Consider the following 70,161-nt stretch of genomic DNA (forward strand, 5'->3'; position numbering starts at 1 on the left):
AAGGAAAAGAAAAGAAAGAAAGAAAATCAAAACAAAAGAATTAGAAAATGAGGATGATTACTGAGGTTGTTTAGTAAGAAAAAGAAAAAAAAATGCAAAATGATATAAATGTCCTAAAAAATATATAAGATATAAATACTGACATTTTTGTCTTTATACATTATAAAATATCCATTCTCTCTTTTTATGCTCAAATGTGGAGGAAAGGCAAACTTTGTGAGACCTATTTTTCTCTCTCTTCATTCCTCCTTTTGGCAGTTTCCAAATTGTGCAAAGAATAGACATTGAAGTGTTTTCCTTTTATCCATAATCATTCCTTCTATTTTCCCTAAAATTAAATTGACCATTGCACTCGGTTTGGAATGCAAGAAAATGAAGGGAAGGAAAAGAAATGGGAGGCATACATATTTATTAAAAAATTTCTCTCCTTTGAAATCCAAGAATACTAGGGTGGAAAGAAAAAAAATGTTGGAATGAACATACATAATCTTTTCAATTTTGAGAGAAAGTGAATAAGACAAAATATAATGAGGGAAAAGATAAAAATACCTTTATTTATTATACATTTTTTTATTTGGGATATGCGATTCATTTTATATACATGTTTCTTAATTTTCTTTTCTTTCACTTGTTACATAACCAAACAACTTAAAAGATCATCTCACTTTCTACTTTTTATTTTTTCTTTCTAAACCAAACAAAACATTAGAGAAAAATATATAAAATGCATAAATATACTAAATGATATAATATGATAAAAAATATGAAAAAATAATATAGATATTTATAAAATGTTTATAATACTAGATATCCACATATAATCAGTTAATAATGTTTCTTTTTAGTTTATAATTATGTCTCTTTTTAGTTGAAGGATACGGAAACTAGTAGTCAAAGAAACCTTAATTAAGGTTATGACATAAAAGCCTTTTTGTTCATGCAAGAGAACAAGGTGACAACATGCTGCATATCTCTGTAATTTGTGTACCGCCAAATATGTGATTTATGCCTGTGAAATATTGGGTCTACCCAGCTAGTGAACAATGTAACTCAACTAAATTCACGCAACACATTAAAGTCTAACCCTACACCAGTGTCATGTGCAGAACTGACACAAACTGAATGTGAAACATTGACAAAACAAAAATCTCAGATTCTTAGTACCAAGGGTGTTTCGACGTAATGAAAGAGAGTGTGAACTCTTGAGCCGGTGTATACACTTTTGGTAAGCATGGAGCTCAAGAAAGCACAACATTGTATCTGAGATCACGCAAGATCCAAGAAAAGGACCAACTTTTTACGCATTTGAAAAGGAAGTTAAGTATAAGTATATCACCAAATGATGATGGCTAAGGAGTTAGGATCTCTCTGTGCACCACCAAAGGCCAATAATTTATAATGCAATCTATTTTTGATTTATTTTCTGTTCCTAGGTAACCCTTGACTCCCTGAAATGTGACCCTATCGGGTCTAATCTCTGTTTTTTTTATAAAAAAACAATTTTTTTAAAAAAATGGGTATCATGCATGTTATATAAATGTGTTAACCACCGCCCCAGTGAATAATAAACTAGCATATCTCTCATATATAATCATTGCAAAATTATTTGAACAGAACTAAAGGAAAAATAAATCATTGGTCTATAATGAACACACTGAATGTACGATGTAACTCATCCCCTCCACTCCAAATTAAACGCTATATCAAAAACTAATAATTGATAGTGTATGATTTTATGAATTCATTTCAATATTGCCTCAATACATTATTCTTGAAATATGAATTTTGCATGTGTAAAGTATGATTTGTATAGTAACATTTTCTCCAAGTAGGCTTGATAGTGACCAAATCATGGGTCTATTATTCAATAATGTGAGAATTTTCAATGCCTCAATGGCACGGGGTAGGAACACGAATGTTAATAAAATAAATTGATCTTAAATGCTTTTAAGATATGGAAAGTATATTGTTATGAGCTTTTGAGTATACATTACTAGTAGTATATTCATTTTATTTGGGTGAAAGGCCTCTAATATTTGGAATAAGAAGTGATGATCCTGAGAGGGAAATGTTTCAGAATAGTATAACTTTTTTTCCCCGTATACATGAAGCGTTACCCTTGTACATATGTTGTTGTGTCTCTTAATTCTGAATGGTAACATAAAATTTAGATAAGAAAAAATAAATAGAAGGGGTTGAAATTAAAGGGTAAAAAAGGAGAGGGTGGTGTGCGAGTTGAAGGGGAGAGAGTGAGTGGGGTGCACTCCCGCGGCGCACATGGGATAGGGTTTGACACCTGGGACTACATAAGGCCAACAAACCCACATGGCCACTTCCGTGGGACCTCACAATTCTTCCTAATGAATCTTACCACATGACTCTGTGACATTATATTGGCCCCACTTTCTTCCACTCTGTGCCCAATAAGGGGGGAGTGGGAAAAGGGGAGAAATTCAACTGAAATCAGCTCGTACACCATTTTTGGTATTCATATTAATATATTACTACTTAATTGACATTCCCCTTTTGATGAAATTTCACATGTTTGACCCATGAGCTGCCATTTTCCTACATATCTAGTATTGTGGATGTGCCGTTTTAGGGGGTTGTCAAGTAAGTTGTTTTGGTAATGATGGTGAGCTTTTAAAAAATACATATATGATTAAATATTTATAATGAGTAAATACAATTATCAATTATAATGAAAAAAAAACTGTTAAAGCAATATTCTACCTTTGATATAGTTAAATTTTTATGTGAATTATTAACCTTTTGAAATAATTAAGATAAAGTTTATATAGTTTATAAGTAAGATTATAATATTTTAGTTTTAAATGTTTTTATTCTTATTATGTGAGTTTATGTTTGACTTAACCTAAAAATTAATCCAGGATGAGAATTGTTTCCTATTTATATATTTTCTTTATATTATTTTTAGTCGATGTGAGATTTGAATTTTTTTTAATACATCCTCTCATCTCTAGTACTTTTGACCTTATGTGTGACTGAAATGGTGAGTGAAAGATTACTCATATGATGAGAGTTATCTTTTACTTATATACTATATTTTGATATTATCTTTCTTCGACATGAGACTTTAATTTTTCTTAATATTTATTTATTTTTAAATATTCTCTCACCAAGTGGGTGAGAGATTCGTCTATCAAAATTCAAAAAGTATGGCCAAGTGTTAAAATACAAATCTCTTTCAATGGTATGAATCTCAATATTGAATTGCAGACTACATATAGGGATTTGAGTTTCTTCCGCTCAAACCGAAACATGTAGATGTCTTAATTTTAAATTTGTACCCCTAAGAGATAATTTTGGGGAGTAAAGTAAAACATCTTTCTAAGTGTTTAGAGATTTAATAATGAGGTTTCCAAACTACACAAACATTCGATTTTTTAAAGCAATTAATATACATAAAATTGCAATATAACGGGAAAAAAGAGAGAGCAAGAAAAAGACCTAACAAAAAAAGTTCAAACTCTTGTGTCTAATCAAATATTAATTGTTCACTTGTGATGTGCCCTAAAACATGCATGTTTAGTACGACTAGGCCATAGCTAAATAGGTGGTGCATGTAGAGACAGATTTGAATAAAGGGTTATAAATTCTAAATCATATATAGTAATAATTCCTCAACATTTAAAATTAATAGTAACATATTAGGTTGTACCTAATATAAAGAAAAGTTTCCCTAAGGAGATACTATAACTTTTAAAATTATAATAATTATGACCTTAAATAAATTGCTTCTACTTGATAAGTTGGTAGACTTGAGATAGCAAAATGGATTTCCTTTGAGATGATGTCCCTCAAGTTGCGTGAATGAGGATCACAGTCATCCCACAAATTAAAAACCCATTGCCAAATACTGCTACAAGATTTGGGTGTCTCAAACTTAACCTGACTCGAATATCAACCACGATCACAACCTCTCTAACATAATCTTGGACACAATCTTTTTCAGTTTCTTTTCCCACTGTCCAGCTTGACAATCCCAGATGTTGAAAAGGGGAGGACAATTGGGGCAACGAGGACGTGGCCACCATGTGTGCGTGCCATTCTCTAGTAACACACCTCACGGATCAAACCACAAATCTTTATGTATGTATACAGTAACAACAAACAGTTAAGTGTTCCTATCAAATAATTGCACGTCTTGATTTATTTTTATATGCCTTTTTTTCACCACAACTTCCATTGTGAACCACCTTTCGCACATAAATAAGAGCACATCTTATAATTGCGAAATTTATGCTAATTTGGTAATCATTTTTAGTTAATAATAATTATAATTTATTCACTTTACTATTGTTTTTAATGAAATAATGAAGAAATTAACATCTTTATAATTTTTTATCATGAAATAATGAAGAAATTAACATCTTTATAATTTTTTATCAGTAGAAGTTAGAGAAAGAAGATTTCAAATGCTTTAGAGGGAAATTGATGCATAAATCGAGCAAAAAAGTCTTGAAGAAAAATTGAAAAAAGTGGACAGTTCGCTTAGCGGACGAGACAAGTCCAACGCACGTGCTCGCTCAGTAGCCAGCTCATGCTTAGCGCGAAGAAGACCCATGATAAAGCCTAAGATCGCACTTAAAGTGTGATTAAACCATCATTCTCGCTAAGTCATGAGTGTGCGCTCAACCATTCCCTCCTTTCTTTCTTCTAATAAGGGAAATCCTCTTTCTCAGTCATTCCCCCTTTCTTTCTTCTGGACATCTAGTTCCTTCTCCCATCCACATTAACCCTTGAAGTATAAAGCCTCTCATGACTATGAGAGACTAAACCTCCCTTATTATGAGCCTGACAAGTCAAACTCTTGTAATGTAACTTTTTTTCATTATCTATATAATGCAATCTTGTTTTTATTATTCTTTTCTGTGTTTTTTTATTTATTATGGTATGATTATCCATATAATGTTTAAAAGATAATGTATTGAAAAATGATTTTCTAAAAAACTAAGGAAGTGTATTTAAATAAATTCATTGCTAGAAATAGATTGATATTTGTTTTGTCCATTTTTTGCATCTCTAATCTTAATGCGGTTTATTATTTTTATCTTTGCCAAGAAATTTGGGAGAAAAGAATAAATAAATTAGACTTTTCGTGCGAGAAACCAAAAATATAATATCTTAGTAGATGTGGGTAGAAACATTAATTTTATTAGATAGAAAAAATCATTAACATTGCATTATAAGTAGTTTTGGCATGCTAGGTCCCAACATTATTATATTATGAATTCATCGTTCTACATTTAAATTATTGTTTATTTTTCTTGTTATTTCTTTCTTTTTCTTTTTACTCCAATCTTCACACTTACAATTTTTCATCTCTTCTAGTTCTTCTAATTGTTTAGTAATTGAGTTTACATCACTTAAATACAACCAAAGTCCCCATGAATTCAACACTCGGACTTTTGAATCTCTTACTACTTAAAAAATGAATTAATACACTTGTCAACGAGTTAATTGAATAACGTATTAATTGAGCATTACCTATTACAATCAAGAAGATAACTAACAAAGATTATCAAGGTTTGTGTAAATTATTTTTAGCATATAAATTAATGTAAAAGCATATGTATATAGAACAGTAATTACAAGAAGGTTATTATAAAATCATTTGCAAGATGTATATATACACCAACCACAAACACATGCCTTTCATTTTTTTTCATTAATTAATTTTATGTCACATTTGTTTCTGTACCACTGAACAACAATCTGAACTTCATGGTTATCTTAATAGGCAACATGCCTACTTCACAGAGAACCAACGCAATAAGTTTGACAATTACCGAGCCATAGATATAGATTGACAGACAATGAAAGGATGCAGTTTATATAGTCATGTTGAGCAAAACGTTAGAAACAAAGAATCTTCTTGTCATCGAAGATCAAGTATCGTCACTTTCAGTAATAATGTATGCTGATTTAACACGTACGATATGCGTTAATAATTATATATATGGCTACTCTGATTGACAGTTCTAGCCAAAGAGTGAACAACTTAATTTCGGCTAACAATGAATTAAGCATATTTTTTTTCATGCTAATTACACTATATGAATTAACTGCATAAAAGCAATTGATGTAGAAAATTAATGAGTTTAATTTGAAGCTATGTATGATGTGTCTATTGCTGATTCATATGGTAAAATATAGTAGAAGACTTTTTTTCAAGCATGCATCCACGTAAGAGTCCACTCGGGAAGCGAGTACTCCTAGAGTTTAGTTTTTTTTTTTTTTTTTATCGATCCTAGGTGGATCATCGCGATCTAAGACCAATTATAAGTGTTGTTAAATCCAAGGATGAATAGTGCTGTCACCTCTAACGATGCTCTTTGCTTTACGAAGGGCATCACCATTCAATGAACACATTTTAATTTACATATAAATTTATCAGTACATAAAAGTTGCATAAAGTACAAATCTTTTTAATTTTCCTTTGGAACAAAAAAAAACATCTACAGTTTACTAGCTAGTCTATGGAATAATCCATAGCTTGCATCTTGCGTGTGCATGCAATGAATTGAAGTGTATTATAAATGCGATAATAATACACACATTAGTTGATCGAGAAGGGAAACAGGAATGAAAGATGAAGAATAATTTAGAATGATAAAAGCCATGAAAACAGTGACTTAATTACTTACCCTTGTGCGTGAAATGACGAAACCCTATGAGAAGGAGAGTAATAAAAAAGAAATAAAGAGAAAAAAAAAGTGGTGTAAGCAAGCAACATGGGGTGTCCACTTACGCTTCTTCCACTGAACAATCATAGAAAGATAACATCACCTTGTCGTCACCGAGGGCAGCATGCACAGAAAATTCCAGCTCACACATTCCTCCACGTGTCACAAACCCATTTCCCTCTAAAAAGACAGGACGCACCATGCGTCCTTGTATCAAACGTCCCCTTGTCCCGCCCCTGCCCCTATACCATAGTACATTAGTACCCCCACACACCCCTCTATCTTTCACTATTATTGCCACACACAAATCAATTAACTGAATTCTTAGACAGAGAAAGAGGAGTAGTACTAGTGATAAGGTGATCATAATAGAGCATAATATAAGAGAGTGAAAACTCATGGAGGTTGGCCTCAACAAGAAGGAGAACATGGGGTTTGAGGAAACTGAGCTAAGGCTTGGACTGCCTGGAAACGTAGGAGGCACTGGCACTGAAGAAGTGCTCATCAGGAAGAGAGGTTTCTCTGAGACTGAAACTGAAACTGAGGAGGATGAGTCTGCTACCACTGTGGATTTGATGCTTAATCTTTCTTCTAAGGAAGCTGCTGCTGCTGCAGATCCAACTGATAAGCACAAGACTTTGCCTAAGGAGAAGACTCTTCTGCCTGCAGATCCTGCTAAGCCTCCAGCCAAGTAAGTTAATTATTCCATTATAATAATTAATTAACTTGTTACAAATTCTCAAACATTTCCATCCATGCTTTAGTTTTATATTTATAATAATATAAGAAAGATGTGATTTAATTTTATTTGTTCTTAATTTTCTATTGCTAGTTGTAACTTTCATGATATATATACATAAAAAGTGAGAGAGAATTAACGAGCATGTAAATTAGCATGATTTAAGTAGAGGTTTTGGATTAAAGTTCTGAATATACAATCGCATAAAATATTTGAAAAAAAAGTTTTATTATTTATAATTATCCTATCTAACTCGAATAACTCGAATAAAATTGTTTTTGGTAGATAATATATTTGATATACAAAAGAAAAGAATTAACATGGTTTATGGTATATATTGTATACTAATTCATGGTATGGTCTAGGGCTAATAAGCATGCATTTTATATATATATATATATATGACTCTTGATTGTGGAAGAGGTAGAAACGGTGATAAAGAAGATTAGATCGTGGAGGATGGAATAAAAATGAAAGAGACCGAAACATAGGCTTGAGAGAGAGAGAGAGAGAAGAGTGGGGATAGAAAGAGATTAAAAAAAAGTATACTTTTGTGAGTTTTGTCTAAAAGAAATATTTTTATTTAATTTCTTTGTATAATATGCAAAGGAAAAATAACTAAGACGTCCTGAACTCTCGTACAACATAATTATGGAATCACGTACGGTTTCATGCTAAAACGGTGTTCTACTTGCCTAGCCAGTTATGCAGAAAAGGGCAATAATTTACAATTATGTCTGAAAGTTTTGATGATATGTATAGTACAACAAAGAAAAGCTACACCTTTCTTGTCCTAATCCGTCACGGCATAATTTCTTCTTCCGCTGATTCATATAGGTAGTGATGTAAAACACAGTATGGGTTTTTAAAGGTAAAAGTACTGCACTAGCAAATAATTAAGTCGATCATATTTAAATTAAGCTAAAATATATAAAAGGAGAGTAGGACTTGGATTAGTATAAAATAGAAACATAAACTTTTATATGGCTAGCTCTCAGCCATCACCAATTATAATTTTCTAATTTTCTTGGATAATTAATCAATTAATTCTTCAAAGAAACCTAAAGTGCTCTTCTATATACAATCAATTAATTTATTTTTAATTTTATTATATTTTTTATTGATAAATATTAGTTTGTTATTTTTGTTAGAAATATGAAATTCAAATGTATGATATCTTTCTTTTTTATTCACTCTTTTTCAAGTGCTGTATTAATCTTATATCTCCTTCAACATAATTACCACATATTGATGATAATATATAAAGTAAGGAGTTGAAATGAAATTGGTGATGTGTAGGGCACAGGTGGTAGGTTGGCCACCTGTGCGGTCCTTCCGGAAGAACATGTTAGCTGTACAAAAGAGCGTCGGAGAAGAGAACGAGAAGAACAGCAGCAGCCCTAATGCAAGCTTTGTCAAAGTTAGCATGGATGGAGCACCTTACCTCCGCAAAGTGGACTTGAAGATGTACAAGAGTTACCGAGAGCTCTCTGATTCTTTAGGCAAAATGTTCAGCTCCTTCACCATAGGTAATTAATTAAACACAATCCTTTTTTTTTAATTATAATTAAGCCTGTGTCTTTAAGTATTTATTTATTTTCAATTGAACTTATTTGCATGCATGTAAATTAGAAAGCTTATTAATTTGAATTAATGAATCGGGTCGTATTGATTATTAATTAATGCTTTGTTGTTGATGTATTTATGCAATGCAAGGCAATTGTGAATCCCAAGGAATGAAGGATTTCATGAATGAGAGCAAGCTGAATGATCTTTTGAACAGCTCTGATTATGTCCCAACCTATGAGGACAAGGATGGTGACTGGATGCTTGTCGGTGATGTCCCATGGGAGTAAGTCTTTCACCTCTACTCAAAATCAATTTGGCCGCGATAATTGAACTTTGCAATATTATGGGGATAAACTTTAACATATGTTTACCAAACTTCACGTAGAAATTTATATGATTTCTAGGAATTAAAAAGATGTTTCATATAATCTTTTACCATTGGTCGTCCATATGCATTAGAAGAAATTCCTCCTTACATCATGGTATGCCAATTTATATTATTATCCTCATCTTTCATGCACCAACAATACTTGAAATAAAAGCTTGCACAATAATAAACCGTATGAATATTAACTATGTTTGAACCTTCTATAAAACCAGGGGTTATTAAACGTTAATTCCGATTAATATAATAAGGACCATCCTAACGGCAAGTCATATATATATATAGCACAGGCTTATAGTATAACATGAATTTTCTTCATGTCAACCAGGATGTTTGTTGAATCATGCAAGCGTTTACGCATCATGAAAGGAAAGGAGGCCATTGGTCTTGGTCTTGGTAAGTATATCAAGTCTTTAAATTACTATTTACATTAATTATAAACCTTATATTATATTATATATATATATATATATATATATATATATATATATATATATATATATATATATATATATATATGTTCAGTAATTCACTCATGAAAGTGTCATATGTATATGTGAATTCTGATGCTCCTAGAAAAAGTCTCAAATCGAATATTATTAATTATTTTTTTATATAAATTAGAAAACTTGCATATATGTCAAATCTAATAACTTCTCCTTATTTAGAGATATATTCTAAAAAAAAAACTTGTTTTAATTTTATTATTTCAGCACCAAGAGCCATGGCAAAATCCAAGAACAGGAGCTAGACTAGTCGCACAATTCATGACCTGCCCCATCCTTTGTAATTGCGGTGCCCAGTTGGCTTAGTTACTAAAGTAAGGATAATTAAGCTGCAGCAGACACGGATGGACATTGCTAAGTGGTTGAATTATAGTTAATTTGTGTCATTATGGTTTGTTATAATATTTCATCAAACAAAACAATGAGATGCATGTCTAATTAAGTACTAATCATGAACAGGAACATAATGACTCTCAATCATGTTGTTAGACTTGGCTTTCTTATATATCGATCTTTGCTTGTTTTGTGTGAGTGCTTCTTAATACGAGTAATAATTTTAAGACGTATGTGTTTGTCTGTTGTAGTTGTAGCGACATATTATCATGCTTTACATTTAAAATTGTCTTGTAATTAAACTTTTTCCTTATCATTATGAGAGATTCCTTGGTATTAATCATTTTTCATATAATAACAAAACTGTACGTATTTATTACATTTACGTTAGTTTTTGTTTTGATCATCAAGAGCCGAATAGATAGTACTGGAAGTGTTCCCTGAACATGGTGGATGGGAAACAAGAACATGTGCGTGTTCATGGAGCATTTATGCATGCCCATCGAAATAGGTTCTGTAATTTATTATTATATTCCTTCCAAGATATAGCCGTCTAATTTTCCAAATATGGAGTACTATATAGAGGTGTGTTGGTCAAACTTAATTTTATAGATTGACGAGAGGGGAAAATATTAGTGCCAACGCAGTACTACTCTACGCGTAAATTAAATGACCCCTAATTTAAATTTTTGTGGCATTTACAAATGGATTTTAATTTGGTGATAGCTATTAGCTAGTACGTACTGGGGGTTTTGAATTCCAAATTTATAATTTTTTTATTGATAATACATTCGTAAATATCAGTGTAAGCCTCCGTAAGAGTTCTAGCTCTTATACATCCTTTATAAAATAATATTAAAATTTGACAGCACATTCAACATATTAAATAAGAAAACTTGATAGAAAATTATAAAATTATTTATTTTGCTATTACGTTTTATTCTTTACACGTCTTAAATATAAGACTAATTATATTGCTTCACAAGGTACTGTCAAACCCTTAATTAATATTATACTTTTTAACTTTCAAGTTTAAATTTATTCAACATGCACTCAATTTCTACTATTACAAATGTGTCTTTAAAGTTAACGTTGCCAAAAGTTAATATTTTGGACAATGGTTTCATAAAAAATCATCTTAAAAAATGTAATATTTTAAGATGATGGTTAGCTATCTTATAAAGGTACTCTTCTAAGATGATCGTAAGCTAAACACCCTCTTAGAAATATACCTTTAGACAATGACGACGGTAATTAAATGGCAGACCGGCATGGAAGTGTGAGTGACAAAGAGGGTGACTCGAGTGAGGGCAGCATGTAGGAGTGAGGGGTGAGTGTATACACTAACTGAGATCTCAAGGCTGACTCAGTCAATGAAATAGGTTCACATGAGTAAATGAAGTGCAAACCACAATAATTTTTCCAAAAACGTCATAGATATCATTGTACAATCATTCTACGATGGTGTCAAACATTACTGTCTTTATTTTCAAATTTTGTAATTATGAAAGTGTCACCGCATATTATACTATAACGGTTTAGGAGAATCAACGTCATATGTGTCATAAAAAGACCATTTTTTAGTAGTGTTCATAATAACCTTCCATTATTGACTTGAGAAAATTATTCTTAAACGCACATCTTTTTCTCTCAAGAGACATGACTCACTTCTAATGTATATCTCACATTAATTATAAGATATAATTAGTGAGTCGATGTCATCAAATAAGTACCTCCTTAGATGTCAAATTGTTGCTTTTAGTTTCTCAGAAATTATCGGAAGCATATGTTTCCAATTTCTTTTTTTAAAAAAATTGCAATGTCTACATGTGCTTGGATTGGAACTATATTGGAGCTTCTTCATCCATGAGATCTTAATTGTTCAATTCTTTTACAAGTTGGTAAGCTAGTTGGTGAAGGAAATTAAAATTGATGGTTTATCTATTTCCATTTTTTTCTCCCTCTAACTCTTTTTTGTGGTGATTGATCGAACTAAGTAATTAACACGCAAGAAACCAAGTTAGTTTCGGCACTTCAATCAGTGCGATTAGATTTGTCACATTTATCTCTCAGAGGTGAAGGACGCAACTTTCATTTCCTATCCTCAAGTTAGTAATATCTTATAGTTTCTTCATTAATAATAAAGAAAATGTACTGGAAATTAGAACTGGCAATAACTAGCTAGCTAGCGTTTTCAGGATCTGAAGAAGTTGAATTGAAATCTTTAGGGACTTCAGGTTGCACTTTGCTGATCTAATTTGGTTTACAAGGATAAAGGAGGAGAGTTTATATTTAATTTTCTTTTTCATAATTAAGTATATTAAGTACTTCATATATTGTTCGTTATTTGAAATATAAAACTTAATTGTATAACATTGTGATTAGCTATATGATTGATCAACATTGCTATTTCATTTCTAAATATTAGTAAATTAATTAAGGATGATTCAACAGAATTCTAATTATTTACTAAAATACCATATAAGTATTTCTCCTCACAAATCTCATATTCATTGCATTATCAATATATTAGTTTAATAACTTCTTTTAAAGTGATCCAAAATATTCCCCTTGAATGTTATGAAAGATTGGTAAAGATTAAAATATCTGTTCTAAGAATCTGAAAAGAAAAATATTTTATCTATTTATATATCTATCTATGAAAAAGGGAGGGGAGAGAGAATTTTAAAAAATAAATAAATAAAAACATTTAAATGAAACAATTGTAAAAAAAAATTATAAATAAAAGACTACTGATAAAATAAGATGAAATATGAAATTTATTATAATATAATTGTTAAATTAAATTCAGAATATACATGAAGCAAAAAATTTAAAAATAATACAAATATTTAACTATATAATTTTGATATTAATACATTTTCATATAAAAATTGTATGTAAGATAAATATTTTTTCCCATGATATAGTTAATAATGCTTTCATATGCAAAAAAATTATTTTCATATATAATACAAGTATTTATCGTGTAATTTAATACTAGTAATAAATAGTATCTTCTAATTCTTTAGCATCTTCCTAAATTACCAAAAAAAACAAAAAAAAGACCACTAGTCTCGAACAAAACATGTCAGTAACCTAGTACAAAATATATCTTCAAAGTGTTAAATTAAAAAAAATGAAGAAATGACCATCAATTTTTTAATATGAAAACTTATAATTTTCTAGAGCAACACATCATGTTAGTATCATAGAGTATGAGTATAATTTAAGCAACTTATTTTAAGGTTCTTATCTTCTGCTAATTAGTTTCCACAATATCATTTCATATTTAAGCAATTCATACATATTTTATTTCAAATGGTATAATTCTAAGCAATAAAGTTTAATTTTAAGCACTCCAACATGAGATGCAGATCTCCTCCACATGTAGAAAAAAATCAAGCAACAGCATTTTAAAATAAGCAACTTGTTAAGCAACTAGCATTAGAGATCTCTTAAAGTGATTTTTTTATCATTTTGTTTGGCACAGGGAAGAAAAATAAGCCGGGTGAATATAGGAAAAAGAGAAATTGGGAAGAGGGAAATAGAGAAAAGAAAAAATAGGATAGATTTTTTGTTTGATTTAAGAGAAATAAAAATGAAATTGTAATGAAAAATAATGGAATGTCTTCACACCTTTTTTCTGGTTTGATATGGAAAAAGAGGAAAATGATGAGATTATAGATAATGAGACTATATTACCTTTATGATATTAGCTCACGTAATCAATTTCCTAGGTGTGATGAGGAAACAATTGATTCTCATTTCTGGAAATCAATTTCCTAGCAACTTGAATCACCACACAAGATTGAATAAAATTGACGATATCATTGAGAGAATCAATTATCAAAGGTATAATAAAAAGTTAATTTGGATAGTTACATTATAACTTACTCTCTTTCACCTCACCTTTGATGATTTCAGTCCCATTTTCTTCCTTCTTGGTCTGGAAATTTTATTGTATGAGGTCCACCAACTTTAAATTTATTCCCCTCATGTTTTCTCCTTACCAAACAACTTCAATTTCAAACATCTTTTTTTTTGTTAGGATGAGACTAAAGAGACACAAATATATTCTTAAACCCAAATAGCTAAATAATTATATAGGATGAAGTTAGATATTATCTTTTTAATATTATTTAGTTTTGTTTTGAATTTCCTAAACCTAGAGGAGGACACTTGTACAATTATTATTAACAACAATTAAGTTATAAAATTGTATCCCTCATTGATTATCATTATAAATAAAAATATCAATCTTATGTTTATCTTACAGCCAATTTTAGTCTTCTTCACTTTTATAATAATCGAAGATTCCAGTGAAGAACTAAGAGAAACTTCAAGCTATCACTTAATTGAATGCTTAATTTCATTGAAGACGATTCAAAGTTGTTTGCAAAAGCTAATGAAAGGCTATTTATACTTTATTGAGCCTAGCTTATGTGTTTAGAAAATCATTAGGTCTTAACTAAGGCTAAAGTGGCCTAAAAACACAAAAATCATGCCAAAACAGATAAAATGGCCCAATTTGCAAATGTGGTGTTTGAGCTTGCTAAGCGAGCAAGGGGCTAGTTGATTTTAGCTTAGCAAGCTTGGAGCTCCTTCTGCAAAGGCAACATGTTCATTTCTTGGTTGAGCCTTGGAAAATTAGCTTCATGCAATCTCTTAATCCCATGTCCTTTTGTAGACCTCTTTAAGAAGCTTTCCAAATCCTTCAATATAGCTTGAAGCCTTCTTCTGGTGCCCCCTCCTCCTAGACCTCTTCCCCAAACATATATCTTCATTGTATAACATTGTTTGACATAAAATACTTTAGAAGTAGATGGTTACATCAAGAAGGGTAGTTCTTAATTTTATACACAATTGTTTAAAAAATAAAAGAAGTTTTATGTAATGAGTCAAATAAAGATTTTTATTAGTTTTATATAAAAATAAAACTGTGTAGATCTTCGACATAGAAAATGTGTTAAATAATGCAAAATAAAAAGGAGGTTAAAGAAATCTACTCTAAAAGTTAACATTCTTAGTTTTTTTTTTTATGTTATATTTTTAGTTGAAAGGACAGAAAACGAGATCAGTGACTTGAGAACCCCCGACACCCAAAATCTGAGCTAGCAGTGGCTCTCATGTCTTGTATGTACTTGTCAAAGTATCTGCACTTACACTAAAGCTGTGGCCTTGGATAATTTTAGGATTTGAGCTGTTAACAAATTAAATTTATGGCAGAGGAAAATAAAAAATGCACTAAGAATCTGTTGTACTCTGAAAAATCACAAGGAAAAATCATTTATTACAGACAGACAGTGAGACATCCTTCTCAGGTTATAATACTCTCCTTGGGCTTGACTTGGCACAAACAGATTCCTCAGAAATCAACTGACTCGATTATTATATCAGCATTTTTCTTGGACTTCATTATAAGTTCTGCATTAAGACTGTCGTTGTTCTCCATCTGCATCAAGAAATTTTTATGTTGAATGCAAGTGTGTTACTCAATACCAAAAAATAGATCAAATATATATAGTCAACACTCGACTGGGCAGAAATAATCAGAAAAACAAACATCACAAGTTAAAATATAAGAAGTTTACCCGCTGTTTAGCAATGTCTGGAGGCTTGCCTATAGATGCCGAAGGAAACGAAAATCACAAGTAAATTCAATATGCCTTCTCTACGGAGAAAGCTGATATAATATATTATGGGGAAGAACTTAGAAAATACCAGTTGAAATATGCCTCTTTAAAACTCGCTGCATTGCTTCGTCAATGTCAATATCAATATACCTAGAACAAAACAGGAACAAACAAATTAGAAAAACTGGTATCCTTGACAATTCTCTTTAAGTTGCAAAAGCTGAAATCGCTATCAGATTAGGTTGCATCTTTTTAGATAGATACCAAGCCATTTTCTACGGATCTTGAAATTGCCCTAGCAAGTGTCATTCCACAACATTGACCAATAGACCCAGTCTTATAGGTTATGTAGGTCTGAAAAAAAATGCAAGTTATGACCTGTTTTTAGTACCACCTCTTAGCAAGAAAGATGGACAACATAAGCCAGTGATGGGGACTAGAAGTCGTTACTGAGATTTAAATGAACTCTATCAATAATGGCGCTCTAGAAAAGTTACTATTAGTCATGTCAAAACAATTATTCAGCTATGTGAGAATATAATTCCAAACAAAACTGAAGATTTACGTATTTGGTAAACAGTACATCCTGTAGAATGAGAAAAAGGAAGCAAACATAAGGGTATACTAATATCATAGTTTTCTTAGCTGAATACACTCTCGTGGTTAAAATTTATTTACAATTTAACCAGTGAAAGACTAGGCTAAATATTGGATTATAGAAAGGAAAAAAAATTGAGATAACACCTCGAAGTGAATCAATGGCCCTAGTATTTCTAGCCATTGGCACCTCTATCAACTTAGGGTTCGAAAACCAAATACCTATTTAATAACAATAATGGCATGCACATGAAACAAGCACAAGCTAATCTAAGCTGAATATATAATTCAGTAAACATACGATTGTCTTTCATGAGAAGAATTTTTAAGCAGTGTCACAGGCTCAAAGCTGAATTTTCATAACAGAATTAACATACAACTTTCAAGGCTGTTGTTTTTTTTTTAATAAGAGTAGGCAGAAATATTAAACAATAAAAGGGAGCATAAAGAAAGAAATTGAGACTGCAAAGGCTTACTTTATTCTGATATGAAGCAACGTATTTAAAAGCATGGAAAAGATAGTAACTGCTAACAAAAAGATAACATCACTAACAGAAAGATAACACCACTAAAAATCATGCCTAGAGAATAGGATCAAAACTGCTTTATCCTATCCGTCAACATGACTTTTATTTTTTCCTAAAAAATAGCATAAAAATCTTATCTACTATAATTTGTTAGGCAGTTCCAACAGTCAAATCTTAACACTCCTCCTTGACTTTGGAACTGCAAACTCCAAGCTTTTGTCTCAAGTATTCAAATTTGGCTTTAAACTCCTTTATGAGTTTCTCATCACTTCCTGTCACAAGTAAATCATCAACATAGACAGCAATAATGATTAAATTTGCATCTACCAATTTCACATATAATGCAGCCTCACTTGGACTTTTGACAAATCCAAGATCTTGAAGATGATCATCTATCCTGCTGTACCAGGCCCTAGGAGCCTGTTTAAGACCATATAATGTTTTTTTCAACTTGTAAACTTTCTGCTCCTCTCCTTTGATTTGAAACCCCTCAGGTTGCTCTACATAAATCTCCTCCTGCAAGTAACCATTTAGAAAGACAGATTTTACATCTAAATGATAAACTTTCCACCTTTTATGTGCAGTCAAGGCAAGTAGCATTCTAATTGTATCAAGACGTGCAACTGGAGCAAAGGTTTCTGAAAAATCCACTCCAAACACCTGAGCATAGCCTTTCACCACCAACCTGGCCTTGTATTTATTTACAGAACCATCTGGATTAAGTTTGGTTCTATAAACCCATTTTACCCCTATAGGTTGTTTGTGTTGAGGTCTGTCCACTAGCTCCCATGTGTCATTTTTTTCTATCATCTTCAACTCTTCCTTCATAGCATTTATCCACTTGTCATCCTTTTCAGCTTCTTCAAATTCTGCAGGTTCTAGGACAGCTACATTACTCTTTTGATAAATCTCAGATAAAGATCTTGTACCTCTGACATGAATGTCATCTACATCATCATCTAGGAACTGTGGAATTTCTGGCAGCTGCTTCCTTATTGGCTCATCCCAACTCCATTGTTGATCTTCCATAAATTTGACATCTTTACTCACAAGAATTTTCCCATTTTGAGGTTGGAAAATTCTGTAAGCTTTGGAGGTGTTGCTGTATCCAATGAGAACTCCGGGTTCTGCCTTTTTATCAAGTTTGTCCCTTTTAACCTGTGGAACATAAGAGAAACAAACACAACCAAAGATTTTTAGATTTTGTAAATCTGGTTTGTAACCAAACCAGCCTTCAAATGGAGTTTTTTTGTGCAGAACTCTTGTAGGTAGTCTATTCAGCAAAAATACTGCAGTGTTTGCAGCCTCCGCCCATAGCTCCTTTGGCAACTCCTTTTCATGCAGCATACACCTTGTCAACTCCATGATACTTCTATTTTTTCTCTCACTCACACCATTTTGTTGTGGGGTGTAAGGTACGGTGAGTTGGTGCTCAATGCCAGCTTCTTCACAAAATTTATCAAAAACATCATTTTTGTATTCCTTCCCATTGTCAGACCTTATTGTTTGCAACCTGCAATCACTTTGATTCTCCACCAATGCATTTAAAGATGATACTCTCTGAGGTCCCCCAACATCTGTGTGAACTAATTGCAGCTTTTGAGTTACTCTCCAAGTTGATTGAGGAAATGGTTTTCTGACTAGCTTACCATATTGGCAAGCCATGCAATCGGCTAACTTGTCTTCAAGCATTGACACACCTTTCACCAAGGCATGTTTTTGCATGTATAAAAGTCCAGCAAGATGGAAGTGTCCGAGCCTTTTGTGCCATAGTTCAACATTGGTGGCCATGCTTGAAAAAGCTATTTGCTTCTCCTCCATTAGATTTAAAGCATAGCTTTTAGCCCTCATTTTCACCTTGAATACGTCTTTTCCTTTTACATCTTTGATCAAGCACCAATTTTCTTCAAATATAACTTTGAAGCCTTTCTCTACAAGCTGAGCAACACTAAGTAGATTTTGATCAATGTCAGGCACATATAAGACATCAGAGATATATTTCAAACCTGTCAAGCTTTCAATAGCAACAGTCCCTTTTCCCTTGACTGAGATGAAATCACCATTTCCAATTTTTACTTTGGAAACAATGGTTTTGTCAAGTTTTTTAAAGAGGTTCAGGTCATTGGTCATATGGTTTGTGCAGCCGCTGTCTATTAACCATGAATCACTGGAACTATTGCTTGTGGCAAAGCATGTTGCAACAAAGAGTTGCTCATCTTCTCGTTCCTCCGCAACCACCTTTGCTTCCTCTGATTTGGACTTGCATATTCGCTCTACATGTCCCATATTGCCACACTTTCTGCACTTGACATCTGGCCTCCACCAACATTTTCTTTCAGGATGATTTGTCTTTTTGCAATGCGGACAAGGAGGAAAGGTCTCACCTTGCTGCTTGTTGAAGCCTTCTAGTTTTTCGTTCCTCCATTTGTTGTTCTTCTTGTCTTTGCCACCTCTTGAATTTTGTGCTTTCGTATGAAACGCACCTTGTACCACCTCCTCTTGTCTCATCATTCTTCTCTGCTCCTGGGCTTGTAGAGCATTTATGAGTTCTCCCAAGGTGATGGTTGACAGGTCTTTAGACTCCTCCAATGCTGATATCTTCGATTCATACTTCTCGGGTATAGTGACCAGGATTTTTTGCACTATTCTTTCATCAGGAAAGTCCTTCCCAAGAAGTCTCACTCTATTTGCTATGCCTAACAGCCGGTCAGCGTAGCCTTTAATTGTTTCAGTCTCTTTCATGCTCTGCATCTCGAATTCTCTGCCCAAGTTGAGTACTTGCATGTCTTTGGTTCTTTCACAGCCTTGATATTCTGATCTGAGATAATCCCAAATCTGTTTGGCAGACTTGAAATTCATAATTCTTGTAAAAATAATTTTTGACACAGCAGAGAAAAGGCAATTTTTAGCCTTAGCCTTTTTGGTCTTCCTTTCTCTATGATTCTTCATCTGAGCCACCGTTGGATCTAAAGGTAGTTCAGGAACATCATAGTTTTCTTCTACTGCCTCCCAAAGATCCAAAGCTTCAAGATGAGCCGTCATCCTTGCAGCCCATAATTCGTACTCCTCACCATCAAAAATTGGTGGTGAACCTGCTGTGTATGATGTTTCTCCCTCCATTGTGATTTCTCTCAACTCACAGATCCCTTAAAGATAAGAGCTCTAGATACCAATATGTTGTTTTTTTTTTTAATAAGAGTAGGCAAAAATATTAAACAATAAAAGGGAGCATAAAGAAAGAAATTGAGACTGCAAAGGCTTACTTTATTCTGATATGAAGCAACGTATTTAAAAGCATGGAAAAGATAGTAACTGCTAACAAAAAGATAACATCACTAACAGAAAGATAACACCACTAAAAATCATGCCTAGAGAATAGGATCAAAACTGCTTTATCCTATCAGTCAACATGACTTTTATTTTTTCCTAAAAAATAGCATAAAAATCTTATCTACTATAATTTGTTAGGCAGTTCCAACAGTCAAATCTTAACAAAGGCCAACAGGAAAATATATGAAGAAACATATGCCTTGGTAAAATCAATGCTTGCCATTTCTCGTCAAACAAAGAAGATATCTCCTTCCATTGCCCATCTTCCAAGAGCAAATAGTTACCTTCTACAATAACAACCTTGAGCCTACACAACGGAAGAAAACAAAGGAATCTGTCCATGCAGCAGTATATATCTCAAAACCAAAATAAGGTGACAATGTAGCAAGAAGCAACAATTTGGAAAATCAATTATTCTGATTTGTAAAAAGACAAAGATAACTAGAGATAAGCAAAAAAATAAGAATACAAATGTTACAGAAAAAATTCACAAGATATTATTGCCTATTGACATTAATTTTACAGAAGTTCTCAGTAACATAATGAACAACAAAAATAATGAGTGCCTGGGGCTTAAAAGCTAGAGTTGTTACATGTATATAACTACCATAAAGTTCAATTATAGTTAGTACATTTACTCATCACAAAATTGTTGAACATGTAGATTTTCAATGGGATCAGCTGGATTTCGGCTTACCACTTGAGGCAGCTTATTAGTACTGCTATAGATTGGCCTCAAAAAGTTTAAAAGACAGCGGATTACGTGACAAATTCAAATATAGACACAAGCATATTATAATGGTGGAGAATTTGGATTTCATTGCCCCTAGCTTGACCTCATGATGGCAATGTCTGTTTTTACATTTTGAATCATATTTCATCATTTACTTTTGTTCAATATATCATAATTTGTGTCAGAAATTTATAAAATGCTGATGAGTGGACCACATCTTAACTGGGTCCCCAACACCATGGTCAAATGATGGTACATAAACTGATCCCTGAAAAAAAAATTTCACCAAAATGCAACAGAACAAAGCAGATAAGAATTCCGTCATGTCAATGCACGGATGCTTACTGCTCTTTCTGTGCACCCCAGCTTTCACACAGAATTTGCCCATAAACATAATCCATATAATTTGAGAGACATAGTCAAGGCAATAAACCAATTCTAAAGTTTCCACTTTTCTGAGCCATGTTTAATAATAATAACAACAACAACAACATTAAATCTTAAAAAATTTAATAAGCCTTACATGACTTCTCAGATTCTTGAGATATGTAAGTAGTCCCAATGGATTGAATGTCCAGGGAGCTGATACACAAATTTGAAAGACAAAGCGGGTCTTTTATGAATACAATGTCTGAAATTGATGAGTAATATAAAAAGGGGTACCTTACCTCCCCTTCTGGCATGTGCTTCCTCGAGATTCTATTATCAAAAACATCACTTAGAATGTCAGAATTATAATTCCTCATGCTATCGACAATAAATAAGGATTTTAGTTCATGAGTATTTATACGGTGTTCTCAATGTAGTTAACTAAATAGAATTTTTATTTTTATTTTTTGCACAGAGGACATAATGTATGTTCTAATCTCCCAATGATCTGAATGTAGCCTCATTTCAATCTCCAAGGAAAGATCAATAAAAAAAATATCATGAGATGTTCATACCCCAATCATTTGAATACATGGAAAATCACAGCAGATCATACATTTACTGTACTTTCAAGTACATTTGATTGATGGATTGCTCTAACTTATCACTCTAGATCAACACTAAGAATAATGAAAAGAAATAAACTCAGAATAAAATTTCATGTGGATAACAAAAAATGGTGAGCAACTGAAGGACACTAACCTCCATTGCGTCTAGTTCAAAACGATAAAGATGAAAACCATCCATGGGAACCACAATAGCAACATCTGGAGGTTCAACCAGAGAGTCAAAGGAAGAAGCTTTCTCTGGCCAAAGTTTGTTTATACGTCTGGCTACTTCATGTGCTAGAGTGCTTTTTCCAGCACCAGGAGGACCAGCCAGCCCAACTAAAAGCCTGTGCAGTATCATAGAAATCATGATTAACATGAATATAAATGGAATAGCACAAAAAAGGCCGGTAGAATTTTTGGACATTAGATGATATCTTTTGCTTCACCAACCTCCCAAAAATAGAGGGAGATCCAACTACTTTACTAGTCCAAGTTCTTCATATAATAATTGACCTAGTATAGGAGCCATACATTTAATTGAAGATAACTTCAGATGTTTTTCTGATTAAAAATCTAGTCCAAAATGGCAAGTAAAAGATCATCAAAATAGTAGTTTTGCCCCACTTAACTGAAGCTTTCATAACAACAGGATTTTGTTGGTCACTATATTATAAAGCAAAATGAGAAAAATTCCTGTCATGATAACTAGATAAAGGTTAAGTAATAAATCATACTTTAATTATGACAATCTCATAACACTTCAGGATCATACAGTGGATAACAATTCCACAAACAAGAACTTACTTGTGATTAGGATTTGATGACACTGACACTGAAGGCAGAAGACGTGTAACCAATGTATCATATAACTCATCAACACGGCTGCAAAGTGCAAACAACAGATGTAACTATATCAACTCAGTTCAGACTACCTATTCATATTCTACCACAAAAAACTTTGTATAGACAAATTTCAATGCTATTTTCATCTTTGCGTGCTGCTTTTTCAGGTTTACCTAATTCTTTTTTTCCCCGAGGAATCAACAGCTCCATAAGTTTCAACGATGGCAGCTAAACATGCGTTTGAATAACTATGGTTCTTTGTGGACAAGAAAAAAAAGACACAGATTCAGTGTCTATATCATTATCACGTAAGAAAAGTGGCATTCTATATAGAGTTCTTACTACATTTCCCTTAAAACGATTAGCAAAACTTGGGTATGAATAATAGGTTCGCTGCACCGTACTCCACAAACAAACTTGACATTTATATCCTATCTTCATTTTGTATTTGCAATTGAAGGAAAGAAAAAAAGTATATATGAAGATTAAAAAACACTTGAAAGTTATAACACGAAAGACCTTATACCTTCCCTCTACAACGTGAACTTGTTCCTTTTCAGCAGATAAAACCTGGCAGAACGAAGAGGGAATGTTGATACGAAAAGAAATTCCATTGGCAAATTGTTCAGAATCATTATAAAAATTAAAAGAAGCAGACCTGGCGAAGCAAGTGCTAGATTCCAATATCCTCTTGCCGTCGTTGAAGAGAAGGTTGCTTCCATTTACTCGATATCAAACGTCTTCTAAGTTCAACCATGGCAACAACACTGCTTCACGCTTCTCACAAAGAACCATTCACTCTTGAAGTTGTGAACGTCTAAATAAGTTTTCTTTGAAACAATCATCATCAAGTCGTTGTAGTATAGTGGTAAGTATTCCCGCCTGTCACGCGGGTGACCCGGGTTCGATCCCCGGCAACGGCGATATTTTTTTCTTTTTAATACTAAAAAGTTTAAATGTGCTTAGTTGCGCGTTGGATGCAAGATTAATACGGGTCTTAATGAAATAGACCGGTTCGATACTCGGCAACGGGAATTATAATTTTGTTTTTTTTACCTGTTCCTTCAAAATAATTAATTCGTTTTAATCTGAAAACAAATTTAAAATTATTTTGAATATAAGAAAAACTTATATAAAAAATTACAATTTTATGAAAACATATAACATCATGAATTAAAGTAAAAGAAGAAGGAAATTAAATAATAAGGATAAAAAGTTATTTAAACTTTTGGGTCTCAGTCAGCTAATTTGAGAAGGTATATAAAAATATCTAAATTTAAACCATCATTAGGCACTTCACCAGTCACGGCTGTTTCCAAATGGCACATTATCTGCATGTTTGTTTAACTGTTTATGCGTTTCTGATCCACGCATGAAGCATTATATTGTCAAAACAAACTCAAGCAACTATTTTGCTTGTGATGTGAATCAAAGCTGCCGAGTATGGGAATTCAAACATGCTATGTAGCCTGAAAAAAATAATATATTCTATCTGCATATTGAATTCCAGTCTCATTGACTATAGGAAGGAAGCCATTTAAAATATACACGGCCGATTAACGCGGCCATATTGACACTACTTGTAGACCTGATCAATAGCTTCAGGGGGAAAATATATAAAATTTGGTTAAAAAATGTGGTAGCAAGCCAAAAATTATCATAGAACAGAATGACAAACTGCTGAGCAGACTAAAATTCTAAGCGAGAATATTTTACAAAGATACAGTTCTCACCTTATATGTTCATGGGAGCCAATTCAAGAACCTAACTTGACTTGTTTAGTGCCTAGTCGAGTTCTAAGTACAAGACATTGCGTGCAAATATATAAAGCCAGTCTCAAGGGATTACATTAATACAAATATACAATGATCAATTATCTCCCCTAATCTATAACAGCTGCAGTTGACATCAGGAGAGAAAGACACAAGACCTAGGTAAGACCCATTATACTCGTCCATATCCTGTCCTTCACACTGCATAGACTACAAATCAACTCAATCCACAACAACATTACAAAGACGTCTCTTCTTTCTCCTTTGCTTCTTCTCATCCTCAGGCGACTGCACATTGAAACAAAATTGTATAAATTAGGTGCTACAAAAAGAAAAAATTGTAAGCTGAGGTTCAAGTCTAAATAAAATCCTCTTATCCAATAGTACAACGCATAGCACAAGGAATCTACGCAAGTTTTGAATCCCCTTCCCATTTATATGGGGGATAAACAACACACTGATTCACTTTACAGAACATGATCCTATCATAACATTGTTGCACAAAATTAAAATTTGGATGAAATTATTTATTAAGATGCCAGAAAGCCACTTGCCACAGTGCGGCATGGTATGGAGATAGCTTCCTATCTCCTACTAACATGCTTTCAACTTTTCATTTCTTGAGCAGAACAAAATTGCCCCAAATTATTCTAAAACATAATCTGTTATTTCTTTTAGCTTACCTCACTATTAACCAAATGAGGAACCTGAACCCTTTTGGAGCCATCAGGTAAACGCTTACAAGGTGAAGGGTTTTCCATATCAGTAAAAGCATTGCAAACCTGCAAACAAATCACAACCAAGCATGGAAAGGAACATTTGATGTTAAAACATGTTTTATTCATTAACTGCTGTAACTTTTTCTTCAAGTATTTGATAAGCCATTCTAGTAGCTTATAAGCTACTTTGACAAGTGACAACAGAAGTTTCCATCTCAAAAGGCATACAGAATTACAAACTTGGCAAAAACACCAAAAAGGGTCATTTTTACATTTTATTTACCAAATAGGGGCTGTTTTGCAATTATTTACCTGGGGGGTCTATTTTTTTATTACAAAGCGCCCCCCAGGAAGGCGCTTCCATGGAGCACGCGACACGTGACACAGCGCGGCGCACGAGGCAGCAACAGGGTAGCGCCCCTGACGCGGGCGCGTCTGGTAGCGCCCTGCCGCTGGGCGCGACTGATAGTGCCCAGCGCGTGGGCGCGACTGGTAGTGCCCCTGACGCGAGCACGACCCAGGCGCCTATGTATTTTTTAAATATATTTTAATAAATTAAGCTGATTAACAATTAAATAATTTAAAAAAATATTTGTCATTTAATTAAATTTTCTAATTTACGACGAAACTCAATTAAATTGTCATTTAATTAAGTTTTCTATGGTATAATATGAATTTTATAACTTTATAAAATATGAAATTTCCAGGTTATGATCTTTTGTTTCTTCAAAAAAAAAAAAAGTTATGATCTTTTGGAACTTTATAGCATATAACAGATGACTCATTGAATTGATAAGTAAAACATTGATTTGATTCAATACGTTGGTTGAGTTTAAACGTCTCTTAACATTAAAAAGAAAAAAAGAAATTAGATTTAGACCCACTAAAAAAATACATTTTCTCCCAGACTCAACGGAACTGGGAAGGGGGGCATGTATTTTTTTTTTAATTTAAATGTTTAATTTTGTTAAAATACAATTTTTGTTCCTCTATTCTCTTATATTTGTACTTTTAGTCCCATTATTTTTTAATGGAGATATTTTATTTTTTACTTTTAAAAAATCAACAATTTTAATTTTTGTGATCAATTTTAAATGTTGACATAAGTATTCTATAAACCTTAAGTGATAACTATTTATTTATTATGTACATGTCAAATATTTTTTTTAAATTATTTAATCGTTAATCAGCTTAATTTATTAAAATATATTTAAAAAATACATAGGCGTCTGGATCGTGCCCGCGTCAAGGGCACTACCAGTCGCGTCCAGCGGCAGGGCGCTACCAGACGCGGCCGTGGCAGGGCGCTACCAGACGCGCCCGCGTCAGGGGCGCTACCCTCCTGCTGCCTCGTGCGCCGCACTGTGTCACGTGTCGCGTGCTCCATGAAAGCGCCTGTCTGGGGGGCGCTTTGTAATAAAAAAACAGACCCCCCAGGTAAACAATTGCAAAACAGCCCCTATTTGGTAAATAAAATGTAAAAGTGACCCTTTTGAGTGTTTTTGCCATAGGAAGAAAACAACTGAACTGATTTGTTACCTGACTTTGGATGGCCTCAATTAACATGTCTTGACAACCAGATGCATGCACATTTTCTAAACTGGGGCACTGAAGCAACAGTCTCTCTGTACAAAATAAGGGGAAAAGGATCAATCATTAAGGAAATCCTTTATGATTGCATCAAATTTTTGGCTGATAATGACAATAGAACATGGGCGTAAAATGACTACCTGGATGTAAATTTCTACAAGAATTTAGATTTAGATCATTGAGTTGTGGGCAGTTCAAATACAAGGCCTGCATGTTAATTCAAAAAAAGAAATTCCAAATATTAGAAGCATGAGAAAAAACATGCTCAATAAACTTGTTTAGTCAAATAAAACTTACATCCAAGCCTGAGCATCCCCACAAACTAAGTTTCTTTAAACAGCTATGTTTGATGATTAACTTTTGGTTTGTAAGGTGTAGATTAGTACTAGATGTTTTCTGTAATTTGCGGTTATTTTCATCAGCAGTTGGATGGTGAGAATTAGGTTCACATATGGTCATGCCACAGTCCATAAGTTCAAGATGTGGCAATTGAGCCGTAGCAAATTGAATGCCACCTGAAATGTAAGAGAGACAGATGATTAGAAGGTAGAAATCAAACTAAATGAAAGTTGGTGAAGTAATTGAATAAATAAAACAGTGATTACTTGAAGTCACATTGGGGCAAAGGGCGAGAAGGAGTCTTGTCAATGTTTCAGAGAACACATTGCAAATCATGCTAACACCACTGTCACTAACACTGGATCTGCGATATTAGTTAAACCATTAAGCATACTTCATGAAACAGGTAACACATTCACACGCTCAATCTAGATCTTCTCCAATCAACAATCTCACCAGCCCCTCACCAACCAAATTTCTGTTCATTGCAGGATCAATTTATTTGCATCTAATGGTTCACAGCTATTGACCAATTTATTTTGCAATTGGTCAATTAACCACAAGGTTGATCATTGTTTTAAAAGCTTTATCGATGATTTTTGAAATTAATCAATTGACATGAAAATTGGTCAATGTTATTGGAGATTGACCAAGAACAACAACAACAAAACCTCATCCTACTAGGTGAGGCAGGTGATGACCAATTGATCAATTTCCAAAAATACATTGACCAAATTATGCATTAAAATTGATCAACCTTTATTAAAAATAACCCATGTAACTAATTAACCAATGGTTGTAGACTTTTAGATACAATGAACCTCTGTGATTTGACTAAAGACGGAGTTGGCTGGGGAGGATCCATTTTGGCCACTCATCCACTCTCAAACTATACCTTACTACTCCCAGTTTTCCACTTCTTTATAACGTGTACTGTATCAAGTTGCTACAGAACTTTAATTGTTCCCATTTTCCAAGGCATATTTATTTTCAGAACTCCTATAGAACATCAAAGAAAACTAGACTGGAAACAGACATACCCACTGAGATCAAGCAATTCCAGATTTAGATAGCTTGAGGCAATTGCAGCAATCGATGCATCAGTGACTTCGGATCCAAGAATAAGTGAAAGCATTCGCAGCCCACTAATAGTGGAACCAACAAAATTTCGTCAATCTTATCATTAAGGCAGATGTTGCAGCAGTAAAAAATCAAATACAACCTATGATGCATAGATACTATACTATTATCTGATATGGCAATTAGAGTTAGATACTTGCAAAAATATATAAGATACAGTACATGTATAATGCGTATTTACGATAAAAATTCATAAAACATAATAAATATATAATTGTAATTCTAAAAACCAAATAACAAGTATAAATCATTGTGATTATAAATCACTTCCTATTTGTAGTATTAACTCCAACCTTTCTTGAGATCATTCATAAAGAGAAGAGTTTCCATTCTGGATTCATCAAGGGACAATACTTCTACATTTCTATATTATACATGCTTTTATTAGAATTTCATAATTTTGTTTTAAAGCTTGAATCCTTTACTGGCATCGATGAAGTATTCAAAAGTATTAGATACTGATACAGATACATGAAACAAATGACAATATTGGTGCTTCATGGAATATAACAAAAAAACGAATGAGGAAGACAATGTCTCATGTAAATGAAAATACTATCGGCTGCTTAAAGAACTTGTAGGAAACAAACATAAAGTATTTAATAAAAAATATTATATTTATAAAGCAAAAATTATGTCAACACCTACATCTGAAATAAATCTGTGCTCACTCACTCTCTGCATATAAAGGGGTATATGTCTAGTACAAACTTGAGGTGAGATTAATAATGACTGGAATTTATGGATTATAGTAAAGATTTAGACAAACCTTAACTTAGCAGCAGTAAGAGCAAGCACAGCAGCATGAGAAAGCCGCATTGAAGATATATGCATGTTTTGCAACCTCGGGCAACTTCTTCCCAAACCTTGAACCATGTTTGAAAGATCAGTACTGTCACTTTCTCGGTGAGCAAACTCCAATGAAATCTCTCTCAACTGAGGACAATTGAAGACCTACCATTTCAGAGTATCTGTTAGTAACTAGATTTCACTCTGAGTAAGATCAAAGGGATATATCAAATTAAGAAATTGATCACATCACACAAGATTAAAAGAAGATAGAAAAGTTAATCACCATCTTAGAAAGAGAGTACAGATCGGACAACCAAAGGGTAGAAAGACTCGAAGAACAAAGAACAAAACCTCCAAGGTTAGAACAACCTTCCATCTTGAGGCTTTTGAGGCTCTTTTTATCAGCAACAAATCTAGCTAACTCAACCCTGCATTGTTAGTGTTGCAGAATAGGCAAAATTAATCAGCAAAAAGTGGCATCCTCTGGTTAAGCTTGCATACTACTACAAATTGTTTAAAGCTTGGTTGTGGCCAAAGTTATGAATTCTGAGAAAAATGAAATTTACAAACCTTTCAACAATAAAAAAAAAAAAACAATTTTAACTTTTAAGCATGAGGCTCATAAAATATATCCATATTTACACTTCAAATTTAATTTTATTTTACCATCTAATCAAAATTAAATCTTCTAACTTATTTTCAAAATATTATCAAGTACATGTTAACCTCAGTTTTTTTATATTATTTCTTTCAATGCCATTTCTCTCGATCAACCAAAATCTATAATGAAAGAACCTTAACATTTTTTTTTAAAAACAAGGCATGAAAGAACCTTAACGCGACTTGCAAACATAAACTTTCATAATCAATCCACTAATACCAAATTAGCAAGTATTAAATAAATCATCATCTTCAATAGATGTAAAAAAATCTGACATTCCGAACCCTAATTAGAAACAATTTTATAAAGTAGAACAAAGATATAAATACAAAAAGTTGTACGAATTCAAGTTATATATAATTTTGTGTCACTGAATCAAACCACAATCACTTGTTCAATTTTTTTTCTAACACAAATTGCAAACTCGAGTGCTCAACAACTAGAAAAACCACTTTCCAATTTAAAACGAAAAGAAATAAACAAAGAGCAAGAACATGACTAATACCCGCTGATACGATTAACTGCAGTATCAGAGACCGAGATCTCCAAGAATGCCAAATTCAGGCATGAGAACGCAATACAAGCAAGCATCGTGGAATCCACGTCACTGAAACAACAACGAACACGGCTTAAAGTTACAATCTCAATTTTAATACAAAATTATTGTCCTTTAGTCCATTCTAAGCACAATATTCTTTCCATCAGTTCACTGTTCAAATTATAGCATCGTGTGCTTTCGGATTTGTCCTTTTCCTCATCCATTAATCAAATCACATCTTACCAATTGCAAAGATCTTGCATAGTGGTGCAGGTTTAAAGGTTTACATGTTCGATCTCATTTTTTTTAATTTAAGTTAAAGAAGAAGAAAATTGACCCCAGACCTTTCCATTCTAAGAGAGAGTTTCACAATCCCCGGACACTTCTGCAAAATCGACGACACAAAACCCACCTGAGCCCACGCCGGAACCCTAATCCTTAACTCCTCCGCTGCCCTCCACAAACTCCTCGTCATCTCCCTCCAACCTCTGCTCACCTTCGCCGCCGACAACAGCCCCGCCGGCGGCAGTCTCCTCAAAACTTCCCATAAAAGATTCCCCGGCAAACCAGACGAATCCAGATCATCCTCTTCGGGCCACGCGTCAACAGGCTCCGACGGATCGAATCTGCCGGTCTCATCCTCGTCGAAGGAGAGAGCGCGGCGGAGGTGGGACGACGGGCGGAAGGAGGCGGAAACGGCGGAGAAAGAGGAGTGAGAAGGGGTGACAGTAGAAGCAGAGGTGGGAGTGGGGGTGGTCTTGCTGGAGCAGTCATGGCCCTTCTTAGGTAGGCCGCAGCGGCCACAGTTGTAGTTGCCGCGTTTCTTGCCGCCGCGATTTGCGTCGGAAGAGACGGTGGGAACGATGAGGGGTTCCGGGTGAAAATGTTGCATAGTGTTGGAGTTTCGTTTGGTGAGTGAAGACGGCAAAGGAAGCATTGGAAAAAGTAAAATAAAGACGTTGCCCGGGAGAGTTCGCGCCTTTTTGTTTTTGTTTCCCTCTTCTATGTTTTATTACTAAATTTTAACCATTTTTAGACATTTTTAAATTGAAAAATGGTCTGATTCAATTTAATTATTTTTGCCCCCGTGGGGATGGTAGTAAGTGTTTACTTTTTTTAAAAAAAAAAGTATATATAAATTTAAAAGCAAAATCTGTTGGGATAAAATAAAATGGAGTTTAGTTGATTTTTTAACTGTTTTTAGAACACTTTTCTCTTAATTCTAAAAACAAAAAAAAATGGGTTTTTCATTCTTGTTGATGTAGTTCAATCTGGTTGCTTAAGGTCCGGTTTGGGTGTTGATGAAGATAGTATTTTGATATTTTGAATAAAAATGGTATTGACTTCACGTTATTATAGTTTACAACAGCTTTCTAAAGATTGAAAATAATAAAAAAGTTAAAACTCACAACAGAAGCTGAAATTAGTTTTTAGAAATTTCAAAATAAAAACTAAAAGCCATCCTAATTTTTTAATTCATCATTGGTTTTGTTCAAAATTTAATTGCAGTTTAATTCGATTCAATTTAATGTTGTTTAGATTAAATCGCTTTTCAGTTTAAATTTTACTTTTATTTGAAAATACTAAAATAAATAACAAGATATATAATAAATATAACAAAAAATAATTTAAAATATATAATATCTCATTTGTAAATCATATATAATGAATAATTAATAGTAAATGACTCTTTAAATATAAATTTGATCCATCAGGGAGTTTTTTAAGAAAACATGTATAATTTAATTCCTCCTCTAATATTTAGTTTGGGCACATTTGTAGGGGATAAAAAAAGATCGATATGATTAAACGCAATAAAATAAAACCTTAATTTTCAACCAGGATTTGAATAGTGTGGTCTCACCCTTTCTCTGATAGTTGGACCACCCTAAAATGTTCAAATGTTTTAAAACCATAAAATATACTTATAATTAAATAAACGTCCGAGATATTATAGTTATAATATGTTAAAAAATCGTAAGCCATATAAAATTTTAAAGAGACATTTCAGCAATTGCATTATCTAATATTATCTTCATAAGTTCATAAGTTCGAGGAGAGACTCAGCATCAGATTTTTGTGCAATTATTCTATACGGATGAGCAATTATCTAATATTATCTTCATAAGTTCATAAGTTCGAGGAGAGACTCAGCAATTGCAATTTTTGTGCATGTCCGGCATGTTTTAAAGTTTAAGGAACGAATCTTCGCTGTACAGATCGTGGTGTGTTCTCGTACTCATCTAACTTTAAGTTTAAGGAAGATCTTAACTCAAATTTAATATTAAAAAATAGCATCGTGCAACACGCCGCGTAAAAAAGATGATTATTTATATTAATTGTTAATAAATTAAATATAAAAGTTTTATAGGTCAAACACACGTGGTTATTTAGTTTTACGAAGAAGATGAAGATGATATCGCTACAGAGTCTGAAGTTCACACGGCACGACCCCACTCCCTTTCTGTCATTAAATAGGCATTTATAGAATTAATCAATCGGCAAGCACCATATACTGTATTATTTCCTTCTTCAGCTTAGCTCAACCACTTCCACTTCAACAATCAACATGGCTTCATCACTCGCAACCATACTCGTCGCCTTGCCCCAAACCCCGCAATGCCGTAGCACCTTCCGATCCGATCCACCCAAACTATCCCTAACCCTAAAACCCAAGGCCACTGTTACATGTAAGGCCACCCTGTCCACTACCCTGGAGACTAGCATCCAGCAGCAGCAGCAGCAAGATGACCAAAAACAAAAGCCCGTGGCCGAGGTGTGGCGCAAGATCCACGGGGAGGACAACTGGGCCGGGCTTCTGGACCCGATGGACCCGGTTATGCGAGGCGAGCTGACCCGCTACGGCGAGATGGCCCAGGCCTGCTACGACGCATTCGACTTCGACCCGTACTCCAAATACTGCGGCAGCTGCAGGTTCCCCTTGCCCGAATTCTTCGACTCCCTGGGCATGACCAACGTGGGCTACACCATGACGCGGTACCTCTACGCCACCGCCAACATCAACCTCCCGAACTTCTTCCGCAAGTCACGCTGGCCTCACAAGATGTGGAGCAAGCACGCCAACTGGGCGGGCTTCATCGCCGTCTCCGACGATGAAACCAGCAAGCGCCTCGGCCGCAGAGACATCGTTATCTCGTGGCGAGGCACCGTCACCCACGTGGAGTGGGTGGCGGATTTGCTGAATTTCCTGAAACCGATCTCCCCTGACATTCCCTGTTCAGACAGGAAAGTCAAGGTAGAGGCCGGTTTCTTGGATCTGTACACGGACAGGGAGCCAGGGTGCGGGTACTGTAAGTACTCTGCGAGGGAACAGGTTTTGGGAGAGGTGAAGCGGTTGATGGAGAAGTATGCGGACGAGGAGGTTAGTGTTACGATAGCCGGACATAGCCTTGGGAGTGCGATGGCGATATTGAGTGCCTTTGATATTGTTGAAACTGGGGTGAATGTGGGGAAGGATGGGAGAAAAGCGCATGTTTCGGTGTTTTCGTTTTCGGGGCCGAGGGTGGGGAATGTTAGGTTTAAGGAGAGGTTGGAGGGGGAGCTTGGGATTAAGGTGCTGAGGGTGCATAATGCTCATGACATGGTGCCACAGTCGCCGGGGTTGATTTTCAACGAGGATTCGCCGCAGTGGTTGCTGAAGCTGGTGGAGGGGTGGTTTCCGTGGTGTTACTTGCACGTTGGAGAGGAGTTGCAGTTGGACCATAAGAAATCCCCGTTTCTCAACCCTGACGGGGATGCTTCCTGCGCCCATAACTTGGAGGCTCACTTGCACTTGCTAGATGGGTGAGTTATAGTACATTAATAGTTAGAAAAAATTATATTTTTGGTCTATCCCTTTATCTCTAATTTTAAATTTAATTCCCACTAATTTAATTCATAAATTTCATCTTTCTATTTTGTGAAATTGTGCAATATTAACACAATTAAATATTGATTATTAATAAGTGATGTTGATAATCACATGTCACCTTTTTATTGAATCATGACTGTCACGTGTCATATTCTAATTGGTCAATGAAAATAACAATGTATTTCATCTTTTATGGAGTTGACATCTAATCAGAACATGACACGTGACCGTCATTATCCAATAAAAATATGACATGTAACAGTTAACATCACTCACTAACAATCAACATTTAGTTATAACCTAGAGTTACATGATTTTATAAAATAAAAAAACTAAATTTATAAAACATTTAGTTATAACCTAAAGTTACACGATTTTATAAAATAAAAAAACTAAATTTATAAATTAAATTAGTGGAGACCAAATTTAAAATTAGAGATAAATTTAGAAATGAAAAATATAATTTTATGTAATAGTTACTATTCATTATTCCTTTTTTTCCTTATTCAATTCAACAGTCACACACGCACTGAATATAATGAGTAATGCAATAAAATTATACATAAAATAAAAGCAAAGTGAAAGAAAAAGTACTTGAGAAGAGGAAAGAAATTATAATCTTCCAAATAATTCATGTTAAAAAGTAGTCGTTGCTGCATCATCATCATCATTGTTTTTCTTTTGTATCCGATGCCAACATTAATTATTATTAAGATAAATATGCTAACAGAGGTAAACATTAGAGTTATTGGTTTATCTATATAAAGATAAGTTTAGCGACGTTTTTGAGGGGACCAGCTGGTCCATGTTCCTTTTTTTCTTGTGTGCAGTACCAAAGAAGGCCCGTGCCCCTTCATTACTTGAGAAGACGAAAGAAATTAAAATAAAAGGAAATTATTATAAAGATACATATATATAGTATTGTATAGATTCCACATTTCCAACCCACTCTGATTGGAGGCAAAAGTAAAAAGGGTGCAATTTGTTTTAAAATTTACCATGGCTAGTTTTTCAATTAATATCCATTTAGGCTAAGTCATAATAAGATTACGATCTCTAATTTAAAAGTTACAATATTTATTATGATTTTTTTAATCAACTTTAAAGTCGTAATAATTTTTTTCATGACTTTTAGGTCGTAACAGTTATTTTTTTATATAATTTTAAGGTCGTAAAGTAAATTATTTATTTTTATAAAATTATAAATAATTTTTTATTTTAATTATTTCAAGAATTAATATATGTTTTATTTTTTGTTTTATTTAATATTTTATATATTTTATATGATTTTATTTTATATTTATATGTTTTTGTATATTATTTTACTTAATATCTTTATTATATTTTATATTTTTATATTTTATATTTTTATTTAAATTTAAGTCTTTTACATTATTTTTTAATTTAAAAAATAAATAATAATCCTTAAAAATAGTAAAAAAATATTAAATATAAAAATATAGAAAATTTTAATAAAAAATAAAACATACTTTAATTCTTTAAATAATTAAAATAAAAAATTATTCACCATTTTATATAAAAAATTAATTTACTTTACAACTTTAAAGTCATACAAAAAACTATTACTACTTTAAGAAAATAATTTTTTTTAATTAAAATTTTTATTTATATTTTATTTTATATATATATAACTAAAAAATGAAAATAAATTAATATTAATTTATGAACAAAACTTAAAAAATGAATCAAATAAGATAAAACCCTCCAAAATCCTTCTTTGATTTGAATTTATTTAGTTCAAAATCTTTTTATTTTTTTATTCTGAAATAAAAAAATCATTGAAATCACAAAAATCATATTTAAAAAAGTTAAAGTTATATAAAATTTTACGATTTTTTAAAATAAATAAATAAAAATCGTAATAAGTATTAGAACTTTTAATTCGGAAGTCATAATTCTTACTCCTAAACGGCTGATAATTTAAAATCTATTCCTATGGTAATTTTTTTTTTAAAAAAAAAAAAAAAGACACCCTATTGGTACTTTTGCCCTGATTGGATGGGGATTAGATTTCGAGGGAATATATATGATGGTTCTCGAGAGTCAGGTTTTCCAATAATCATTATTCTTTGGAAATATTATAAATGCATTTGCTACGTATATAAAAGAATTTTGGAAATATTATATTAGGGACTCCAACACTGTATACTATCAGGCACTCGAAATATTAGTATATGGATGACTAAAACATTTCTATCTTTATGGAAATTTTGAATTTCCTTTCCTTACATGAAAATGTTTTATTGAGAAATGTAATAAGGATTTAATATGAACAACTTAATAATTTTGGAAAATTTTAAAAATTTCTCTACTAAATATCTTCCAAGAGTCCACATAATTTTTTTATATAATACTGTGAAATAAAATAAGTGAGATGACAAAAAGACAGAAAATAAAAGAAATTGTGAAAAAATATTATGATGGAAATGTAACATGCTCTTGAAATAAATACAAATTATGTTAGCAGTATATATAGACAACAGTGGGTGCCTCGGTGACAAAGATAAGGAATGGACCAAAAGGGGGATTCACTACTGTTCAAACGTCGTTCACAGACTTCACAGCATGGACTGACAGAGTGGCAGTAGTCCATCCAGATTTTTCTTGAATTAGTTTAGTATATAAATTTTAAATTCTGATGAAGATATAGATCATAGATGCGACAATATTTTTTGTGAGTAGGCACGTGAAGTAAATAATTAATTAATGAGTGGAATCTTAATTTTTCATCAGCATATATAACACATGCATGCATGCAATTAGAAAGTTGATTATAGTATACATGCATGTTGGTTAAACTTATAAATAAAGTGTGGCGTATATTCATGCAGATACCATGGGAAGAATCGTGGATTTGAGCGAACAAGTGAGAGGGACCTTGCTCTGGTGAACAAGGACTGTGACTTCTTGAAAGATGAGCATTCGGTGCCACCACGGTGGAGGCAAGACTTGAACAAAAACATGGTCAGGACTGAAGATGGACGCTGGGTGCTCGCTGATCGTCCACTAGCTCAAGATCCACATGAAGATATTGATCATCATCTCGGAGAGCTAGGCCTCGCTTCTTCTCATACTCACACTCATAATTGAATGGATTCATTGCATCTTTTGGAGACTATCTTGGAGTATTTTTGCACGAGCACCACGCTTATAAAAACAAAATCAATTTAAAAGTTGGAATGGTATTCAAATAACTCAACTTATAAATATTGTTATGGACTTTATTGTTAAAAAATATAATATAGTTATTAAGATAAATATGCCAACAGATGTAAACATTAGAGTTATTGGTTTATCTATATAAAGATAAGTTTAGCGACGTTTTTGAGGGGACCAGCTGGTCCATGTTCCTTTTTTCTTGTGTGCAGTACCAAAGGAAGGTCCGTGTCCCTTCATTACTTGAGAATTGAGAATAGAGGTGAAAATGAGTCAAGACAAGTTAAGCTTTATTAGATTTGAGCTCGGCTTGAGTTGAATATATAAGGCTTGAGCTTAGGCTTTTTTTTAAGGCTCGGCTCGGCTTACATAAAAGTCTGGCTTGGCCCACGAGCCTATTTAAAAGTTTGCTTAAAGACGTCTTTGATTAATTAATTATTTTAAAACTTAGTGAAATATTAACTAAAAAAAGAAACTTATAAAATTTTATATAAGTAATGTACAAATTCAAAAATAATTGATAAACAAAATCATATTGTATTCAAGTCGTTAAAGCACAAAGTATATCAAAAGAAAATAAAAAGAGCATAATATTAAAAAATATATGGATTAGAGATGGTTTACACTAATATAGCCAAACAAAAATTATTATTAGTTAAATTAACAATTTTTAATCCAATTTTTGAATATATAATTATATTAAATATTTTTTAAAAAAATATATCTACAATAATTTTATCTTAGTCTACTCAAGCCATATCTTATATACTATTAATCGAGGTCGTACCCGAATCAAATAAACATTAAAAATGCAGTATCTAGGAAGTGATCCTAGGTCGTCTCCCAACGAGTAATGATCAACCAAACGTTCATAACATATAGTAATAAAACAATAACGAATTGGGGGGTTGTTTGTTTTTGTAAATTAAACAGCAAGTAAATTTGAATTAGAAAACAATAGAATTAAAACATGTTTCCCCTTGATTCACAAACAAGTCTCTTATTCTAGGTTACACGAATTTATCCTTAATCAGTTCAACCACTTAATCCAACCGTAAATTAAATTACTAAGCGAAAATTAACATAAAGCTGTTGTTATGTGATTAAACAATATATACACCAATTAATCATGAACGAAACTGATCATTAAGCATGAATGTAAATTAAGCGCAGAGACAATTAATCAAGCACTAAGCATGCATGGATTAATAGCAACAAATACAAGGTAATTGGTGAAATGGAAAAACTGATATGTATTCAATAGTAATAACAAAACATCAAAGAGAGTTGTGTTTAATCCTCAAGAGAAAACAATGTTGGAGACTTAGCCTTCCATTAATCAGTAGAAATGAAATTGTAGATTGAAGCCGAAACGAAATTGCAGAAAACGAAATTTATTTTACGTGAACAATGTACATAAACAGTAATAAAAATTAGAATTATAAAATCCTAGAATTATTCTCCTCTCCGAAAAAAAACTCCATAAACTAAAACCTTGGTGTTGTTATATAGGTCCTCAGTCCCAAAGCTCACAAATCTATTTTAAGTCCAAGCCCATAAACGAAATAAAATAAAATCTGAACAAGATAAGATAAGATTGGATGAAATAAAATATGGATAAAATAAAATCTAGATAGAACAAAATCTGAATAAGATAAGATTTGATAAAATAAAGTTATTATTATTATTATTATTATTATTGTTAGTTAAACAAGCCGGCTTATCAAGCTTAACAAGGTTTTTTATAGTTTGAGCTTGGTCTTTTTATCTAAAAAGGTTTTTTAAAAAACTTGAGCTTGACCTTTAAAGTAAACAAGCGAGCCGAGCCAAACCTTACATAGGCCGAGCCAAAGGCCCTTGACAAGCAGCTCGGCTCATTTCCACCCTTACTCGAGAAGACGAAAGAAATTAAAATAAAAGAAAATTATTATAAAGATACATATAGTATTCTATTGATTCCACATTTCCAACCCACTCTCATGGGAGGCAAAAGTACAAAAGGGTGTAATTTGTTTTTTAAAATTTTCGGTAGATTTTAAATTAATATCCATGTAGGGATAAATCAGGATTAGGATCTCTAAATTGAAAGTCACCATATCTATTATGATTTTTTTTAATATGACTTTAAATCGAAACAATTTTTTTATGACTTTAAAGTTTAGTTTTTTTTATTTTAATTATTTAAAGAATTAATATATGTTTTATTTTTTTTTGTTTTATTTAATATTTTTATATGGTTTTATTTTATATTTTATGTTTTTATATATTATTTTAATATCTTTATTATATTTAATATTTTCATATTTTTATATATTTTTATTTAAATTTAAGTCTTTTGTGTTGGACAAGTGACCTCAATAACTTAAGAAAAGAGTGAATTAAGTTTTAAAATTTTTCAGTAACAAACTTTAACCCCCTTTGAAATAATAGGTTCGAAATGCAAAAGAAGAAACAACAATTAATTTAATAATGTTAGATTGCAATAAAATAAATGAGATAAGGGAAGAGAGAAATGCAAACTTTATTTATATTGGTTCGGCCACTTCCGGTGCCTACATCCAGTCCTCAAGCAACCCACTTGAGATTTCCACTATTTTTCTAAATCCTTTACAAACTTTTAACACACCTTAGAATCCCTCACCCTTATGTTCAAAGATTCTCCAAGAGATAACTCGTCTCTTGATTATAATTATCACAATCCAAGAGAAAATCAGTCTCTTGATTACAACTCAATAGAATGACAAATGTTTACCCAAGAGTTGTTGATAGAAAATTTGACAATTAAGTTATCTTAAAATATATATATATATATATTTTTTTAAGTTAGACACACATATATATAGGCACATCGTGCCTTTTCAAAATGGTTTGAAGAGATGTCTTTTCAAAAAACTTTTTCTTAAATTTTTCACTAGTAATCGGTTATAGATTTCTAGTAATCGATTACATAGTTATATTTTGAAAGGTCATGACTTTTCAAATTGAATTTAAGGAGTTCCGTTGCTGATAATCAATTACACATCAATGCTAATCGATTATAGCCTTGGATGTTGGAAATAATGTGTTTTGAGACAAAAGCTTGATCAACCAATGAGTTGGTCTTAGGCCTTATCTTTTTCTTGATCTTGTTTGCTTGACCTTAAATTAATCTTGAAGTAATGTTTAACCTTTGAATGTTTGTTGAAGCAACATTATTTGATTCTACTTTGACATCATCAAAACCTTGTATTCATATATTCACATTTTGTATCATTTTTTTAATTTACAAAATAAATAATAATCCTTAAGAATAGTAAAAAAGTTATTAAATATAGAAAATATATTAAGTAAAAAATATAAAAAATGTTAAATAAAAAATAGAACATACTTTAATTATTTAAATAATTAAAAAATTATTCACAATTTTATTTAAAAAATTAATTAACTTTATGACTTTAAAATCATAAAAAACTATTATGACTTTAAGAAAATAATTTTTTTAAATTAGAATTTTTATTTTATTATATATATATAACAAAAATGAAAATAAGTTAATATTAATTTATGAATAAAACTTTAAAAAATGAATCAAATAAGATAAAACCCTCCAAAATCCTTATTTGATTTGAATTTATTTAGTTCAAAATCTTTTTATTTTTTTATTCTGAAATAAAAAAATCAAAGAAATCACAAAATCCATATTTAAAAAAAGTTAAAGTTATATAAAATTTTACAACTTCAATATTTAAAAAATAAATAAAATAAAATAAAAATCGTAACAGATATTACGATTTTTAATTTATAAGTCATAGTTCCTGTTATGAGTTATCCTATATGACTTATCCTAAACGCGAAATAATTTATTTATTTTTTAAAATGACACCCTACTGGTACTTTTGCCCTGATTGGATGGGGATTAGATTTCTTTTTTCATTAGAGGGAACATATATGATGGTTCTCGAGAGTCAGGTTTTCCAATAATCATTATTCTTTGGAAATATTATAAATGCATTTGCTACGTATATAAAAGAATTTTGGAAATATTATATTAGGGACTCCAACACTGTATACAATCAGGTACTCGAAATATTAGTATATGGACTCCAACACTGTATACAATCAGTTTAGTATATAAATTTTAAATTCTGATGAAGATATAGATCATATATGCGACAATATTTTTTGTGAGTAGGCACGTGAAGTAAATAATTAATTAATGAATGGAATCTTAATTTTTCATCAGCATATATAACACATGCATGTATGCATGCAATTAGAAAGTTGATTATAGTATACATGCATGTTGGTTAAACTTAATAAATAAAGTATGGCGTATATGCATGCAGATACCATGGGAAGAATCGTGGATTTGAACGAACAAGTGAGAGGGACCTTGCCTTTGGTGAACAAGGACTGTGACTTCTTGAAAGATGAGCATTCGCTTCTTCTCGGGGAGCTAGGCCTCGCTTCTTCTCATACTCACACTCATACTCATAATTGAATGGATACATTGCATCTTTAGGAGACTATCTTGGAGTATTTTTGCACGAGCACCACGCTTATAAAAAACAAAATCAATTTAAAAGTTGGAATGGTATTCAAATAACTCAACTTATAAATATTGTTATGGACTTTATTGTTAAAAAATATAATATAATTTATGGAATCCCTCGTGTCTACAAGTATTTTAGGATTAACTAAGATTTTAGTCTCTTAATTTTTTTATATTATAATTTTTTGTTCTTTTAAGTTTTTTTTGATAATTTTTAATCTTTTATTAATTTTCTGTCAAAATTTTTAGTTATTCTAAATTTTTTTGCCTAGTTTATTTTTACTAAAGATAAAAATTGCTCATAGTTTGTGCTTGCTATTGACAGACAGACTAATGTGTATGAAATTATTACACATATGGACCTTAGTTACACTATTTTACCACTGTTGCATTGAGCATTGAGGTTAAATTCAGTTGAAAACGAGACTGAACTAGGCGGTTGAATTGAAATATATACTGATTTTACTTCAGTTATTTCATTCGTATAAGCACCCAAATGTGATCACTCGTCTTACTTTTCACTTCCGAAGCTAGAATTCAGTACTTGTTCCAGTGAAATTGGTTTTTCTTGTCCTTTTTTTAGCTGTTCCAGTGCTGTTCACTTAGTTTAGGTTAATATTTAATTTTGTGATTCAATTTAAAATGGTGTGATTTTCAAGGGACAGAAGGAGACAGCTGGGAAAGGGACAGCTGAGAAGTCAGGTGCACACTGCTACATTAGCAATAAACAAGCAACTGGATAAGAAAAAAAAAGGCATACGTAGAAATTAGAATAAGCGATGTGAAAGCTCTGGATGAGAAGAAATCAATAACTTAGTAAGTTTGAAATTGGATACACAAGTAGTTTTTAATACAACAGAAAAGGACATAACTCTTTGCAATTTCTACAATACATGCATCATCACATGGGGGTTTAGAGGGACAATCCAGACTCTTCATCCTCTTCAAGGGTGGAAGTGTAGACAAAGAAGAGAGCCCATATGAGACCAAAGACACCAAACAGGATCCAACCAAGAAGGTTGTTGCTAAGCCCAAAGGGAAGCCCAGTTCCTTCAGTGCTGAGTCTCTCATCAACCAAAGCCATGGCTGCTGGGCTTGACATGGTTGCGGCAGCTGCAGCTGCTAACAAGGATGCCCCCATCCCTAGGTTTGAGCTGCTTGAAGGCTTTTCCTCCATGGAGCACCTCACTCTCCCCGCCTTGGCCATTGCTGGCAATCCTGTACAATTTATGTTTGCAATCTATGAATGATGTCAATTAATATAAGGAAAAGGTTGATCCATTAATCAGCATCATCTAAAACCAAACTATAAGTCTAAACATTAAATATGATATTTTTTTGTGTATTATATTAGCACCGAGATTAAAACCTATAATCTTATGCATACTGATACTTGTCAGTTGTCATTAGCCTGACACTAGTGTACATGTGTAAATATGAGAACTCTGTTTTCTCTTTCTTTTCTTTTTTGTGTATAATATTGACACTGTGGTTAGAACTTATAATCTCGTCATTCTCATGCATATTAGCATTGGCTTGATCTTAGTAATAAATATTTTCTTTTATCCATAAAAATTAAAAAGGAATACGGGTTTACAACAACTTAGGCATGCTAAGCTAGACCCCTTGGTATATCCTAGTGGGAAATAATTAAATGAGAACTCTGAAATTGCTAATTCTTTTTCCCCTTTATTTTTGTCGTCTTAACTCTTAACATGTGTTTGCAACGTTTTGAGCACAAGGAAATCAATCAGAAATGGGAAGAGATTAATTACACTTTTATTCTAGAACTAGAAAGAAATCATATTATTATCTCCCTAAAGCCTTAAATCATAATATCATTTTTCTTAAGGAGAAAACTTACCAAGAACGGTAGAGGATGAGGCCCCAACAGGTCGTTTGAGCACATGACCTGTGCGAGTGATTGATGTAGTTGGGGTGCCGGCGATGATTGTTGCCATTTTTCTTCACTAACGAATCAGAGTAAGAGTATGCTATTGCTACGCAACTTTTGTCACGGTTGCAGTTTATTTCATATGCATGCGCAAAGATTTCAAATTTTTTATTATTATTGGTGGTGCAGTGTCTGCCCATACACCACACACCATGGATAGGTTGAAAACCCGTCATTTGATATCCATATCTGCAAAGTCCCAATTATTTATCTCCACGTGTCACATAATCCATTCTGTATCAGATATTTCACTAAATAGAAGCTTCATTGGCTTAACCCCTTACCCAACTAGTAACAACGACGTAATAATTACTAGGAAAATACTGGTTACAAAAATGTTTTCGTAAAATAATATACGAAGGAGCTGATTGGTTATTTTTTTGGTATCCGTTCGTGCGTAAAAATTTTCATGCTCAATAGCAATGCTCTATGTACTAACTACCTGAACATTATCATTTGAGCACTGATTTTTTAACACCTCACATTTTCAAACACCTAATATTCTTCATTTCTCTTTTTATTTTTCTTCCTATCACATATTCACTTTTCTAATAGCACAACGAGTGTCTAATAAACCATATCACATTCAAGACATATAAGTCGGAAGAAGCAAACATTACACTAAAAATACATGAATCCCACTGGGTTCTAGATTCATATAACAGGGACAATGATCACACGGCATAATTAACGTTACAAATCAAATTGCAACCGTCATTTCCACAATTTGTGTATAAATTAGTTCCTTAAAGTAATTGATTGTTATCAGCGGTAGCACGACCAAATAGAGCACGGGAATGAATATTATGTACACAACAACCAATAGCATCTCCAAGCAGCTAAAATACCTATGCGAGTCTTATTTCATCTCAATGTCACTACAATTTAGCTAAGCTTCTAAAAAGATATATGTCGGAAATTCTATGCATCTATGAAGGGCTTTACAGGATGAATCGCCAAAGAACAATAAAGAATCGACTGAAGCAGGCAAATTGATCAAATAAAACCTGCCAGGTAGAGTAATAATATTTAAATTTTGGGCTACGCCTGGAGATTGCAACGTTGCAAAATAGGGAGGTCAAAGTTCAAATATTTGGTCCAGTAACTTCGGTATCTTCCCATTGCAATGTCCAACCACGGTTTCCTAATTCCATCGTAGTGTATAATGGCAGCTCGCTCAATCTCGTTTTTATCGACAACTGAGTCATAACCAAGGCCAAGAATGTGCCACCGTCTGTCCAAAACCTTAGTCTTGTTATAGAAAGTGAGCCAGCCTAAAGGCAGACTTCCAATGTTCCACAATGGTCTCTTGGAACCCTGCAATTAATCATAGAGAAACACCTCAGATTATTGTTGCATCGGAATTTAATAGAAACTAAATCTGTGTTTCATCTAGCGGCAAATTAAACAAAACTTTGACATGCTCCCTCATTAGATTCAACCATCAAAATTAGAAAAATGAAAATGTTGCTTTGAATAACAAATCTAAATGTCATGGAGATGTCAAATCTTTGACCTCTTAATACTGGTCCAACACGCAGATAAAAAAAAATCCTTAATAAGTCATAAAACTACTAGATTAAGCATTCTAAATAATGCAAAAGATAACTGTGCACTATGATTAATACAATCCAATTTCAAGGGAGCTTATAGCCTTTGAACTCTAATTTATCAATGCCAGAAGCCAAACTGAAGATTTGAAGAAATTTAGAAGTAGGAAAATTTTCTGAGATGGGAATAAAAAGCAGTCTCTAAACAGAGAAAAAAGAAGTGTACAACAAAATAAAGACATTTCTTTGACCATACCATTTGCAAATATCTGTGGTAGAGAGCAGTTAAATTATGTCTCCTCCACTGTTGTAAATCAAACAAGTTCATCCCAAATGCCCATGTACAAGCATTGACATCAAACCTCTTTGCAATGAATGGATCTGAGAAGTTTATGAACATATCCATCCTATGAAATGAGGTTCCACCTTCCTGACAAGTGCCCACTGCTGCAATTACTTTTCCTTTCATATTGGCATTCCATAGTCCACTGAGATCTTGTTGCACCACCACATCATGATCAAAGAACAGAATCTTATTTAGAGTAGGGAAGATATCTGGCAAGTAGAAACGCAGGTAGTTCAACTCAGAAGTATATCTTGGATCACTGGAATTATGTTTGTTGAATGTATTGTACTTGGGCAACCATTCAAAGTTCTCAATGCTTTGTATGTGGACTGTGGCTTTGCCAGGAGGGTTTAATAAGAACCACATCCAGATTGCAGGAAAGTTGAGTGAATTGGTTACTACATGGAAAACAAGTTTCTCCTGTTTCTGCAATTTAAAAGTCATTGTCATACTTTTTCGTCACTATACACAAGACTTAACTATTATCTTCATATTCAATAAGAACTTTCTCACAAACTCAAATAAATAAATCATTATAACATTACAATCAAACCTTGTTTTATTAGGTGAAATATACTAAATGGATCAATTCATGCCACTAACATTATGTTGTATATAATATAAAGGAATGCTAACAACATACTCTATAACACACTATTTTTAACACTTTCTACTATTGGTTAAAATTTATTGGAAACTGCAAAAGCAATAGTAAGTTTCATTAAATAAGGTGTGAGACCCACACAACTTAATTTTGTGATTTCTAAATTCTAATAAATTTCAGTAAATAATAGTGTGTTTAAGTTGCAGCGGTAAAGTTGTGCCTTGGTGACTTGTTGGTCATGGGTTCGAATCCGGAAATAGCCTCTTTGCATATGCAAGGGTAAGGCTGCGTACAACATCCCTCCCCCATACCTTCGCATAGCGAAGAGCCTCTGGGCAATGGGGTACGAAGTTTTTTAATAGTGTGTTTAAAACAGTGCATTAATGAGTGTATTGCTAGCATTTTACATAAATAATAAAAAAGAGTAATCCAGTCCTCATCAACTCAACATAAAGTGACAGGTTTTGATGTGGGTACATCAGACTGCATTCTCATAGGAATGAGTTACTTATTAGGGGATCTCATATCTTTCTTCTCACTGCATCTCTTGTATAAGTTACAAGTTAGACACTTCTATAAAGTGCTGAGAGGCTAATAAAGTAGAAAGAACTCCTCCTCACTAGAAAATCAAAGTTTCTTCATTAGTTAATGATGGATGTGATGTTATTGGAAATACTTTTTTGTAAGCAAATTATATAAATTCAGTTTTTAAAGAGCAGTACAGAAACCAAGGTATTGAATGTTGGAAAAGGGAAGTATTTTGAAGTAAGTTTGATTTGTATGTGTTATTCAACTATGAAAGATCATATATCCCCTCATGTTTTTACTGGTTTGACTTCTTAATTCTGCATTAACTTCTGCAGCGCCCAGAGCTGCAACTAAGATAACTCTTTCAATGTAATCAGGCATATTTCAAAAATCAAATGCCAAGTATAAGTGGGGTCAAGGAAGGATAAGAATGAGATCAAATTGGAGTTAGAATCATGCATTCTTTCTGCCTGTCCTATAGCCACCCACTCCAATGGTTTTTACAACATAAAAATTGAAGAAAATCCTCAAGTGTAAAACAATTATCATGTACTAAACATGTACTGAAATTTAGGTAGACAGCAGTTTTGACTGATAAGGATGAGACTTGAGGGGCATCAACTGTCAAAAATGTATCCACTATGGGACTAACTTGAAAAAAAAATTGATGGCTAAATTTGTTAGTATTAAATTTGCTAGTATCAGTGTTCTTTCTAAGCAGTTGCACCAGGGTTCAACATTAGCCAAAAGCAAAAGCAAAAAACACCTGAATCAAAAGTGAAAAGTTAAACCTTTTAAAAAAATGCATTTACCTTGGCATTAGAGACAGTGGAGTTAACAACCACAGCACATGCTAGAAGATTGTCAGAGAAGACAGCATAATGATAAAGTTTTGGATCATGAATCTTATTTTCATTTGGAAGCTTCCGGTCCTCAGGTTTCAGGGCAAAGTAATCAGCAGTTAGCTGCATAGAAAGACAGTGAAGACCTTTTGGGGTGGTCCTTGCAGCAAGATGAACAAGATGTGTTGCTTCACGTTGATGAGAATGAACTTGCTCTTCAGCATTATGATTCATTGCACGGAGCTTAGCTGCCATAGCAGTGCAGTCTGGGAAAACACAGTTGGCTTTAGACAGTGAAGCTTCCATGTGTCTTGTTTTCTGCAAAGCACTGTGAAGTTCACTTGTTTTCAGATTGAAAAACATCCATTTTTTTAAACAGTTCATATCACATCAAAATGATAGACATGAATGTTCTCCTTCATCATTATTTTTATACTTGTAGACAAGCAGTTGCCAGATTTGCACGGATTGGAATTTGAACTTGTAGCAAAATTTATGTTTTGGTCACTGAAAAATGTGTTTCTTAATGGTTGATATGATTCCATCACTTCTAATTTTCTCTGTTGAAACCTTGTCTATTTAATTTGCTTCAATAAGCAAATTGAAATATACAGGGAATCAATTGATGAAATTAGTTGTGGGAAGAAATGAAAAAATGGTGCATCTGTCAAGGACCAAAGCATTGGTTTTCTCTTGAAACATGTACATTGTATTTAGTATATACAGGTAATAAATAACTGTCCAACTAAATTTAAGTTGTACAGTAACAAAGAAAATTTCACCTCCTTGACAGCTCTGAATCCTTAGTAGCTTCTCCAACAGCACGTTCCATCTCTTTAATTCTCAGCTTCAACTCCTTCACCAAGTGTGAGTTGCTGCTTGGTGTAGCAAACCCCAAGTATGCTCTGGCTCTAATAATTTGATCCTTAATCTCCAAAACCTTCTGATTTGTCACTCTCTGAGACTGAGGGCATGAACTCTGACGATGTTGGGTTGCTTTTGGAACAGATTGGTTTCCTGTCACTTCAACATTCTCATCTGTCACTCTTTGAAAATGAGTGTGTATATTCTGATTATGTGTGACTGTTGTATTGAATATATTCTGCAAATAAAACCAAATTTAAAAATTAATATAACATTGTAAGAGAGAAATTTCACCAGTCTAATTTGCATTTATACATTAATCAAACACATAAAGGTATATAATCCTTCAGAACAAAAACAGCAATCATGTGGCCTTCAATTTTTTAAAGTCAGTAATTCAAAGGAAATAGCACAAACCACATCCCCATCCGTGGAGAGTAATCCTTTTTGTTGAGCTTCCTGGTTTTGTCTTTTGTGCTGGTCGAATTCTGAAACTTGATAACGGCAAAATTTTCAGACGGGCATTATGTTAACCACAAAAATTCAAAAGTGCACCTACAAATACCAACCATTTCTTTCCAAAGTGTTATTTCTGTACCCCTCACTTTTAGATCCCTCAGTATCATTAGTCTTTTGCAAAATGTAACTATTTGTTGAAACAAAATCCTCTTCTTTATAAACAATTTCTTTTGGCTCTTCTAATTCTTCAGCACCTTCCTGAATTGCACAAAAAGGGCCCAAAATACCAAGGAAAAATTTAATTCTCTAATTCACCAGGGGAAGAAGAAGAAGAAGAAGACAAATTAAAAACATGTTCCACTACCTGTTCAATTGCATTTAAAGGGTCTGTCCTATGCGTCTGCAAGAAACAAACAAAAAGTCAATCCCAATTACACAACAGAGCATCAGAAGCTGTAGAATTTCAATTGGCAGCCGATTAAGCATAAAACAAACTTCCAGTTAAAATAAATAAAAATGAAAAATCATTTTATCCAAAGCTAAAATTATTGAAAGCACAAGAAGATCCAGTAAATTATCGGTCGGCAAACTTTTCAACTCACAGATAAATCAAAATTTATCGTCAAAAAAAAGAAAAAGAAGAAGAAGAAGAAGAAGAAAGAAATGTTCCACTATATTCCATTCTGTCTATAACTGATATTCTTTCTCGGAAACCAAACAACAGGCTGAGCTGTAGAAGCAATTCAAATAAAACAAAATAAAACTGATCAGGCTTTGAGATGAGAGGCAAGATTCTTACAAAACTCGATAACTCATCAAGAAAATCTCGTCGTCCTGCAACGCAATTTAATCGAAACCCAAAAAAAAGTCAACTAAAACGGGGAGAGAGAGAGAGAGAGAGAGAGAGAGAGAGAGAGAGAGAGAACATAGAAATATCCACATGCTAAGGAATTGAGTTTTTACCGTCGGGAGTGATGGTGTTGAGGTGGTGAGAGACGAAAACGAGCGGAGAAACGACGGAGAGAAAGAGCAGAGCGAGGAGCAGAGTCCTCTGCCGGCGACGTGACTGCTTCATCGTTGATGGCGGTCACCGTTGCGAGTAGCAGTACGATTCCAAGAGAGGCACATTGATTTCACGGATACAGATCGCAGAGAATTGAATTCGCTGCGTGGAATCGAAGTAAATACTAATAATAACAGACACAGAGGCTAGGGTTTCAGTTATTCGCTTTTACGCGTTTTAGAGAGAGAAACTGGAAGCAGCTCCATGATCCTTGTTCGCCCCTTCCGTGATTTGCCTTGTTTAATTTCTCTCTCTATTTTTTTTTTATTATTTAAAAAATAGTTCTTCTTGTCTTGGCGTTAAATTTATATACCTTGGGGGGTCTTGGGATTTGTGCCGCCAGGTTGACAAGGGTGGGAATCAGGAAAACGGTACTTAACACACTAACATGCATATTTCAATACTGGTACTTGTTGATATTTGGGACCAATAGGGTGGATAAATGGGTTCGTCCATGGAATAGTTCATGGGGTCTATTGTTTGTGTAGGTTATGGATCAATTTTTTTAAATAGTTGATGGTTATGTTATATTTTTCGGTCTATCTCGCTTAACTTACGAACTATGCGGGTTTGATCCGCGGAATCCGCAGGTTCTCCGCAGCCCGTATTAGGTTTGATTTTTTTATCATAATCCAATTATATTAGATTTGATTTTCTCTCTTTCACTCTAAACTCTTATCATTTACTATAAAGAATAGCTCACATCATATTTAGCAGTCTAGCAGGCTAAGAACACTTCTTCTCATCACATTTTTTTCTCCACTACCGTAATTACGCACGCGTGCAAGTCATACAACTCTTTCCCTTACAAGGAAAATAAAACGGGACTTACACTCATGCCGCGACACACCACAGCAAAACAACCCGGCCCACCACTGCATTTCTTTTCTCTCTAGAAATTGTTTTTATCCTATCTTTGTTGGCGCCGATTCATTGTTGTTGTACTCTTAAATGTGGAGATGGAGATGTTAAAATTTCATATTTTAGATTTATTGCTTGAATTTTATTTTGTTAAGACATTATTTATTTTATTGATGTAATTGACTAATTATTGGGATTTTATTTATATTTGTATTGAACTTAATTTTATTGTATTGTATTTTTTATTAAAATTGAAATTCTTTTAAAACTAGGCCCACGGGATTCGCGGGACGGGGGTGGAGCAATTTATTTGATCTGTGTAAGAAACGAAAAGAACTGGCCTGATCCATTATCAATGCGGGCGGGCCTTACGCGGGACGGATTGGCCCGCTTACCCACCCCTACGGATGACAGATATGCATTGATGTGATGGCTTGTGTAATGTGTACATACTGATACCATTCATCAAAAGGAATTAAGCTCTTATTAAGAATACGTGTAAGGTGAGTGTTTATTTCTTATTAATTTTAAGAGTACTATTTTTATTTTACATATATTTTTACTTGAATGCTTTAAGATCAAATGGTAAATGGCTTGTTTTTTTTTTACATATTTTTTTACCTTAATGCTTTAAGATGTAGAGTAAAATGGGAAGAGAGATGAAAGTCATAAAACTAAGGGTGTGTTTCATTGTGATGAGAGAAAATAAGAAAATACTTCAAAAGAAAAATAGATAAAAATACAAAAAAGGTGAAAAGAAGGTAATTTGATTAAGGAGAAATAGAATAAAATAAATAAGAAATATTTAAGTTAATCTTAGTGGATAAATAAAATAAGTAAAAAAAAAAAGAGAAACTAATATTAAATTATATATTATTATACTAATAAAATTTATATTATATTTGAGGGAGGCCCAAAGCACTACAAACGAAGACTTTCTACTAGCAAGTGCTTCAAATTTTGATCGCTTGCTTTACTATTGAATAAAAGTCATTTTAAGAGCTATTCATTTTCTTACTAAGTCATATATGGATTCTTTTGTATTGAGATTTTTTTTTGTTTTCAATTTACATTTTTTAATCTCCTCAAATATTATTTCTTTGATTTAATCTTAATTTAGATTTGTCTTAAATTTTCAATATTGTCTTAATCCTTACTCCAAAAAATTAATCCTAATTTGAATTTGTTTTTTAAATTTTACATTGAGACTAAAACAAAAACAAAAAAAATAGTAGAATGTAATATGGGTCAAATTCATAACTTTGTGTCGCGCTTTTGTTCCGTTTCGTACCCGTGATGCGCCAATCAAGGCAAAATGTGTCAACCTCACCTACTCAAGAAAAAGCCAACAAGATCATGTGAAAGCTTTGCTTTGCTTTGCTTGTCTCGTCTCGGTTGTGAAATAAAAGCAAACCTAACTTCGAATTTATGGTTTTTCTTAGTAAATGTTAAGGTTCCAAACAATGATAAATAGTACATGTTAACCTTTATTTAAATTATAGGGTTTTAATTAAAAATAATATTAGTATATGAATTATATATTTATATTTATAACGTGTACTAATAATGCACAATAATACGTGAATAAGAGTGAATTTTGAATTAAACTATCACTTGAAGAAAAAAAATCATTTGTCTTAAATAGTGATTAATTTCCCTAAAAATATAATATTGATTAATTGATAGTCTCACACACAGCATATGTTAAAAGGTATGTTGATGGGAAAAAATTTAGCAGGACAAAAAAATATTTCGAAAAACATAGTCATCTCATAAAGAGATGAAAACACAAAAAAAAATCACTTAATTATAAATTTTATCACTTAACTTTTATTATTTTATGAATTTTATCATTTAATTTTTATGTATTTTAACATGTTTGGTGGTCACACAAAAAATTAACAAAAAAACAAAATAACATTGTTTTTGTTATTAATATGATGATAAAAAATATAAAAAATGAAAAATTTAATGATAAAATTCGTGAAATATTAAAAATTAGGTGGTAAAATTTACACACAAAAAAGTGATGGTAGAATTTGCAAAAAATGAAATTTAAGTAATAAATTTTGTAAAAAAAAAAAACTTAAATGATAAAATTCATGAAATAATGAAAATTAAGTAATAAAATTTGTAATTAAGAAAAAAAATTACAGGAGGCTCGTGTCTAACCGTGTTTTTAGTTTCTCATATATGGCCAATGGATTTTCTTCCTTTTCTTTTTCTGTTACAACTTTTCTTAAAAAGTAGTAGCTTTTATATTTTTTTTCTGTGATTTATATAAAATATAAGATAAAAATACGTAATCAATTATACGTCAAAATGTTTCGCATTGTTCAGGGGAGTCAAGGTCAAAATTAGTTTATAAACATTATTTTTAACCTATCCAGCCTTTCAGGCACCAAAATATATATTACCTCAAATATGATGACCGTAACAAGTCTAAAAGACTTGAGTTCATAACCATAACTAAATATATGCTAAAATGATATGAAAAAGAGAGTGAATTGTTTATAACTAATGATTAAAATGTTTTGACTTAATATGTTTCTTTTTCTTTCTCTTAAGATAAATAAGCATTTTATGTAGGGGAATATTAGGAAATAAAATGAAATGGAAAAAAATCTTAAATAATTTTGTATATTATTTAATGGAAAAGGAAAAGAACATTTAAAAATAATTTATTATATATAATAATAATAAATAGATATACATAAAAATATGATAATTTTATCTTTTTTATTACATTAGATAATTTCCTTTATTTTTTTATTGATGATATTTTTTGTCACCATCGATACGAAATATTCATTATTTTTATTGATAATTATTTTTTTGGGATAACCTAGTTAACCACCTTTCATAAAGTTTCTCTTTTAGATTTCACATTTTTTTTTCCTTTGAAACATACCAAATGGTAAAAGATTATGATTATTTTTTTCCATCATTTTTAATTTTTTCCTTCTCCATTCTCCTATGTCAAACAAAGCAATTAAGAGTGGGGTTGCTTACATTTGAACATTCCTAAATTTTAAATATCTCATCAATATTTTTTATTTTTTCTATCTCTCTTTCTATCACACTATATCATCATATAAATCAATTACTTATTGTTTTCTCTTTTCATATTTCTTAAGAAGGTATTTAAGAATTATTTTTCATAAGAGTTTAAGAATGATAAAAATATTTACTATCATAAATATTAAATTAAATTATTTACAAAGAAACCAATAAATGAATACTCGATGAGTATATATGGGTACTATAATACTCATCTCACATACATTCATTAATTAATTTATAGAAATTATTTTTTATCGGTCACTTTAAAACAAGAAAATTAAATTTTATGATTTCACAATGCATTTTAGCACATAACTGCATAAGTACATAAAATGGCATTATACAAGAATAATACAGTATTATACTACCATATTATATGATGAATGATGATGATTTAATTTTTTTTAAAAAAATTAATAAACACATACAAATATTTATGAATATTTGTTGCAATACATAGACTTGTTAACATATAAGCATGGTAATAGGGTGGATCAGGGTCAGATTTTGCTTACCCCATCCCTGTTCCCGCTCCTAAAATTTGATCAGGATGTAAATTTATTCCTATATCCGTCATCAATGGGGTTACTTAACATTTATTCTTATATCCGTCATCAATGGGTTCCTTAACATGCTTATAAAAATATAATTTTTCATAAAATAAAAAAATTTAAATAATAGTTACAATATTTTTTTAGATGGTATATGACAACATAAAATTTAATTCAATAATTTTTAATTTTAATAAGTTATATATATATGTAACAATATTTTTATTAATTAGTTATTAGTAAAACAGGTTGAAATAAGATATTAATAATCAAATTTCCGCGAATCCAACTTTAAGGGTTGAAAAAAATTCAAACTCAATCTCAGTTCAAGTCAACTTAAATTTTGTCCATCAAGATTGAGACTTGCTGAGGACCCGGGTTCAGCCTCATCCTCATACTTATTAATATAAGAAGCTCGCTTTTTGGGACCTAGATGAGGGTGGGCAGTCACATGGCGATCACAAAGTGGAGTTGTTAAATTTCCCTTTCAGCACGCATTAATTTCCCTTTTAGTACCACCATTAACTTTACCGCATCAAATCATTATTGCCCAATTACTGCAGCCACAGGCTACAGGTGGACAAAAAAATTTCTTTACATTTGGTGGTAAAAAAAAATATAACTGGCTATAGTAGGTAATTTCAGTATATTTTATTTATTTTTCTTTCTTTTCTCAACTTGCTCCTCTGCTTTCATCTCTCTTTCAACCTTTTCACTCTCAATTTTCCAATCTTGAAACCTTCACACCACCATGACCAAGAAGCAAAAGCTTCAATCGCTGGCTTTGCAAATCGCTATCCATTATTGGTTTGTTTTCTTCTTCTTCTTCTCATCATCAATATTACCAATTCCTTTTTCTTTCACGTTTTGTGTTTGATTAATTACCAAAATAAAATAAAAAATAACGTTTACGTTTCAAACAATGACAGAGGACTTTCCATTCCAAGCTCACAAACCGCACATCCATACATGGCTCTCACTAACACTGCTCAGTAACAACATCAACATCACATTGTGGCATGGCCGTCACGCTTTCAACCCTTCTTCTCTCCTTCCTCGAACGCCTCCAACAAACAGCCTTCAAAACCTTTATGAAATCTGCAATCCCTCATCTCTTGCCATGGCTACAACACCGAGTCGTGACGGTTCACGGAGCCACTGCGAGATCCGAAATCCCTTTACGAAATCATCGAGATAGTGACAGTCAACTGAGTCTGGTGCGCGGACTCGCCGACGTGCTACTTTCGCGGTGCCGCCACAACCATGAAGCCGATCTTTGATGGTCTAGGAGCCTTATTGCAAACAAGGGGATAAACAGGAGAAGAGGAAACTCTAATCACAGAAACAGGGCCAAACAGATTGAAGCTTTTGCTTTTTGGTGATGGTGGTGTGAAGGTTTCAGAGAGGGAAATTGAGAGTGAAAAGGTTGAAGGAGAGATGGGAGCAGAGGGGCAAGCCGGAAAAGAAAATATACTGAAAAAACCTACTACTAATACTATAGTCGGTTATTTTTTTTACTATCAAACACAAAAATTTCTTTATCCACAGCCTGCGCCGTTTGGTTGAGTCACCAAAATCACCAAATTATTCTATTCTTTCAGATTAAGAATGTATATAGGACTACTCACATAGTGTGTTTGGAGGAGAACGAGAGAAATAATAATAAGAAGATATATAATAAATTTATGTTCATTTTATATATTTATACTATATTTTAGTTTTTTATTTATTTTCCGCATCTCAACTAAATACACTATTAGCTAGTACCCGACGATAGTTTTCTTGCGGATCTTCAAATGGATTTTCAAATGTTATTAAAATATATCAACTTATAAAGATTAAAATTATCAATATTGAACATTTCCAAAATTATTTAATTTATTTTATTATATTAAAAAAATAGTTCGACAACAAAATCATGGTTTATGTTTGAAATTTAAATTTTATGAATTGACCATATAATTTTTTTGACACTTAATCAATAAAAATGTTTTCATGTACAAAAAATAAAAATTAGTAAATTTACTGCATGTATAAAAGTTTCTATTTAAATGATAATGTAAGGGGTTACAATATTTTTAGTGGAAAATCTATTTTATATTCTTTTTGATTATTTTTTTTCCTACGATATCACATAGGACGCAACAAATTTTGTTTTTGGATTTTATTTCTAAAGAAAAAATAATAAATTATTTTTTTCTCAAATGATATTAAAAAACAATATTTTTTATAAAAATAAAATTCTTAACTTTTTTTTTCCTAAACCTAAGTCTCAGTAAAAAAATTCTTAAAATAAGTAAAAAATAATAATAAACAGAAATTCTTGAGTTCAAAAATGATGCTCAAGAAGAAGCTCTTAAATTGTTTGACATTTAATAATTTTATTTTTTTCATAACCAATGGGATCGTGAAACTTGGCTTCGGAAGACAAGCCTGTAGAGTTTTGACAAAATGTATTCAATGGGCCATGTGATGCGATGCGATTATTAATTATCCCTCTCATCAATGGCATGTGTAGGTGCCATGGAGTAAATGGAAATTTAACACTAACAAGGTTTTTAAAGAAGCGATTATGAAATTCATAAATATTTTCTTTTAAATATACGTATCCGTACAATGCAAGTGTATTACTACTATAAATTATGATATTGTAATAACTTTTATGTTTAATTCTGTAAGCAATATTGAAAAGTCGGTTTTATTAATACTTATTAATACTATTCTATTATAAATAAATCATTACATTTAAAATAGTTATTTCTTTCTGTAATCATATCAACTCTGAAAGAAAATTTATAAAATTTAATTAAATAAAAGTTATAATAAAGTTGTTAAAATGTCAATAAACTTTAATTATCTATTGATTTTAACATTTTGTACAGGATTTTTAACATTTTTATGTTGTCTGAATTTTATATGTATGTGTAAATTTTGTTAAAAAAAACAAAAAAGTTCACATAAAAGTATAAACAAACAAACTGGTTGATATGTACCAAAAAAAAAAAAGTTCACATCATTGTGGCTTTTCTGCCCAGTCATCATCATCCCCACCGATCCAGCTACCATGACTCCGTCAGCTGTATTTTTCACACTGAAATTACACACAGAATATTTGTTTTATTGGTAAATATTAATTATTAATATTATTAATAGAGGAGATTGAATTTGTGACTTTTTTTTTTAATTATCCAACCAATCTTATATGTTCGGAGAACTACATACAAGATCGTGAAAATGTTTTATTTTATTTTCAATTCAACGAAGTTATCGTGGAAATGTTGGAAAAAAAGTTTTATATATAGTAGATATCTAGAAGTGAAGTATACAAATTGATTTTATGAACTTCCCTTTCACATGAACCAGCATGATCAGTGGTCAAATTTACTACAAAAGAGATTAGACAAATTGATAAGGAGCAACCTTAGCATGGGACATGCTTCCAGTGGGATGAACATATAAATGAACTGAAGACAAATTATAATAAAAAAGGTGTTAAGGTTGTGCGGTATAAAAATGATTAATTAAAGATAATTTAAAAGAAAATAATTAATATTACATATACTAAAAAAGATATATAAACTTTTTAATGACTTGTCACTTAAGAATTATATACTTAAGTGGATTTAGGAAAAAATAGGATGAGTGATATTCTAAAAAAATTCATAGGAAGTACATCAATGAAAATAAAATATTTTGAAAAGTCTAACATTAGTTTATGATAACAATAATGATACTAAAAATAGTTTATTGTTGTGTTTATCATTAGAGTATGATCTTTTTTTATATGATGTGATTTGAGAATAAATCAAGTAAAAACTAATGAGCATTTGACATTAAAGGGATCAAGGTACTACAATAAAGAATGATAGTTAATACAAAAGAGATGAATCATGAATAAGAAGAAACACATATTAAGTCTTTTAGCCAGAAGAGACAAATAAATTGATTGAATATACATGAAATGAAATGAAAGAAATTCAAAAGATGTAAGTACATGCCTGAGGATAAAACATGATAAAAAATTATATTAATTTAAGAAGACAATCATTAATTTTAAAAGTGAGTGTGACAATCATACTAACTTGATTTCTAATATTCAATTTAGAGACTATTTTGAAATTTATTCATTTAAAGGACTTAATTGATTTTTAATTTTATGTAGTTTCACACACTTTTTTTTTTACTTTCCAAAGCCTGGACCGAAAAATTATAATAAAGGTTAATTGTGAGGTAAAATTTAATATTAGTTATAAAATATAATAAATAATTAATATTATACTTATTAAAATCATAAAACTATCAAATTATAATTATATAGTTAAAATTTAAAAATAACTCTAGACATCCTCTTGCTCGAGTGGTTGAGTGTACACATTCATGTAAATACCACTTAAGATGATAGCACTATTCACTATCAAATCAATTAAAACTATCTTAAGTTAAAAATATTTAATAATCTACGAATTATTTACTACTATTATTATTATTAAGCATTTATCTTTTAAATTTTTAATTATTGAACAATTCTTTACTAACTTTTACGTTTCTAAAAATCTTTAAATCTATTATATTAAAACAGTTTTATATAAAAGTAGCTTTTTTAGCACCATACAGGGATTAATTCAAGCTAAAGTTTTTCATCGTACTAATGATATTTTAAAATTTTGTCACGAAAATATTTATATTTGATTTATCAACAAGCGGAGCATGGAGATGACATCGTCATCAGTAACCCTGCCGGCCGGTTGTAAGTGAGTCTCACATGACGGCCGGTCGTAATGCTTTAAATTTAAGAAGTTTTATTTGAGAAATATTATAAACTTTTATACTGTTTTTAGTCAGAAATTATAATTTATAATATATTTTTTGACTTTCATAATAATTATCTAAAAAATTATATTTAATTAATTAATAAAAAATGCTATAAAATTGACATAATAGAAACTTTTACGACAACAGTATATACAAATTAGTGGTAAGATATGTGCATTGCACGTTTTTTAAAAAATAAATAAAAAGGAGAGAGAGTAAAAAAGTGAGTAAAATAAAATTAAAAAATATAAAAAATCATCATCATCACGTAGCAACGACTAAACAGTTTTAATAGCACTGAACAATTTTTGTAATACTATTGAATATTGATAATTTTGACTTCTTGTCGTTGCTAGCTTGTGATATTCATCCATGGATACACAAAAGATAGGCTAATGTAGAAATTCTTTTTAGTTATGTAAATTATAAAATTTCAAACCAATAAGAGTGATTTACAGTTGTTGTAAATTGTATATAAATACTAGATACAGCAGGTAAAGATAGACCCAACATTTGAGACATAAGGTTCTACTTTTCAAATCTTAAATGTACGTACTCATTTACTTTCAATGCATTTTTCTTTACATTTCTTAGTTCAATTCTTATTTTCAGTCTCTTTTTATTTTATTTTTTGACTGGAAGTCTCTTTTTTATTTTCAATTTGCACTTATAATGTATATTTAAACACAAACTTAGAGTTAAAGAGAAGTTAATTGCCCTTCCCAAAATGTTTTTTTTATGAAAAATATTATAGACATTTTTTTCCACGTAAATACATACTCATGCACGTGACAACAACAAACTTCTCCATATTTGTATGAAATTGTTATATTTTAATTCAAGAAATACTACCAACATACTCTTGAATAATTTTTTTTTATTAATACTCTTATTTTATTAAATTTACATGGATCGTCTCATTAAATATGGGAATTTTATTCTCTATTTAGTAGATCTCATTTTAAAACTTTTTTGGGGGATATATATCTCATTTTCAAACTAATTGAATCCATATACTTTTAAGCAATAAAAAATGGGTTAAAAAGAGAATGTTAAAAAGTGACGAGCTCTTTGTTGTTCAAAAGTCACGGAAATTTGGAAAAGAAGACAAGAAGAATTCCTGCCTAATGGCTATGAAGTTAAACTCGAGCAAGGCTTATGACAAATTGAAACGAGTGTTTCAGATGAGTATATTGATGAGATATTTGAGCCTATATAAGGGGTCTCAGTGCAGGTAGTGTTGACTCGTATGTCCATGGCATTGTCAATTTCTATTTGGGCCATTGGCAATTTTCTGGTTTTAATAACTGTGACTTTTCTCCTGTCTATTGCAATATGGTTGCGGATATTCTTGTATAATTTGCCATGAGTCTTGATTTGGAAATTTGGTTAGAAACTCTGATAGCTAGTTTGATTGAGAAGATGAAAATAAAGAAAACGAAAATAGAGAAGAAATATTTGACCTAAAATAGAGTGTAAAAAATGTAAAAATCATATGAAACTCATCATATTTCTTCTCTATTTTTTTCATCTATTTCTCTATCAAATACACTCTAAGTTTCATTATTTTTATTTGGATTTCTGAGTTAAGTGATCTTTCAGTTTCTCATTTTCTTCTTAAAAAGTTGTATTTTATATATTTGTCGCATTTAACATGTTAAATAATGATATTTATTTTCATGAGTTATATAAAAATACAATTCTACCCATAAATATAATTATAAAGTACAATTCACTATTTTTTAAAAATAAAACCATCGAGCATGTGCACTAATCAATACAATTTTGTTTTAATAAAAAATTTCAATTACTTTGAATATACTATTATTGCAAAGAAAAGTTTTGTTGGCTATACTAATCACACTTGAAAAATATTCATAGCTATAATAAAAAAAGTAATAATCATGCGTTCGTTAACAGGTGGAATACTAGAAGTAGGTAGACCATTTTTTAAAGAAAAGAACTAGAAGTAGCCAACTTTACTGTGTGTAATTTAACGCACTCAGAATTTTAAGAAAGTACAGATATTTTTACAGGCGATTCCATAATCTTTTCTTTGGTTACATCTATCAATTACAATCTACCACAGTCAAAGAAATTTTAACATATTATCTTTCATTATGTTTGGGCACCTTTTTACAACTTAAAAACAAAAGGCAATATACAAAAAAAATGAAAAGAAAAGGCCGAAACCAACCAATAATCGGACCACCCTCGTGCAAATAACAAATTGACGGATGCAAACTCAAGAGAAAAAACGTGCGACCAAGAATTACCTCCAACGTTGTACGTTGTTCCTTCATTCCTCCTAAAGTTCAAACCTAAACGTGTGTTAAGCATAATTGTGTTCCTTATCAAGATATAATCTGAGTTTGAATGATTAAAGAAAAAAAAAATGTCAAAAATTCAATTAACAGTAACAATTAATATTTATGGATAAAAAATAAAAAACAAAAAATTGTGTCCATTTTATGTTTAACCTCCTCTCTACTACTGGCAGTCACAACCCCACCAACCTGTCACCAAATCAATTCATGCAAAGATATCTTTGATTGCTCCTTAATAATGTTCCAAATGATACCATCACTGTCTCTTCTTCTTCTCATCCCCTTCCCCAGAACCCTCATTCTTGATGGCTCTTGCTAGCTCTGTGGTTGAGCTTCAACCCTCTTCAGTGAAGAAGAAAACTGCAGTTTCCAGAAGTTGGATTCTGCTGGACCACTATGGCAAGGGCACTGTTCTGGATGCCGATAAGTATGCTATCATGCGCCTGGTTCAAATTCACGCAAGAGATCTTCGGATTCTCGACCCTCTCTTATCTTATCCTTCCACCATTTTGGGCAGAGAGAAAGTCATTGTTCTCAATTTAGAGGCAAATTAAACACTTTGTTTCCATCATTTGTTTTGTTTTGCCTATTAAATTTGTTTTAACATCTTGTTGATTTCTTCCTTTTGCAGCACATTAAAGCTATCATCACTGCAGATGAGGTACCTTTGATGTTGATAGAGTACTAGAAAAATCAGAATTAGCGACAAAAAAATCTGTATGGAATTCTTAAAAAATCCGTGACTAGTATTTAGTGACAGAATAACTTCTCTGTCACTAAATTCTTTTATTAGTTCATTCATTGATTTTTAATTTATAATGATATGTCTCTCATTTTGAATGATCTTATTTGGATAAATTTTTCCAAAAGCAATAAGAAGATAAATAAATGAAATAAAGTTCTCCCATAAGCCTTTAGAATCAAAATAGGACCAATGGTACTGTTTGTTCTTTGAGAGCTTACAAGTGATGCAGTGGAAATGGAATCGGTTTTCAGTTTTGGCAGGTTGTGTTGTTTGTGCTTGGTAATGCAGGTGTTACTAAGAGACCCAATGGATGATGACGTTGTGCCAATTGTTGAGGAACTTCGACGACGGTTACCCCAAGTAAGTGCTGCTGAGCAAGGCCAAGGAAAAGAAGAGGCTTGTGCTCAAGATGGTGAAGGTGGAGAAGAAAATGGTGCACCTTTTGAAAACATTTTAATTTAATTTATTACTTTAATCAAACAGTGTTAGTGTTGTTCTGTTTCGTGTTCTTTAGTTTTTGCTTCTGTGCAATAATGGAAAATTGGCTTTTATGGCTGGTAGAATTTCCATTTGAGATACGGGCTTTGGAAGCTTTATTTGAGGCAATTTGTAGTTTTCTTGACGCACGAACGAGAGAATTAGAGACTTCTGCTTATCCAGCTTTGGACGAACTGATCTCTAAGGTAAAGCCTTTTGCATAAGAATTGCTTTTTTTTTTTTAATGTTTTCCATAGATTTTTTACCTTGGTACGAGAACTTGTTACATGGCTACCAAGGTTTTAAACTGCGGCTGTGATCTCCATTTAGTTGCACTTATTGATATTGTGGGCAAATGTGTCCGATGTGGCCACAATTGCAATCACCAACAATTGAAAAACCTTGATGCTGTGGACAAAGTCACGGTTATGGACCTTTTTTAAAACCTTGGCTATGAGTACTTTAAGACATACATTTACACTGTTGTCCATCATATTTGTACCCAGTTTCTCTTCCTATCTCTCTTTTTCAATCCAAATCAATATATTTTTCCTCTATGATGAAGCAAAATGCATGGACATGATATGACAAGCTGTGAGTTTTGAATTTTCTGTACATTTTAAATGATTATTGTACAATCCCCTGCTCTGTCCATTTAAGCATGATAATTCTTTACAAGCTTAAACTATCTTGATATCATTGTATTGTCATTTGTCAGCAAAATATGTCAACTTAAAAGCTTGGCTATGAAACAATTTTGTTCATAATTGGTTATATATAATTCTTTTTATTTTTTTTTAAACTATTCTCCCCATTTTATGCTAGCAAAGCGGTTCTGGAGTGAGATATATATTGATCAGAAAGACAGCACATAATCCTTATGGACTAAACCTAATACTGTTACTATTTTTTTCTGCTCTAAAACTTAGATTGCCTACATATCCATATCAAAATCTGTTACATAAAACCTTGAGTTTGTTAATTAATAATTGATTTCCCATTATCTATTATGAGTTGTGACAAAATTATGACACTTTCTCCCCCTTTCAATCACTCTGGTTGAATGACACTTGTGTCCAGATCAGCAGTCGTAATTTGGATAGAGTGCGAAAATTGAAATGTGCAATGACGAGGTTGACAATTCGAGTTCAAAAGGTATGTTTAAATAGCAAATAGATTTTTTAACACAATTTTATTCCCTTCCCTCTCACAAGTGAATTCCCCCTTTTTCTTTTTTCTTTTTTTTTTAACGTGTTGTTTGCTATACAATTAACAACTGTGCTCCAAAATCTCTTCTGTGGTATTGTTGTCTTCATTACTTAAGTAGTAGTTAACTTAACTGTCACTGATTTCCCCTTTCTTTAACATATTAGAATCCATATTTTTCTGTTTGCATTTACTTCACTAGCTTTCTTGTAGATTAGAGACGAACTAGAAAGCCTACTTGATGATGACGACGACATGGCTGATCTTTACTTATCAAGAAAATTGGATGCTTCATCCTCTCCAACTAGTAGCTCTGATGCTCCATACTGGCTTTATGGGTCTCCAAATACAGGTTCAAAAAGACACAAATCAAGCAGAGTTAGTGGAACAACAGTTCAAAGGGAGAATGATGTTGAGGAGCTCGAAATGTTACTTGAGGTTACAAAACTTTTCATCTTTAATTTTGCCACAGATACTACCGGATTAGTTAAATGAATTGCATTAAACTGAACAACTGTTGTTCTTTGCCTTTGCAGGCCTATTTCATGCAAATTGACGGCACATTAAATAAATTGGCCACAGTATGAACTGCATTTTCTTTTAATCTTTCCTAGTATATTTCTGTTTTGTACTAATTAAGTGATAAACATTGCTATTTTGATACTTGCCCTCATTTCAGTTGCGAGAATATATCGATGACACAGAAGATTACATCAACATACAGGTAAATTTTAGGCACAACTGCTTTGTAGATTTTAAGCTCTTACTATCAGAAATATAGGGGGTAAAAGTTTAAATTTTTTTAACAGAATTTGAACACACCACTTATAGCATAACAACTCTTTGTAACATGTCACACGTGAATGCAGCTGGACAATCACAGAAATCAATTGATTCAGGTATAAGCTTTTCAAGGCGGTTGTTTTCTCCTTATGAGATTATGTATCAATATGCCTATTCATACAAATATATTTTTGAAACATTTGTTACCAAAGATATGATTGATGTCATTAATTAAATACTACTTTTATGAGGTTATGTATCAATATGTCTATCATTCTTTGGGACAGCTAGAGCTCTTCATCAGTGTCGGGACTGTCTGTATGTCCTTATATTCATTGGTGGCTGCAATATTTGGTATGAACATACCATATACATGGAAAGCACCAGGCCACGAACATGTGTTTAAATGGGTATGTACACATCACTTGCAACAATATGAGAAAGGAATTTCAAATATCCTGACCAACTTTTGTCAGATAAAGGAATGTTATGTATGTGTCATGTGTGAGTGAGTGATAGAGAGAGTATATAGCTTTACCTGATTATTTTCAATTCATTTTTTTTAATATAATTTTAGGTGGTGATCTTTGGGGGAATGGTTTGTGCATCCTTGTTTTTATCCATTGTATCGTATGCTCGACGCAAAGGCCTTGTTGGGTCTTGAAAAATGAAAAGCATAAAGCATGCATGTCGGGAGATATCAGGTTAAGTCAAAAGTGGGCAATTTCGAACCATTGCCTCAAAACAATACTACAGTAATGTGCTTTTATCTTGTAACTAATTAGCTCGCTATTTGGATAAAATGGCTATTGGTTGGCAAGATGAATGCACTGAATATTATTTTTATAATAATTAGTTGCAAAACCCACTGTTAGTTTTATTTTTTATTTTTAGTTCATATTCCTTTTAGAGTGAATAATTCACTATAGTAAATGATCGAATGAGTAATTTCAATCATTGATGATAATTATGGGTGTATTGAAATATTAATCATTAGTTTTTTCCATCAATAATTAAGATCACTTGCTTTATCTTGTATATCTTAGAATAGCCGATTCCTTTCAGTACAAGTGACAAGAATTATTTGACTCTCAAGAGAAATTTAGCCGATTTCACCTGCATTTTATCTGCCATTATCCTCTCTATACACTTTTTTAATGTAAGGTATTTCATCAAATCGATTATGCGCATGCGGCTATCAATTACTGTACTGCAATCATACTATTATTATCATCTTTTCGCGACAATTTCTGAATTTCGGGCCGTTTTCCACCACTTTTGATCCAATGATTATACATTGGCTTTTTTTGTCTGTAATAAATGTCACTGTTAAAAAGTACTAGTAGAAGAAAAGAATTGAGACAGATGTAACTATTCATAGCATTTCTCCCATGTCATTATTTATGTTATATTAGCAGACAATGAAGCATGGATACAGATGAGGTGTGGATGTGAAGTCTGAACTTCTGAAATTAACGTTAATTTTAAAGTAATTCTGTCGGTACTAATGGTTTATATTATACAAATCCATGTTTCAAACTCCCAAAACTTTCTCTTAACCTCTGACGTGGATCATTCTCGAGATGCATAGTTTTTTTTTTTTCTTTTTTTCACAAAGCCCGAGTCTCAAATACTCAATTGTGCATGGTCTCAAGTGTCAACTCAACTTATGGGCAAGGTCCTCATAAGTCTGAACTCGACACACTCAGAAACATGCAGCAATGAGAAAAAGAGGGTGAGGGACCCTTTTGCAAATAAGATAAACACGAAGATCACATGTTCCTCTGGTAACTCACTCCCATTTTTCGACAAAGCCAATTGAATTTGCTTTTTGACTTTGGAGTTTGGTGTGAACTCTCCAAGTCACCCACCTAAACTTCTTTTATGGATTAGGAAGATGAGGATAAATGTACCCCTAACTAACCTTCAATGCAAAGCAAATGACATTCGGACACGTATTTAACATTTCTACGTGAAATTGTTACAACTCACCAAACCATTGCCTTGCATTAGATTAGAACAGTAAAACTTTTATCAGTCAATCTTAATTTTAAATTATATATTTAATTACATTAGATTTTTTTTTTATAATATTCATAAATGTACTGATGCAACATTTCAATAATAAATTTTTATATCGAATGAATAATATTGCTCTAATCTTCTGCAGAGCATCTTCACTCATAAAATATCAGTCCGGGCTGCAAATTAAAAACTATAATAAATTGATAGTATAAAAAATTTATAATTTGGCTTGTACTAACAGAATTTCTTTTTATATATTTAAAAAATACTTAACGGTGTAATTGTTGTAATTAAATAATTGGTTTTATATATTAGAATTTCTGTACCAAAAAAATCACAACGTTACCAAAATCAACGTATGATATGATTTATTTATACCTCTAATAGTGTGTCAAATGACGAGCAAAGCAAGTAATCTGATTGAGTTGCATGAGAATAGTATATAAATTCGTTTTTTGGGAGTGATGTTTATATAAATTCTAAAACGGCTATCATTATTTAACGTTCAGGTCTCTTGAATTGTGCTTCTTTTTTGTCATACAACTTGTTAGATAGGGAGAAAATTACTCATTGAACAAATTTATAAACTGTAATAAATGAAAATATTAATAATTTAATCTTGTTTAAATTGTTAAGATCAAAATATAAATATACATTACTTTTGATTTCACCATTCATGTATAAATGTTCTATATGAAAGTTATTCAATATAATTTTTTGCTCTCACGTTTTTCAAATGAAAGCTATTCTCAATATGTATGTGTTTGTGGCAGCAATGCCTTAACGTTAAGGTTATATTTGGTAAAAATAGTTAATTATTTACTTGAAAGCTAATTTAAAATCAAAAAATAAATTTTTAGTGGAAAGCATTAGTTGAAAGTTGTTAATCTATATAAATTATAAATATTTAATAAAATTAGTTGTTAAAAGGACATGCTTATATATATATTGTTTTAATTATATAAACTCTATTCTTATTTTTAGAAATTTTTTTTTATATAATTGTAATATTAGGCACTACGTCAAATAAAATATAGATGTTTTAAGTTAATAAAATAAATTCATTTTGTAAACACTTGTGTTTTAGTCACAAACTAATTAAATAAATTACGAACTACTTGTTAAACACATTTTAAGTTTAAACTAAATCAACAAGTATGTTTTTTTAGCCTTTTTATACTAATATTGGTTGACTTTTTTCTTCTTCTAACTATTAGTATGAAGATCGTTAAAATATAAAATAAATATTTTTTTCCAATAATTTATTTCATATCCGAGATTAGGATTTGAATTTTAATCAATTGGTTAATGAATACAACTTGTTAAATGTTGATATTAATTGATTGCAAATATGCATGAAGAAGATACTTCATTCTTTCAAATCTTAAATAAAAATTATCATCAAATCACTTCTTAAAATATGTATTTTAGTACTTTTTATTATTTATTAAACTCCACTTCTGATTATTTAGTGGAATTTTAAGCTTGCCCTATTAATAAAAGTAATTAACTCTAAATCTTTTAATAAATTGAATATAAGATTTTTTTAATAATTCAAATATATTAATAGTATGTTAATGACATTATTAGATCTAACAAAACTTAAAGGATAAATAGTTAAGTAATTTTAGTGCACGACAGCCTTGATTCTATAAAGAGTTTAATTTTGAAATATAAACTGCAAAAATAATTATATTATTTTTATCCATGGAATAGAATGAGTTTACAACTTAAATACATTCTTAACCATTTATACTAGACTCTTTTTTGGTAAAAATGTTTATACTCTAAAGAATTAAAGTTTACTTTAAATATTACCTTTAAAATAATTATTATAAAAATTATCCATCATTCAATATCAATTACATATTATTTTTTTAAAATCACAAGTATCTTTTCATTTGAGGCATTCTTGTTTGAACCAGATAAAATCAGGTTTGAATAGGTTACGTCTCCATATTACAGTTAAAAAAAATAGATATCATACTTGTGTAAGTAATAACTTTAATAAGAAAAAAGTTATACATTAACAATATAAAATAATAATTTGTGAATACATAACTATTAAACTCTAACTTTAATACTCATATTCTTTTTCGTTTGGTACCTAAAATGTCCATACTATAATATTTTTTTTTTCTGAATAATTATTACCCTATACTCATAATTATACTCATACTTATTACCCACATTTCAGTTAATTATGAAACCTCGATAAATAAAGTATTAATTAAAAATAAAATACCATAATAATAAAATAAAAATCCCATTTAAAATATTTTAAAAACATATCCATAAAACATCACAAAAAATAAAATTTCATTCAACGATCTTTTACATAACATAACAATGAGAATCACAAAACATCAATAGAGAAGATTTGGGAAATAAATAAATAAGGAATGTGATTTTTTTAAAAAAATTAAGGAATATAATATATCTTTAAGTAAATAAAGATCACGATCTACCTGTATAAGGAATGTAATTTTTTTAATTTAAAAATGTGATTTATATCTTAGTAAATTATAAATATTTTTTATGTTTTGTGGATTAAGGAACATGATGTATCTCTTAGTTGTTGTTATTTTTGCTGTTGTTGATATGGGTAGGGTTTGGCCCTAAGGTACTCATACTCGGTGAAATTTTTGGATAATTATTTGTATTTTAGTTCGTATAAATGAGTAATTATTTTATTCATCATGAGTAACTTTGGTGGGTACCCATTGGATACATTAATCATTGTTATCCCTAATGACAAATTTCTTATTTGAATTTGAAATTTTTGATTAAATGAAAATAGTTTCACGCTAGATAATTCATGCACTTGTGATAATTACATATTAATTCATGATTAAATGAAAACAATTTCACGCTAAATAATTCAGTGCATATTAATTAAATTCTTTAATAAGACCTAGCAAAACATTCCTGAGCCAGTAAAAGAGTCCTCTAAGAAAAATAGTGATAAGACATCTGTATTTTAACCCACTCCATGTGTTAAGGACCTTGACATTCCTTTAGTGGCACTTGCCCTATCATCAACAATTCAACATAACCTATCCATTCGTTATAATGGACGGACC

The 70,161-nt window shown here is 31.7% G+C and overlaps 7 protein-coding genes, 1 long non-coding RNA gene and 1 other non-coding gene across 16 annotated transcripts; 5 read left to right on the plus strand and 4 right to left on the minus strand.

Annotated features, from left to right (window-relative positions):
* The first annotated feature begins 6,953 nt into the window (after positions 1-6,953).
* On the plus strand, positions 6,954-10,475 carry LOC114406895 (auxin-induced protein AUX28-like). The gene is made up of 5 exons (XM_028369744.1): positions 6,954-7,401; positions 8,749-8,978; positions 9,166-9,301; positions 9,732-9,799; positions 10,117-10,475. Exons 1-5 carry the CDS (start codon positions 7,109-7,111, stop codon positions 10,152-10,154), a joined length of 765 nt encoding a protein of 254 aa, XP_028225545.1. The 5' UTR covers positions 6,954-7,108; the 3' UTR covers positions 10,155-10,475.
* Positions 10,476-15,376: 4,901 nt separating this feature from the next.
* LOC114405259 (ATP-dependent kinase YFH7-like) lies at positions 15,377-24,225 on the minus strand. Its single transcript, XM_028367870.1, has 12 exons — positions 24,184-24,225; positions 23,547-23,561; positions 23,415-23,458; positions 22,850-22,927; positions 22,197-22,389; positions 21,734-21,764; positions 21,589-21,647; positions 21,266-21,333; positions 20,553-20,639; positions 15,967-16,028; positions 15,837-15,865; positions 15,377-15,697 (listed from the first exon to the last, which is right to left on the minus strand). Exons 1-12 carry the CDS (start codon positions 24,223-24,225, stop codon positions 15,611-15,613), a joined length of 795 nt encoding a protein of 264 aa, XP_028223671.1. The 3' UTR covers positions 15,377-15,610.
* Positions 23,740-23,811, plus strand: TRNAD-GUC. Its single transcript has one exon. It is a non-coding gene; the product is annotated as a tRNA-Asp (tRNA).
* A 290-nt stretch (positions 24,226-24,515) lies between the features above and the next one.
* On the minus strand, positions 24,516-31,422 carry LOC114406896 (F-box/LRR-repeat protein 17-like). The gene is made up of 11 exons (XM_028369745.1): positions 30,784-31,422; positions 30,407-30,508; positions 29,524-29,668; positions 29,218-29,402; positions 28,349-28,453; positions 27,575-27,672; positions 27,267-27,484; positions 27,110-27,176; positions 26,919-27,004; positions 25,344-25,442; positions 24,516-24,948 (listed from the first exon to the last, which is right to left on the minus strand). Exons 1-11 carry the CDS (start codon positions 31,374-31,376, stop codon positions 24,883-24,885), a joined length of 1,764 nt encoding a protein of 587 aa, XP_028225546.1. The 5' UTR covers positions 31,377-31,422; the 3' UTR covers positions 24,516-24,882.
* A 1,435-nt stretch (positions 31,423-32,857) lies between these two features.
* Positions 32,858-42,132, plus strand: LOC114406898 (phospholipase A1-Igamma2, chloroplastic-like). 2 transcript variants are annotated; one of them, XM_028369748.1, is made up of 3 exons: positions 32,858-34,243; positions 37,163-37,386; positions 41,927-42,132. In XM_028369748.1, the coding sequence occupies exons 1-3, from the start codon at positions 33,009-33,011 to the stop codon at positions 41,965-41,967; spliced, it is 1,500 nt and encodes a 499-aa protein (XP_028225549.1). In that variant the 5' UTR covers positions 32,858-33,008; the 3' UTR covers positions 41,968-42,132. The 2 variants fall into 2 exon arrangements, with proteins under 2 accessions (XP_028225549.1, XP_028225550.1); XM_028369749.1 differs by lacking the exon at positions 41,927-42,132 and having other exon boundaries at positions 32,860-34,243; positions 37,163-37,657.
* A 668-nt stretch (positions 42,133-42,800) lies between these two features.
* On the minus strand, positions 42,801-44,073 carry LOC114406899 (photosystem II reaction center W protein, chloroplastic-like). Of its 2 annotated transcripts, none has more exons than XM_028369751.1 (2): positions 43,883-44,073; positions 42,801-43,258 (listed from the first exon to the last, which is right to left on the minus strand). In XM_028369751.1, exons 1-2 carry the CDS (start codon positions 43,925-43,927, stop codon positions 42,932-42,934), a joined length of 372 nt encoding a protein of 123 aa, XP_028225552.1. In that variant the 5' UTR covers positions 43,928-44,073; the 3' UTR covers positions 42,801-42,931. The 2 variants fall into 2 exon arrangements, with proteins under 2 accessions (XP_028225552.1, XP_028225551.1); XM_028369750.1 differs by having other exon boundaries at positions 42,801-43,236; positions 43,883-44,069.
* A 527-nt stretch (positions 44,074-44,600) lies between these two features.
* On the minus strand, positions 44,601-50,507 carry LOC114406897 (probable galacturonosyltransferase 6). Of its 2 annotated transcripts, none has more exons than XM_028369747.1 (9): positions 50,129-50,507; positions 49,965-49,999; positions 49,530-49,565; positions 49,276-49,423; positions 49,124-49,194; positions 48,625-48,944; positions 47,813-48,170; positions 45,779-46,294; positions 44,601-45,289 (listed from the first exon to the last, which is right to left on the minus strand). In XM_028369747.1, exons 1-9 carry the CDS (start codon positions 50,238-50,240, stop codon positions 45,014-45,016), a joined length of 1,872 nt encoding a protein of 623 aa, XP_028225548.1. In that variant the 5' UTR covers positions 50,241-50,507; the 3' UTR covers positions 44,601-45,013. The 2 variants fall into 2 exon arrangements, with proteins under 2 accessions (XP_028225548.1, XP_028225547.1); XM_028369746.1 differs by having other exon boundaries at positions 49,124-49,200; positions 50,129-50,506.
* Positions 50,508-55,381: 4,874 nt separating this feature from the next.
* Positions 55,382-56,395, plus strand: LOC114406900. Its single transcript, XR_003665536.1, has 2 exons — positions 55,382-55,510; positions 55,633-56,395. It is a non-coding gene; the product is annotated as an uncharacterized LOC114406900 (long non-coding RNA).
* A 5,577-nt stretch (positions 56,396-61,972) lies between these two features.
* LOC114406901 (magnesium transporter MRS2-I-like) lies at positions 61,973-66,063 on the plus strand. 5 transcript variants are annotated; one of them, XM_028369753.1, is made up of 11 exons: positions 61,993-62,387; positions 62,474-62,503; positions 62,876-63,020; positions 63,149-63,270; positions 64,145-64,219; positions 64,484-64,708; positions 64,807-64,851; positions 64,950-64,994; positions 65,140-65,169; positions 65,341-65,463; positions 65,631-66,063. In XM_028369753.1, the coding sequence occupies exons 1-11, from the start codon at positions 62,148-62,150 to the stop codon at positions 65,715-65,717; spliced, it is 1,167 nt and encodes a 388-aa protein (XP_028225554.1). In that variant the 5' UTR covers positions 61,993-62,147; the 3' UTR covers positions 65,718-66,063. The 5 variants fall into 5 exon arrangements, 4 of the variants coding, with proteins under 4 accessions (XP_028225555.1, XP_028225553.1, XP_028225554.1 ...); XM_028369754.1 differs by lacking the exon at positions 65,631-66,063 and having other exon boundaries at positions 61,973-62,387; positions 62,876-63,005; positions 65,341-65,615; XM_028369752.1 differs by lacking the exon at positions 65,631-66,063 and having other exon boundaries at positions 61,992-62,387; positions 65,341-65,613.
* Positions 66,064-70,161: the final 4,098 nt, after the last annotated feature.

The sequence above is a fragment of the Glycine soja genome, chromosome 3, assembly GCF_004193775.1.
Source record: "Glycine soja cultivar W05 chromosome 3, ASM419377v2, whole genome shotgun sequence".
NCBI lineage: Eukaryota > Viridiplantae > Streptophyta > Magnoliopsida > Fabales > Fabaceae > Glycine > Glycine soja.

What these genes read in the sequence shown, in the direction of transcription:
- LOC114406895 (XM_028369744.1), top strand. Translation starts at nt 7,109, where the DNA reads ATGGAGGTTGGCCTCAACAAGAAGGAGAACATGGGGTTTGAGGAAACT. An exon ending in CCTGCTAAGCCTCCAGCCAA is followed by an intron (nt 7,402 to 8,748) that starts GTAAGTTAATTA and finishes GGTGATGTGTAG; the next exon opens with GGCACAGGTGGTAGGTTGGC. An exon ending in GGCCATTGGTCTTGGTCTTG is followed by an intron (nt 9,800 to 10,116) that starts GTAAGTATATCA and finishes TTATTATTTCAG; the next exon opens with CACCAAGAGCCATGGCAAAA.
- LOC114406899 (XM_028369750.1), bottom strand. Translation starts at nt 43,979, where the DNA reads ATGGCAACAATCATCGCCGGCACCCCAACTACATCAATCACTCGCACA. An exon ending in CTCATCCTCTACCGTTCTTG is followed by an intron (nt 43,237 to 43,882) that starts GTAAGTTTTCTC and finishes TAAATTGTACAG; the next exon opens with GATTGCCAGCAATGGCCAAG.
- LOC114406901 (XM_028369752.1), top strand. Translation starts at nt 62,148, where the DNA reads ATGGCTCTTGCTAGCTCTGTGGTTGAGCTTCAACCCTCTTCAGTGAAG. An exon ending in AAGATTACATCAACATACAG is followed by an intron (nt 64,995 to 65,139) that starts GTAAATTTTAGG and finishes ACGTGAATGCAG; the next exon opens with CTGGACAATCACAGAAATCA. An exon ending in ACAGAAATCAATTGATTCAG is followed by an intron (nt 65,170 to 65,340) that starts GTATAAGCTTTT and finishes TCTTTGGGACAG; the next exon opens with CTAGAGCTCTTCATCAGTGT.
- LOC114405259 (XM_028367870.1), bottom strand. Translation starts at nt 24,225, where the DNA reads ATGCAGATAATGTGCCATTTGGAAACAGCCGTGACTGGTGAA. An exon ending in AGCACATGCCAGAAGGGGAG is followed by an intron (nt 21,648 to 21,733) that starts GTAAGGTACCCC and finishes TTTGTGTATCAG; the next exon opens with CTCCCTGGACATTCAATCCA. An exon ending in AAGATGTGGTCCACTCATCA is followed by an intron (nt 20,640 to 21,265) that starts GCATTTTATAAA and finishes TCCGTTGTGTAG; the next exon opens with GCTCAAGGTTGTTATTGTAG.
- LOC114406896 (XM_028369745.1), bottom strand. Translation starts at nt 31,376, where the DNA reads ATGCTTCCTTTGCCGTCTTCACTCACCAAACGAAACTCCAACACTATG. An exon ending in CTCTCTCTTAGAATGGAAAG is followed by an intron (nt 30,509 to 30,783) that starts GTCTGGGGTCAA and finishes TTGTTGTTTCAG; the next exon opens with TGACGTGGATTCCACGATGC. An exon ending in CTCATTTGGTTAATAGTGAG is followed by an intron (nt 24,949 to 25,343) that starts GTAAGCTAAAAG and finishes TTCAATGTGCAG; the next exon opens with TCGCCTGAGGATGAGAAGAA.
- LOC114406898 (XM_028369748.1), top strand. Translation starts at nt 33,009, where the DNA reads ATGGCTTCATCACTCGCAACCATACTCGTCGCCTTGCCCCAAACCCCG. An exon ending in CACTTGCACTTGCTAGATGG is followed by an intron (nt 34,244 to 37,162) that starts GTGAGTTATAGT and finishes ATATTCATGCAG; the next exon opens with ATACCATGGGAAGAATCGTG. An exon ending in TCATCATCTCGGAGAGCTAG is followed by an intron (nt 37,387 to 41,926) that starts GCCTCGCTTCTT and finishes TCGGGGAGCTAG; the next exon opens with GCCTCGCTTCTTCTCATACT.
- LOC114406897 (XM_028369746.1), bottom strand. Translation starts at nt 50,240, where the DNA reads ATGAAGCAGTCACGTCGCCGGCAGAGGACTCTGCTCCTCGCTCTGCTC. An exon ending in TTGATGAGTTATCGAGTTTT is followed by an intron (nt 49,566 to 49,964) that starts GTAAGAATCTTG and finishes TGTTTCTTGCAG; the next exon opens with ACGCATAGGACAGACCCTTT. An exon ending in CCACTGTCTCTAATGCCAAG is followed by an intron (nt 46,295 to 47,812) that starts GTAAATGCATTT and finishes TTTAAATTGCAG; the next exon opens with AAACAGGAGAAACTTGTTTT.